This window comes from Ptychodera flava, chromosome 8 (assembly GCF_041260155.1).
Source record: "Ptychodera flava strain L36383 chromosome 8, AS_Pfla_20210202, whole genome shotgun sequence".
In the NCBI taxonomy this organism is placed as follows: Eukaryota; Metazoa; Hemichordata; class Enteropneusta; family Ptychoderidae; genus Ptychodera; species Ptychodera flava.
Genome location: NC_091935.1, coordinates 9,513,439 through 9,570,997, shown reverse-complemented (window position 1 = coordinate 9,570,997; position 57,559 = coordinate 9,513,439). Strand labels below are relative to the sequence as shown.

The following is a 57,559-nucleotide window of genomic DNA, read 5'->3' as shown; positions in this document are numbered from 1 at the left end:
GATTTTTAATTGTTGAGTGTTTTTTTCTTTTGTTGTGTTTGTTTGTTTGTCTATATTGCTCACCTCTAGTATGAGTAAAGGTTTAAGTCATTCAATTTCGAAGGGCGTATACCTTATGGGTCAACGGTTGTGCGTGTCAACGTTGTTATTTGTAGTTACTCAGCATCTTACCTTTGACTTTACGATTCAAACAATTCTAAAGAAACCTGAGGACTCCTTACGAGTATTTCATTATACTAATTTAAAAACAAACACAATATTCACCGGGCGCAGCACGTTACCAAGAGGGCGCCAAAAGAGACTGATGAACAATCGTGCAAAGAAGCGGCTTTGATTTGACAACGCCTGTTATCCATTTCATTTTATATTTTGTCTCATTCAATGCTTACTGTACATGTACTATGTTTTGCTCGCTATGATCGTTCTTCGGTAAGGCACAAAGTGTACTCCGGTCAGTAGTTGCAGCAACCCAGTAGTGGCTCACAAGGCCCACGGATACGGAACCCGCAGTAGCTGGCGCTGGATGACAGTTTACCGTGCAGAAAGAGCGGTGTTGTGAGTTGGTAGAAATACGAACCTGGAGAGATCAGTGAATATGAAATTGAAGAACAATTACATTAGTTTTAAGACTTAAGATACTCAACATTACTTTCACAGGCAGCGTCTAAAATGCCCATGTGATATGCAGTGTGCGAAATTAAGAGAAAATAGCTTCAGGTCATAAGGACCTGCACCAAGCCAAAGCTTCAGGTCCTTACAGAAAACTGCCGGTCCTCAATACATGAAGTTGTTAACGACAATAAAGTCAACTTCTCCACCATATTATGCTTTTGAATGTTGTAATATTTAATATTTCATGTCCTTTTATCAATAGAGTCAGTAAGTATTCTCTGGAAAGGACTATTGTACACATAGATTGCAGAATAGTGTAAGTGAATGAATCATTCAGCTACATAAATTATTGTGAAAAATGGGGATTAGCCATAAACTATAACAAAACAAAAATAATGATATTTAACAAATCTGGCCATAAAATACATAAATACAAATTTTTCTATGATGATAAAGAATTGGAAATTGTTCAAAAATATAAATACTTAGGATTAACATTAACAAATAATGGTAAATTTAACTTAGCAATAAATGACCTCAGTTACAAAGCTCTTAAAGCAAAATTTAAGATCAGACAACTATTAAGATCAGAAAATATTCTTCCAGTACGAACATTTTTAAAACTCTTTGAAGCAGTTATTCAGCCAATTTTACTTTATTGTGCAGAAATATGGGGTCCACAGGTGATAAACTTAGAAGCTTTAAACTTAAACTCTAGTGTTGAAAAGACACAAACAAAATTTTTGAAGTCAGTCCTGCAGGTCCACTGCAAAACAACTAACATTGCTGTCTTGTTGGAAGTGGGTTGTTTACCATTGCAAGCTAAAATCGCACTTTCTATGTTAAAATATTGGGGGAAAATTATTTCAAGTCCTGAAACTAGTTTAATAAAAGAAACATACCAAAATGAAAGGGAGTCAGAAACTACTCAGAACTGGGTGTCTACAGTACATAAATTATTGTCAAGCTTTGGCTTTGAAAAAAATTGGAAAAATCAACATGTAGAACAACAGATTTAAAAAACATAGGTTTCAAAATAGAAGAACATTTTAGACACAAAATACATAATGTATTATTTAATGATAATAAACAGGGCAATATGAAAAATAAATTAAGGACATACCGCTTATTCAAAACACACCAACATTATGAAACTTACTTAGATATTGTGAAAAATCCACGCACAAGGGCTTCTCTAACACAATTTAGACTAAGTGCACATCAACTTAACATAGAAACAGGTTGACATCGTAAAATGGGAGCAGAAAAACGTATCTGCCCATGTTGCAAGAGTAAAAAAATAGAGGATGAAATACACTTTCTGCTCCAATGCCCATTATACGACAAAGAAAGAATACAAATCCTGCGTTTAAAAGACAAGAAACAAAGTTTAACTGAAACATTTATTGAAATAATGACAAACAATAACACAGCTGTTTCTTTGGCAAAATTTATTTATTGTTGTTTTGAAAAGAGAAAATTTTATATTATTTCTAAGTGAATTTGGAAGTTTTTCTCTTTCATTCTGACTTGTTCAACTTGAAGTTGAAAATCTTTATTGTATGTGCTAATATGCCAGAGTGGCATACAGTTCAATAAAGATCAATTCTATTCTAATCTGGAATCTGAAAAAAGATCACAGCCCTCATCTTTCTTACTGTCATGCGCACACATTTATCAATGTTTTAACAGGCCAAGGCGAATTTGAAATTTTTTCTAGCCATGTAAAATTTCCCACTCTCGGACTATAAAATTACGTCAAACACCCAGAGGCAGGCGAATACAGGCTCATGCACTGGCTACGTGTGGCTGGTGAAAGCGAGAAAGTTTATCTCTCATGACTTTCTATTGGGATGGTGTTCTATAAATTGTTGTGTATAATTGTACACTACACCTGGGCATGTGATATCGTGATTTGAAAATGGTTGGAGAGCTGAAAATCACTTCTGAAATTAGCCAACGCGAGTGGTAGAAGAGTGAGTGAATAGCTTAGTACCCTGAAAACAGTAATGAGTAAGGGGAGTGTATGAATAATTTTTATGCAAACATTGTTCTTTTTTATTGTTATGTAAAACATAAAGGAGAAAATACCTGGTATGTATTTTGATATGACGTATGGATTACTTTCAAAATTTTTCAAAAAATAAATATGCTTAAATATGGCCTCTGTTGCATTCATGAAGAAACAGATGAAGTTATACTTTTAAATAAAAGGACAAGTATCGTAACTTTTTCTCGATTATAGAAATTGCAGACAACATGAATGGCACACGTCGCCACTCGCGGAAATGAATGCATATTTTCTGATCGAAAAGTTTTGCCTGAGCTATTGTTGGGTCTCATCGCCCTTTGAAAGCGTAAAGTTATTAAAATGACTCTGAAAAGTTTGACAGACACTCGATTCTGCTGAAAACCACGATCAGTTAATGCTAACATTACCAGGGTTACACTCACTGGACAAGTATTATTATAATATTGTATCGCATTGTTGCACCAAAATCAATTCATGCCATTGCTAGAATCTGCATGCATGGACGTAATTGACACTGATCTGAATGTAATCAGCTGCACTGTGCTATGAGGGATTAGACTCTTCGTAAATGTAAAAAGTCGCGAGACAAAAATTAGGCCTACTATGTTGCGACATTGTCAACCCCCCCCCCCCCCGGTCTGGCGTACCATAGAGATTGAATTCCCCACTACCAGGACACGAAGTGAGATCAATATCCCCTGTTGCCACGCACTTCCACGGTGGAAAACACATTGATAGGTGCATGACATTCAAGTCTGAATCACATGATTCAGAGTCAGTCATCATCTGCATCTGTTACAGGTCTTGACGCGGAGAAATTTTCATTATTTATTCCAAATTTCAGTCGGTCATAAGGACCGACATGTTGCTAAAAACTTTCGGCCCGACGGGAAATCTGTCGGTCTCGGACCGTCGGACCGACGTTAATTTCGCACACTGGTGATATGGTCAATTTTATTCTATCCACATTCTTCTGACTTGAATCCGTCTTCCAGTGGCTCCTTCTCTCGTCTACTGCACCCCTATTTTGAAAGGCGTAAAAAGTTGTGCAATTCAGGGGGTCAAAATTAATAGTGTGGAGAGTCAGGGAGGAAGACTTAGTCCAGCGGGAAATTGTCCTTGAGTAGTTCAGTAAGATGTATATTAACGATAACGTAAAAATGAACCTTTCCTCTTAAATTTCCCAAATATATATTTGAGAAGATTGATATGTGCCGCCCCGGGATAGTTAACCGCTTGTAACTAGTAAAATGCTAATATCTAAGGAGACTATGAATCTCCCAATCTACTTTCTGAACTAATGGCACAAATTGAGGACAACACTCGGTAAAATGCTCTACTTTAAGACAATAATGCGTTTGCAGTATCACTATCGGGTCTGTATTTAAAAACTGCTAGAGATACAGTATTATACATAGACCACCATAGCAGATAAATTGATCGCTTCCTGGCTACTTAATGCTTTCTCAGTATATGCTGTCTTAAAATAACATTCATAAGTTGTGTAATATAATCATGGTCTAGTCATAGTTCCAACATAACTTCGGGCGGTCCTACCAAGGTCACGTCCTCATTGCATCGTATAAACAGTCCACTCTGCGTATAGCTTTAGTTCTGTTGCCGATCTTCCTTATTCACCTCAATACGACCCGTGCTGAATGGCTTCATGCATATTAAAAGAGTTCTCTCTCTCTCTCTCTCTCTCTCTCTCTCTCTCTCTCTCTCTCTCTCTCTCTCTCTCTCTCTCTCTCTCTCTCTCTCTCTCTCTCTCTCTTCTTTGACTGGAAAACGAACGATTAACGCCATAGGTCGTGTATATAAATAGTTCGTTCGTTTACAGCTAGAGCGAGTAACAGGAATGCAACCCGCTCAGCCTTTACACCTATAAACACCTCTGTGACCCTACGACTGCCTATCCGACCTTGAATATATTTACTTGTGTTAAGACTGTAGTCAATCCCTGACCTGGTGCAGTGCTTGGTTGTGAGAGACGTGGGCTCCTATAGCCACTTCCATGACAACTCGTGTTTCTGGTAAGTGTACATACACGAACTTATGTAATTATCATAACTGATCAAACTGATCTTAAACTTGTACGCTGGAGATAACAAGCTGGCGTGTGTTTCACAGTGAAAGTGTATGCGTTAAAGGATAGTAACTGCAATGAAGGAAGCCGGAAATAAACTTCGGAAAATGAAGCACGAAATTGCATTTTGCGGAGGACTACAAATGAGGGACAATCACTAAAATTCAGCGCAAAGCACAGAAATATTACATTGATTAAATTTCTCAAATAAGGCTGTCTAATCCAAAAGCATCATTGACGTAAAGGCTTGCGCTGTTACCTGACCTCTCAGGAGGAAATGCGATCACCACTTTTGCACAAAGATCATTGAGATATCCATAGATCTGTAGATTGAATGGATTATTCACCTTTAAGCCATCTTGTACCGAATCTCAAATTGGCGAAATTATAATCTCGAAACGTTTACTTTAATAGTTTAGAACAAACAACTGAATTTATGATATCAGAATGCAACCCGCTCAGCCTTTACACCTATAAACACCTCTGTGACCCTACGACTGCCTATTCGACCTTGAATATATTTACTTTTGTGAAGACTGTAGTCAATCCCTGACCTGGTGCAGTGCTTGGTTGTGAGCGACGCGGGCTCCCATGTGACATCTGATAGCCACTTGCATGACAACTCGTGTTTCTGGTAAGTGTACATACACGAACTTATGTAATTATCATAACTGATCAAACTGATCTTAAACTTGTACGCTGGAGACAACAAGCTGGCGTGCGTTGCACAGTGAAAGTGTATGCGTTAAAGGATAGTAACTGCAATGAAGGAAGACGGAAATAAACTCTTGAAAATGAAGTACGAAATTGCGGAGGACTGCAAATGAGGGACAATCACTAAAATTTAGCCCAAAGTAAAGAAATATTACATTGATTAAATGTCTCAAATAAGGCTGTCGAATCCAAAGGCTTCATTGACGTAAATGCTTGGGCTGTTACCTGACCTCTCAGGAGGAAATGCGATCACCAAATTTGCACAAATATCATTGAGATATCCATAGTTCTGTAGATTGAATGAGCTATTCATCTTTTAGCCATTTTGTACCGAATCTCAAATTGGCGAAATTATAATCTCGAAACGTTTACTTTAATACTTTAGAACAAACAACTGAATTTATGATATCAGAATGCAACCCGCTCAGCCGTTACACCTATAAACACCTCTGTGACCCTGCGACTGCCTATCCGACCTTGAATATATTTACTTTTGTTAAGACTGTAGTCAATGCCTAACCTGGTGCAGTGCTTGGTTGTGAGCGACGCGAGCTCCCATGTGATAGCCACTTGCATGACAACTCGTGTTTCTGGAAAAAAGTGTACAGACACTAACTTATGTAATCATCATAACTGATCGAACTGACCTTAAACATGTACGCTGGAGATAACAAGCTGACGTGCGTTGCACAGTGAAAGTGTATGCGTTAAATTTAGGATAGTAACTGCAATGAAGGAAGCCGGAAATAAACTTCGGAAAATAAAGCACACAATTGCGTTTTGCGGAGGACTGCAAATGAGGGGAAATCCCTAAAATTCAGCCCAAAGTAAAGTAATATTACTTTGATTTAATTTCTCAAATGAGGCTGTCGAATCCAAAAGCATCATTCACGTAAAGGCTTGCGCTGTAACCCGACTTCTCCGGAAGAAATGCGATAACCCCTTTTGCACAAATATCATTGAGACATTCATAGGCCTGTACATAGAATGAACTATTCATCTTTTATCCATTTTGTAACGAATTTCAAATTGACGACATTAAAATCTTGAAACGTTTACTTAGTTTAGAACAAACAACTACATTTATGACATCAGAGACTCACTCAAAAAATATGATGGTGCCGGAGGTTTTTTAAATGAAGTTTTCCTTCCTGGATACCGTTGTCCACTCATTTTACAATGCTTTAACTTGACCTTCATTAGCCATTAATGTCTGCCCAATCAATCAATAATCGCAGTATATTTTTCGAGATCATGTGACAGGAGCAGATATATTCAGATGTTTTGTTTCTTTTCCAAGAGCTAGAATAGGTTGTCCTATCAATGACACACATTTCTTTGCATTTACTTGAAACCACATGGAAGTGAGTTTGTTGTTAAGTCGCTTTCGATGACAGATGTGTTTAATATTTTAGCGAAGGTCCGCCGCACACCCACTTCATTCAAGGTCAGTGTTAACATTTATGGCATTACAGTGACTTATTTCCAGTTTCAGAGATCCTTCCGTCTCTATAAAAAGCTACTTGTTGGCGAAAATAAAGTTTCCTTGTTTAAACGGAAGATACACTTCCGTAAGTAGATTCAAAAGTAATTCATCCAAAGGACTGGACGTACTTAAGCGGGGATTGGGCTGGGGGATTTTAGTATATTTTAGTCTTTTATTCTTGCATCAGAACGTTTCAAAAGCCATTATGTGCAGTGTCAATTTAGATCAGACTTTGCTCTCCTTAATTAAGAACATGATTGGTCAAATGAAGCATTTTAAGCTTAGAGATATAGACTGAATGAACGCAATATTGGCCAAACAAAAAACCGTTGTACGCAGAAAAGTATTGAACTTGTTTCAATAGCCTTTATCGATCGCTGAAAATGGACCAAATATTTGATAGGTCAATTTTTTATGATTATTATCCAAATACACTTGTAAAGGATATATTTATGATGATATGAGAATGAAAATTATTGTGCTGATTAGTCTTTTGGTTTTTTTACATTTAAATCATTGAGGACGTTGAGCAGTATCTTGAGCTCTAAGCCCTTATTTTGTACTTACGCATGATAAATCATCTATGAAGAGTGATTTAAAAAGCTGTGAGGAGAATGACACTGAAGCGCTTCATTAAGAACCATTTTGTGGTGATTGGTGATTTGTATTATATAGTACAATATCTGCATGCCTATGTAAACACTTTCAACATTGTGAATTGAGCAAATTTGCATGTTGTCAACGGTGATTACGGACGTGCTTTAAGGGAATACCGGTGAACAGGTCTACGTTTCTGTGTTTGTGTGTGTACCAGGTAACGAGTGCCTATTAATTAATATTAGGTTATGGCATGGTGTTTTTGTTATTGCACTGCAGTGCGAATGCCGATGCGAGCAAACTGAAGTACACATGCAAGAAGTGTATTATTTAGTACCATCAAAATGTATACATAGACTAAGGTGGTTCTCAGACAGACTTTCCAAATCTCATCATCTAGAAATGGTTGAAGACTTATAAATGAGAGTTATTCAATCAGCAAGGCATCCTGGGTGGGATGCCCTTGTACGGAGCTCTTGTCTATGGAATCTTGCAGTCCCCTTAGTGTTGATAAACTTAAATTCATTCAATAAGAAAAAAGTAGGTGTTCCCTAGCTATGTATCTTTTCATATCTGTTTAATGACTAAATAAACCACTGATACTGGAAGTATCGATAACTTGTCATTTCAGCTGTGACGTACTTGCGAAATCAATGAGATAACAAGACAGTTGAAAGTTCAGGAAAATGTAAACAATGGTATATAAAAGAAGTGTTTCATTTTCCGTTTTTATCTGAAAAAAGTAAATATCTACCTCAAAATGACAATAAAATGCCATCTTTAATCACTGGCATATTTTCATCAGCTGAAAAAAAAGTCATAAAATCAGAGCTTTCCTCCCACATTGTACATATTACATTGCATCCTTGTGCGGCTGAAGTCTTACTTTGGTTTCTAATTATTGTTATTACAGAATATGCATCTGTCATCATATGATTTGCTGTTATCTCTCGTTGCGTGCAGTCTTTCGATGTCACAATGTGAGTAATCTGTATTTCACCTCCAATTCACAATAACGTTGATGCATGTTTCGTAATGTTCTTCTATAATCTGTTAACCGTTCGGGCAATTTCATTTTGTAATCTTGTAGATACATGAATGCATGTTCCTATATTTAACAAGGCAGCCTGTATGTGTGAATGTCCAATGTGGCTTTATTGCAACCTAAGTTAAAACTCAACCAGCTTTATCTATTTGGATTTTACTTACTGAAAAATATAATTTATTCTTCAGAGAGATGTTTTGAATTCCCACTATAAAGCAATATTGCCCTTGAAAATGTCCCTATTTAAATCCATGGTGATGGCTTTGGTCTATAAAATTCCAACACTTTAGTATGTGTATATATGCAACGGCCATATTTGAGTTGCAAAAGTGATTAGTTGTTAAAATTTACGTTGTGCGTTCATTATCAGACTTTGGAAAACGTTCTGTGGTCACACTTATAAGCACTGTTACACAAGTTGCATGTGATTTCAAACGATCTCATGAAAAGTAGTAAAACTATACAGCTACTGGAGCTTTAAACTCGGTAGTAGATTAATCCATTCGGCAACAAGAACATAGCATATTACATGTTTGACCATTCAATGTGTTGCCAAAGCTCACATCAGCGTACATTAAAAGCTATTTCATGGCCGTATGCATGAAATATACCATACTGTGAAAATCAAGAATTAAAGTCCGATAAAATAGATATGGACATTAACCTGTAGGGAAATGGTGCATTTACAGTTGAATTAACAATCTGTGCTCATTCGGACTTGTGATTGGCTAGAACAACCTTTGTGTTACAAGAATACAGATATAGTAAAAGTACCCTTTAAGTCACATCTCACTCGCTGCCAGATTGAAAGTGACTTAGGTGTGGCATAGCTCATCAACGCATGCCCTATCTTGTTACTTTGAATATAGTGTCTTTTGGCACACATTGAGCCTGCAATGAATACAGCAAAATATTGCACTCCGTCATTGCATATAATCATATCTTTTATTATAGAAATTAGCTCCACTGCAACTTGTTTCACTTGTCCCACATTGCAGTGAGTACATTAATTAAAACACATCAACAACAATACATCAACAATTCAGCATCATACTATCATGACCTTATCATTCTTGATTTTTCAGCTGCGACATGTGACCCCCTTCCCACTGCAGTCAATGCTGATTCAACCATTTGTACAACAAACCAAGCATTTGATACACCATGTCAGTATACCTGCAATACTGGATATGAAATAAGCAGTGGTGTCAACACAATGATGACAACATGTCAGCAAAATGGACTGTGGAATCCCAATATCATAAACTGTACCGGTTAGTACATTTGAACCTTAATTCTTTGTAGTGATCATTGATGTATGATAATTAATTTTGATGTTTGTAATCATAGGTATATAAATGTACATGTGCATTAGAAATATTCAGTAGGATACACTGCATAACGTTATCTACCGGTAGGTACAGTGTGAGTAAACGATGTCGTTGTATTAAATACTTTTTATATTCGGTTGAGTTGGTGTCATTGATCAGCAAAAATTTCAGCCTTTTGACATTTTCTGTTCCCTTTACCTCTATATGCAGTTGTTTCATTTAGGTGTGACCTAGGTCCTAAAGTAGCAAGTGCTCAACCAACTTCTTGCATAGTTCCGGCTCCAGTCGTTACTTCATGTCAATATACCTGCAATACTGATATGAAACAGACAGTGGTGGCACATCAGTGACATCAGCTTGTCTATCAAATGGACAGTAGAGTTCCATAAGTGGGACAAAAGTTGTATTTGTTTCTTTGCATATTATTAATTTGTATCCAATGGGAATCCATTACCAGAGCAAAGGACAAAGCAGTCTTTATGATGACCTTTTACATTTCTCTTTTTAGTCAGGCATATCATCAAAAGTTGAATGTAATTCATCAACAGTTTACTATGAGAATGCTTCGTATGACCGAAATATATGAAATCATCAATGAAAGTACAATGGTACTGAATTAAATTTGAACATATATGCCAAACGCAGTTCAATATTTTAACAACTGACGTATCATACCTGGATACCAATACTGTTTCCCGTTCTAAGAAAAAGTGTCCTTAATAGAGAGGTGACCTTAATAGACAGGGGAAATTCTATTCAAAGTGTAGCTTTTGGTTTGATAAATCTGTCGTTAACAAAGAGATGTTCTGATTAGAGAGGTGTCCGTAAGTACAGGTTTCACTGTACATAATTGACTATATTGAAACTAACAAGTTAGAAATGTTAATTCAAACCAGTAAAGTTTACATAAACACATCAATAAAAATCTATGAAGTTTTAGAGCCTCAGCAATGCTAACTTTTAACCATATTTTACCTTCAAAATTACCCGTTTTCCATACATTCATTGTGGAATGTCGTTCAGTGAAGAAATAAGCCAGATTTGCGCTGCTGTAGCGACATACAAATGCCAAATATTGCCAAATCGAGTTGAAATGCCGCAGCCTAGTGTTTATATCAAGGTAGTTATTTTCACACCATTGTTTTAAGTGTTGCACCTAATTCTCCAAGTGTTGTTCATTGCTTGAATAATCTCCGAGTGATGTATCATCTGCATATTTGATCACCTTTGCCTGATCACTTGTACTTTGGAGATCATTTGTGTACTGAGAAACAGAACAGGGGAGATCAACGAGCCCTGGGGTACCCAGTAGACGTACTACTCATACCAGACACAATTACAGAGCAGTTTTCCTTATTCACACCTTGGTTATTTACTCTCACATATTGCTGTCTATTTGTGAGAACATTTAGCACCGAGAGTATTATGTTTGGGTTGATACTCATGTCGTTTACCTTGTTCACCATCATATGCGGCTGTAAAGTGTTGAAGGCTGATGAAAAGTCTACAAATAACATACGTACATAAGATTTTGGCTTCTCTACATGTAAGTGAACAAGGACTTGGTAAAGCAGAGTTATGACAGCATCCTTTACTGATCTGTTAGCTCTGTAAGCAAATTGAAGTGGGTCAACAAGATTCTTAACCTGGTCTATAAGTTATGCTAATGCAAGGTGTTCCATACATTTCATAATAATTGATGTTAGAGCAATCGGTCTGTAATCATTTAGTTTCACAGGATTGTGGGTTTTTTTTTGAATCGGTGAAAAAACGTACGTTTTCCACAGAGTTGGAATACTATGTGTAGGAATGGACAAAATGAAAAGCATTGTAAAGATACCAGCCAGGTCTAAATAGTAATGCCGAAGAAGTCTAAGGAGTCTGTGATTTTCTGGGATTAATTCCCTTAAATGTTGAACTAACCTATTTCTCTGTTATCTGAGGTATATCTGAATGCTCTAGTCTACTTATCACAGTATTTCTAGCAATCTCTTGTTCTTGTTCGAAATTATGCTTGTCAAAGCTACAGACAAAGTCACTATTTCACAAGTTGTTGAGTCCTTTCACTTCCACTTTTCGATTTGTCTTTTCTTGTTTACCAGAGAGAACAGCAAGGCCATGCCATGCTTTCCTCATATCACGCGACTGGAACTGATTTTCAATTTTTGTTTTATACCTGTATTTGCAAGTGTGTATTTCTTGGTTCAACTTCCTTTGAAGAACTTTTCCATCACAAACTCTTCCTTCTGAGAATGCAGTTGCCTTTTCCTTTAGAAAATGTTTCGGATTGGAAGTAACCCATTGTTTATTATGTCCATACACTTTAATCACCTTTTTTCTAGTAGCATGTCTTGACAGAAACTAAGGTAGTGTTTGATAGCTTCTGTAGATTCTTCAAAGGAATGGTTGTCAATGAACACAGACCAATCAGTACAGGCCAAACACCCCTGTATTGCCTCGATCGACTGTTTTGACCGATTCTGCATTGATCTTGTCTGTGGTTTATTTTCTTTCAGTTTTTGTTTGTAAGTAGGGATGAGATACACTGCATTGTTATCAGCAGTGATCAGTGGTTGTTATAGGCGTTCGTGATATTTGAAGAATAAAGACTCTGTATTCTATCTTACGAGTGAGAAAGGTCACATATTGATGATAATTTCAAAGCTGATTGGTCAGTGAGCACGTGTTAAAATCTCCATGCACTATTTTCGGCGAATCCGATGACGAGTTTTCGTACCGATCGACGACAACTCGTATGACCAGTGCTGCACATGTGGTATCAGCCGATGGTAGGCGTATACAACTATCACAAATATCTGTCCAAACTCTCTTGGAGGGTAGTACGGCCTGAGTGACACGCAAAAGTTTGATGTCGCTTGTACAGATTTGTTCCCGCACATATATTTCTTTACACCATTTCACATTTACACACACACACACACACACACATACTCCTCCACCAATCGTTTTTCCTGTTGCATATTGATCACGATCAGTTCTGAATGACCCATGAAACCCGTCCACGTCTGTAATACATTGTTTGGTATAATGTTGTCAGTCGGCCATGTTTCACCAAATCACAAGAAATAGAAATCCCGATATTCAGTCAAATATTTGGCATTTACATGGAGTTCATCCAACTTGTTTTTGAGTGAATGTACATTGGCGAGCAAAATAGATGAAGTGTGGATTTTGTTCATACGTTTACGAAGTCGGATTTTCACCCTTCCCTCTTTCCTCCACGTCTTAGGTGCAGGAGATGGTCTAGTTGATGAAAACTATTTCTTTGTTGTAATATATCGTCCAGTTCTGGCGACAATTGTGATGGTTCCCCACCATTCCAACGAACAGCCAGAAGTTGCTCACGGGAATATCGATGTTGGTTAAGTTGTCCAGTCGTCCCATAGATGAGAATAGAATAAAGTAACTGAGTAGCGCCCTCTTCTACTGTTTTAGTAAAATGTTTTGCTTCTGCCATTTTGCTACATTTTGAAAGATAAATGGTAAAATAAGTTTGTACTGAATGTTTCATTTTACTGTTGATTTCACAGCTGTATCATGTCCAACCTTGACTACTCCTACAAATGGAAATATGGTCTGTTCGGATGGTACTACATACAATAGTGTATGTACTTTTAGCTGTAGCATGGGGTATTTGGAATCTGGTACAGCATCCAGAACCTGTGAAGCCGATAAAATGTGGAGTGGAAGTGATTTCACTTGTACAGGTAAGTCATTGATACGCAAATGTGATCATATACTACATATATATTTTTATAGTAGATCTACTATTTGATAATGATTGACAAGTTTATTTCATTTGTATATTAGATACATTTTGAAAGATAAATGGTAAAATAAGTTTGTACTGAATGTTTCATTTTACTGTTGATTTCACAGCTGTATCATGTCCAACCTTGACTACTCCTACAAATGGAAATATGGTCTGTTCGGATACAGTGTTGCTTCTCCACTCATAAGGAGACCGACATATAGAAGTCCTTGCAGTGCTGCTTGTCAACAAATGCAAACTGGAAGAGCTTTTTTTCTTGTATCTCTAATTAACAAACATAAACATCTGAAGGTGTTGTTCACTTTTTGAAACATTTTTTACCATCAATGTCAAAGTACAACAAGTCGTTTATACCTTCTGAAACCTCTCCTGTTTATATCAGACATAGATTGATCACAATGACTTTCGCGTCTAATAGATTCAGGTCCCGTGTGTGTTCCTCTAACACACGAAACATCTACTTCTTAGTCAGGTTTGAAATGATATTCTATCACGATATCTATGACGAAATATAACACCCGATGCAAATCACAAAAACTGCAGAGAAATATAATCGACCAGGCTGCAAATGGAAATTGTACAATTTGTCATTTCTGGTTTACGAAAATACACGATGACAATTATAAATATAATGACCGAAATGGTGTTAATGTTTCGGTGGACGGGTCTTTGTAAACTACAAATGGGCCATTTGATTATTTTCGGCAAGACAATGCCGAAAACTGGTCAAGTAATATTAAATTTTGTCCTGATTTTTGCACATTATGTGATTCGATTTATTCTAACAAAAAATGTAATAGCAAAGGCTAGGGAGTCCAGATGTTGTGAGTCCGAACGCGATTGAGAACTTACCGTGTTTTCAACTACAGACAGTCTCTCTTTCGTATTTAGTTTTAATTATTTCAGCAGAACACACGGCTAAAAAATATAAACTAATGTTTTAAATTTGTGGGGGTATGTCATGTAAGGTGTAAAGAATAGACAAGAAAAATGATGAAAAAGTAGTTTTCACATTTTGTAGAAATATACAATTCCCCTATGCAATTGTAATTGCTTTAAGATAAATTTCAGCCTTACACATGAAGGGAGTTGAATAAACAAAAAATATTGCTATTTCCTGCATTGTAGAGTTCGAATAATTCCTCTGTAATTGACAGAGAGATTGTATGAGGAAATGTGAGCGATGCTGACCATCTGATGAAGTTTATACATGATGATATGTTTATCAAAACACTAAGAGAAATTGCCGAAAACAACATCTTTTGCGGGATGCTTTTTATTGACAGGCATAATCTTGGCATTTTAACAATGTATCTTGAAATCTTGCACTGTGTCACCGCCTTTTTCATATGATTTTCAAAATGATTTATCACTCCAAGTCTTTATGAAAGTTTCAAGAAAATGACGATATTGTAAGGATGGTTTATTGTATTTCTACATGCAACCCCATGGCATTGACTGATACTAATACTATCTTTAGCTAGTCCCCTACATCAATAAAATCACAGAGCTTACTATTATGGGCGACAGCAACTTGACGCACTTTAAATTATTTGGTATCGCCCTGCAATGAGATTACTGTATAAATTAACAATGCAACACAGATAAAATCATGAATAGAGAGTGCTCACAATGCTATAACAAAGATATTACAACTACTGGAAGACCTTCATGAAAGTCCATATCAAGCTATACCTGCATTACATTCATATGTTTTATGTGCTTTTGTGAAGTTGAAATCATGTCCTGCAGATTACTTATATTATTGCCTTAACATTGACAGATCAGATAAACTGTACGATTCGTAGCTAGCTGTAAGCCGTGTATATGAGATGTCGACTGATATGCATCATACCCTGTTTTGTGTCTCAATTCTAGCTTGCACAGGCAACACCTATGGAAATGGGTGTAGTCAGATGTGCACTTGTATAACTGATGCCCAGTGCAACCATGTGAATGGTGCTTGTACCTGTATCGAGCAATTCGTAGACATGATTTGTGACACAAGTAAGTATCATCATATAGTAATTGAGAGTGACTTCATTTTCTAAGACAAAGATATCAATTATGTAGTTGAATAGATAAGATACAAGAGTAGAGTCCATGCCGTAAACGTACCTTGCTAACCACATAGATATCCTGATGAAGGGACTTTGAAAAAAGATATGCTTACCGCCTGCGATCGCTAATATTTTTATACTGCAACTTACTTAATATGATAAAGGTGAATCTTACAGGTATGTATACATACATACATCTTGTAGAGTGCAAGGACCACCTTACAGTAAGATTGCGATGAACCAGCTGTGAAGGAAACCTTGTATATTTGTACGTTATGTTTCTAATGGCTCTATGATGCGTTCACAACAGTCAGTTAGCTGATGACAGATATTAAAATTAGTAGACGTTTCTATTGTGGACTGAGATAGTTTTGGGAGTACAGATATCGTTCCTGCATAAGTCTTCAACCTGCTAATTAGTTGCATACGCTGTATTGAGAAGTGCATGCATGATCAACCTTATAACGGACAAGTCACCGTGTTGGGAAAACACATTTAAATGGGCATGCCGCTGTGGGTACTCAAGATTCTTCAGAGCTCAATTAAAATAACGATATTACCAGAAATACAATTGTTCGGGAATTGAAAAGCATTTGTTTTCGTCATGATGCTTAGTAAGGCAAGTGAGTATTTCTTGCTTGATTAAATTTGGTCCAATATTCGCAAAGAAAATTCGTACAGTACACAGATATGCAGTCAGGTATATTCTGGAAAGAGCTAAATAGTCGCCCTTGTATTGTTTTGGTCTTATTGTGAGTTTAAGGGTTTCACTTCTATTATGAAGATCATGTTTTCACATACCATACAACTTCGGATTATTAGCTTGTTAAAACCAGATAGTAACTATAAAGTTTGACTTTTCAGTACTTTTGTTCTGCATTTTGACAATTCAGATTCTTCAGTCATTCACGTTATCATCTTAGTCTGTACGAGTGTGTGTCCTGCATTAAATTTGAATATAAAGCAAACATATGTACACACATGCAGCCGGATACAGGACATATGGTTACTTTAGCATTCGTCCTCGAGAAAATGAACATAACAGAAATTCTAATTTTTGAACAAAAATACTGAAATAAATATCAAACATTACAGTTACATTTAACTATAAAACAATCTTTCAGTCATAGAGAAACCTATGCCATAGGACACTTATCGACAGGCAAGATGCATAGTTTTCAATTCATGTATATGTGCTGATTAAATACAGGCGTGCTGCATTCAATGTTTTCCTTTCACTGTGTCCCAAAGGTGATATTAGTGTGACATTAGCACAGCAGGGTACATATTTAGTTACCAGTGCCTCAGACTTGGCATTACAGTGCAATGTTAATCTACCAAGTCAGGATGTCCAAATGAAATGGACCTTCGATGGGACAGATCTAGTGAATCCAGCAGTACCTGAAGATGGCATCGTAAATTTGACAAGGACAAATCTGGATCCTGAACGTGATAGCGGAGTATATGCATGTGTGGCTGCCAGTGGACAGGGAGTTAATGCAATGACTGTTACTGCTAGTGTCACTGTTGATGTACAAGGTAATTATATGAAAACTTATCCTTTGTGAATTAAAATTAGAAGAATTGCAGTTATAATCTGTTTGAAACGACACAGCCTGGTAGTTTTATGTTCATCAAGGAAGAAGGTTACTACACGTACCTAAAGAAAACCAAATAGGAAACGAAATAGTATCAGTCTATGATATGAGTGTCATACACTAACTTTTCCCTTAGTACTGCATTCCAATGTTTCCCTGTGTTAGAGTAGACTCATACTTATCTGTAAACAATTTCTGGTAGATATCAACTACAATCAATCAAACAGAGGTGCTGGATTATCGTTTCTCATCTGCTTAAAGACTACTTGTAAACCTGTGATGGTAACTTGATTGTTGGAAAATAATTTCTCAAATTTGCTAGGAAACATGCTCATATCAAATTTATTTTCAGTACCAGCAGTGATTACAGAAATTCCTGTCGGAGTCAACTTGACACTCTCAGAGGATGCTGAATTCAGATGTAGTGGTCACGGTAAACGTATACCAACATTAACATGGCATAGTGGATATGCGGGGCAGTTGATGGACAGTGGTTCCAAAATTCAAATTACATATGATGAACAGGGATATACCCTAAGCAGTGTACTAAGGATATATTCAGTGGTGAGATCTGATGGTGGTAGTTACAGCTGTCAGGCTGACAATGGATACGGAGTTGTAGAAGAGGACTTTAACCTAGTTGTGTTGGGTGAGAAATGAGAATTTTGAATAATACGTGTATACACCTGTCAGTAACTGGCGAGTGACTTACATTAAAACAATGTTCCTCCAATTCATCAACCAGAATATGTCAATTAATACGTATAGTTCGAAGATTACTAAGCTGAACCATAAACAAATCTTTGATCTCACTGTATCTTGCACATGAACTGGCCCGTATCTCCACCTATGTGACGTACACCAGCACAGATAAGAAATCCATATTACCCCTGTTGTACGTCATCAACCGGAACTTTTTTCCGGCATGATACCGTTCATACCTGCACGTCGCGACGGACAAAGACCGATTTGTCGTGATCGATACCGTGCTGTCATGACATATTTCCAAAAAGGTGACCCGACAAATCGACACACGGAAATATTGAAGGCATGTCCAACGAAATGTCGAGTCGCTAAAACTATAGCTATTGCCGTTAATCGAAAGGGTAAGCTTATACTGTCGATAGTTTTTGTGGACGTACGTACACTGGTGTTTTTCGCGAAGCCGTACAACTTCTCCCCTTCGGCTCGTAGTTGTACGGCTCCGCGAAAACCACTCGTATACAGTGACGCCAAACAGAGAAAAATACCAAGGGATTAAATATAATTTTATATATTATAGTTCACCGGTATCCATATGAGATAATTGCATCTACTACTCAGTAGAATGAAGGAAAAATTCCAACAGGACGGCACACGTCAAGCCTACTTGATCTTATCCGTCAGCTCAGTTGGTAGGGCATCCGAGCTGAATTCGGGGGACGTTTGTTCAAGTTCTACATGGGTCATTTTTTCAAGCCCAAAAAAATTAGCAGAGTAGAGACACTCAGATGTAGTTGTGTGATTTTTCTCATATATATATATATATATATATATATATATATATATATATATATATATATATATATATATATATATATATATAAGAGTTGGTGAGATTTCTTTTTGAAATCTCAATTTCATGTCCTTTTTTGACAACTGACGATGATTATTTCATCAAATTTGAAGAGGACTTTAGCGTTGTATTTGATGATATACATGTTACACATGGCAAGAGTATAGTGTTCGTTTGTATTGGTAAACATACGTCATATCCTATGATTTAGTGTAAGCTTCTCTCTTAATATTACAGAGGTACCTGACCCTGTCACTATCACACAATTCAAAGCTGTGACAGCAGAGCGCATTGATCTCGGCTGGACTCTGACATTTGATGGCAACCTTGTCATTAACAGCTGCAGTGTCGAATACATGTATCGCCAATCAAATGAAGCATGGACTCAGTGGATCTTCTATGAAACAGTGGATGGAGGAGGATCAATGTTCATGGTACAGATTGAGGGACTTACACCATTTACAGAGTATAAAGCAAGAGTGAAGTGTAGAAATGAACTTGGATACAGTGAATTTACTGAAAGTCCAACTGTGAAGACTCCAATATCAAGTAAGTAGTTTACAAACAAACATTTTAGTATACGCGTACATGTTCTCTTATTTGAATTACAAAAGCATGTAGCTGTCAACAGTTCAGTTGATCGATACATTACCTATGGATGAAGTTATATTTAGCAGCCGTTTGTTGAAAATGGTATTATGAGTATAGAAAGAACGGTCAGAGCAGATCAGAGACAAACTTTTAGTGCGAGGCAAACTCCGTAATTATTATATATGTGTCACAGGGAAAACTGTTACCGAAATGTCATTCAAAAAGGAACGATAACTTTTACCTACTCTGTGGAAGATGCATCACACATTAGCAAATATGGAAATATGCAATGCCCAATGAGCAAATTTCTCCAAAATGTACTCATACATACAGCAAATTAAAAAACCCCAATGACTTACTCACTGTAAATGTATCTTAAAACTATGAACAGTAGTCAGGTTCTTCAGTGATCTGTATTTGTAATGCTTTCTGTGCAAATAATGTAGGAATTTGTATGCAATATTTTTTTTAACTTTCTGTGAAAAGTCAAGAAATGCCCATTTCAGTTATTTCTTAATTTGATTTTAGGTGCTATGGACTTCTTTAGTTCTTGAAATTTGGAGAACATTGTATTCTTTTTATTCATCAAAGCCATATAACATGGGGGCTCATAAAAAGTCTTACTTTGATACCTCACTGTGGATCCTTCCAGCTTCGTAAGGCATATCCGTTTGGCTTATATTGATTACCGCTGTTCCGAGTATCGTTTTTAGTAAACCACTGCTTAAATAGAATGGCAAATAAAACTGAATCTTGAACATAAATGTGCATTTAAACCTTCAAAACGTACATGTATTCAAGTACATTTTCTGATGTTACTCCTTGAAGATAGAGTATGGCACCTTAAAGCCACTGTTCGCGATCCCTGGGATCGCCTTTGTTCTAGTCTGTAAGATGATTATGGAGGTGTGATAGCCTTTTGTTTTCCATTGAAATTGTAATCTGGTAGGTACATTTTCAGATGAGAAAACCTGGTGTTAATAGCCTTAAATAATATTTTAAATTGCTGAAAAGTTTTTAAAATTTTCTGTGGTATGGACCCTGTTATATGATTTCCTTGACACAATTATTAAGTAATGTTGAGTCTTTCTGTGTAGGTCCTGATCCACCAACTGATGTAACCATAGCAGCGAAATCTGACTCTGAATTGCTGGTGCTATGGGTGGCACCCAAGGTTGTTCATGGTATTTTGCAGTCTTACAAAGTTTACTATAAACTACAGGGTGAAAGGGACTATGGAGAACCTAATGAAAGTAAGTATGAATAGTATTTTGTTGCCAAAATTTTATGCTTTCTGTCAGCATTATGGAGCCCTCTAGATACAATGCTTCTCGGTCATGGTCAATTGTCAATGGTCTGTTCTGCCCATTGTCTGCCTGTTGCCTGTCAACAATTGACTTCTTCTCAGAATCTGCTTTTCTAATTGCCTTGAAATTACATTTAGGTACAAAGGTACCTCGTTATGGACTTCTTTAGATTTATTCACGTTATGAAAGCTACACAATATTGTATTTTCAGTAAAAAACAAGTTCTCAGAATTCACATGGCTAATTGTTTTAAACTTTGTTATGCAGGGTCATGGGGATTATGCGAGTCAGATTTGTTGAAATTGTGATAAATATCCTACATATCAGATTTTAGGCAATTTTGTCATAGGTATATGATAATGGAAGCTTACCTGATACATGTACATGTAGGTAGAAAAACAAGTGCCTTTATGAACGTGTATGTATGTATATTTGTCTGTATACGGCTAGTTTTCAATCGGGTTCGAACCCACAACATACGGCATCTGTCGCCTAGCGGAGAGGCCCCAGAGAGAACCGCTCGGCTCAATCTCCACTCCCCCACAAAAGAGTGGTTCAATAGCCGGCTAAGTTGTTACATTTTTCTGACTGAGACCGCTCCACACGTTGTAGAGTTCGTGAAGCACTCAAGCACGCATGCTCACTATCACACATCGCACATACAAAATTTATCGAAGCGAGAAACGAATTTCATCACTTTAACTGTCCGACTCTCTGTTCGCTTCATGTAATCACAAATTGCTAAATGTCACTTTAATATTTGCTGTAGAGATGCCTCATGAGATGAACAGCTGCTGATATTCAAATATAGGAAAGTCAAAATGAGATTAAAAAATGTGAAAATGGCAAAACGCCAACAAGTAAGAAGAAATTACCATTCAGAATAAACTTGAATTTAATTTTGTAGTTACCCATGAAATTTTAGTAGTTTCAAAGTGTTACGTGCAGAGAAAACGAACAAAAGGGTGAACTCAGCAGTTAACGTTTAAACGAAATTTATTACGAAAATAAGACTAATTGCTAAGTCAGGGATAGAGTACAAGCTTTAAAAGTGTACAGACTACTTATCTCAGCTGGGACGGCAAAGCTCCAGTCTCAGAGTTGTAACAGTCAGTCGAATGAATGAACAGTCCTTTGGCTTGCAGGCTGAAGCTGCACAAAGTCCACAGTATAAATCCAGCGTTGACAGTGAAGGTCTTGAAAAGTCTTGAGAATGACTACTGCTGGAGTTTAGTAACACACAAGAGACACGATCCCAAAAGTCTGACTGGAAGCTGTGCACGTCCCTTTTATAAAGGCATATAAGAACAATCTAGAACTTTTATTGACATGCTAATTACTGTTCTAAATTATCTCCCTTACACAACTAATCAACTTTCCAGAACATTCCAAACATGACTAATTGAATTCAAGGTTGTGAGGTCATCAAGGGCAGTGACCTTGGGAATGTTCCAGACTAATTGAACTCAGGTCATGATGAGTGTGGGAGAAAATGACATACATAACACACCACCTCTTCAAAAAAGAAAATTTTTCAAAGAAAAATCTTTCTTTTACAAATGTAATCTTGAAAAGGATTTAGGTACTCAAATTTTGTTTTACTCTAAAGTAAAATTTCTTGAAAGTGAACAACAATAACTCTAAATACGAGAGAGACAGTCTGCAATTAAATTGTCTCTGCCTTTGATATGTCTAATGTCAAGATTAAACTCCTGTAACATTAAACTCCATCTTAGCAATCTCTGATTTTTGCCTTTAATTTCTGCAGAAAAACAAGAGGGTTGTGATCAATATAAACCACTATTGGCTGATTTGAAGAAGTAACATAAACTTCAAAATGCTGTAAAGCTAATATCAAAGATAAACACTCTTTTTCAATTGTAGAGTAGTTTCTCTGGGATTTGTTAAATTTGTGTGAAAAGTAGCAAACAGGATGTCCCATGACTATCTTCTTGCAATTTGTTGTTGGAAAACTTGAAATGGCACTGAATTTGGCATAAAGTATGCACGGCAAAGTCCGGTTATTTTTACTGAGTTCGATAAAGTCATTGTTCGGCAAATACTTGGCTTCCTCCTGGAGATATTCCGCTTTCGCAGGATTCAGTCCGTCTGGATGTTGTTCCACTGGATTACTGTCGCAGACATCTTCGTGGTGGTAGATGATGTTGTCCTCGTTGGAACATCTTGGAACAAATGTTCATGGATTGGTTCTTTCAGCTGTTGTTGTTGTTCTGGCTGGAGGTGTGCCAACTTTGTAGACTCCAGCTTCTCCAGGATTTCTGAGTTCTGAAGCTTGACCGAGCCCAGCTTTGAGTTTAGAGTATTTTCACTCAAGTCAGTTTCAGTATCACTATCTTCATAATGGCTTGAACTGACTGCACTGACAGGCTGAGTTATAGTAGGATTATCCCTATCCAAATATGGCTTAAGCATATTTATGTGACATAGCTGTTTTTGTTTTCGCCTGTCAGGTGTTATTATGATGTAATTTAAATCACTCAATTTCTTATCAATTTGGTATGGCCCAAAGTAACGAGCATGGAGTGGTTTGCCAGGAATTGGAAGTAGAACAAGAACCTTTTGACCTGGTTCAAACTTCCGTTTTGAGGTGCTTTTATCATATTGGTTTTCATTGACTGCTGAGATGACTCAAGATTTTCTCTGGCTAATTCACATGCTTTAGAGAGTTTTGTACGAAAATCTGAGACATATTGCAAAATATTCAGACAATCATCATCGTCTGATAGGAATTCCTCTTTAACGAGCTTGAGTGGGCCACGGACTGTATGTCCAAATACAAGCTCAAATGGGCTAAAACCAAGAGACTCTTGAATTGACTCTCTAACAGCAAAGAGCAAAAAATGAATTCCTTCATCCCACTGCTTCTCTGTGTCAAAACAGTAGGTCCTAATCATGTTTTTCAAAGTTTGATGAAATCGCTCAAGAGCACCCTGACTTTCTGGATGATAGGCGGAGGACCTATACTGTTTAATGCCTAGCTGATCCATTACTTGTTGAAAAATACCAGACATAAAGTTGGAGCCTTGATCGGACTGGACACATTTAGGGAGGCCAAATAAAGTGAAAAATTTGACTAAAGCTCTCACTATAGTCTTTGTCTTTATATTTCTCAGTGGTATGGCTTCGGGGAACCGAGTTGATGTACACATAATTGTCAACATGTACTCATTTCCTGATCTTGTTTTTGGTAGGGGCCCAACACAGTCTATTAGTATCCTACTAAATGGTTCTTGAAATGCAGGAATTGGCTGTAAAGGGGCCTTTGGAATAGTCTGATTTGGCTTTCCTACCATTTGACATGTGTGACAAGTTTTACAGAAATGTGCTACATCCTGCCTGAGATTAGGCCAATAAAAGTGACTGAGAATTTTATGATAAGTTTTCCTGACTCCTAAGTGACCAGCCCAGGGGGTTTCATGGGCTAGGCGCAATATTTCAGCATGGTAGGGCTTTGGAACCACAATTTGATGTTTTATAGCCCAATCGTCATCAACCAAAACATCTGGAGGTCTCCATTTACGCATGAGAATACCAGATTTTGTATAATAGGAAACAGAGCTATCCGAAGTTTTACCTTCATCATCTACCCTGTCAAACAAAGACAAAATATCTGGGTCTTTGTGTTGTTCTGCAATGAGATTTGATCTAGAAAATGTCTGACTTTGGTCAGCAGAAGTTTTACTGGAAGTTTCAAATCCACGAGGGATAACGGAATGCTCCGTGTCAAACACCTGACTGAGAAAGGTGTCATTTAAGTCAACATCTGTGACATTATTTTTGAGAGTATTTTGATTCTCGGAAGTTTTCTTTGACATGGCTCGAGTAATAGCACATGAAGGAAATAAATCGGGTATCTCTTGTTCAATTGGCTCTGGATCCTGATCTAAAGTAGGATTATCAGTCACAAGTGGATTAGTAATGACCTTGTCCCCAGCAAGGTCGTTTCCAAGAAGAAGGTGAATCCCTTCAAAAGGCAAAAAAGGCCTAATACCTAAAGTCACAGGTCCAGAAACAAAGTCCGAAGACAAATAGACATTATGGAGAGGAACAGGAATGTAGTCATTACAATCTACCCCCTTAATAAGAACTTTAGAACCTGAAAATGACTTTTCAGAAAACGGCAGGGTATCTGCCAACAAAAGAGACTGGGAAGCCCCGGTATCTCTTAAAATTTTGACAGGGGTAGCGGAAGAAAAATCACTAGAAAGTGATATAAAACCATCATGAATAAATGGTTCGAAAATACCCATAATGCTATCTTGAGAAGAATTGACCTTGACCTCATTAATTGGGGATAAGAGGGATTTAACCTCAGAAAATGTGTTTGCACACATTATTAGACTCTAATCGAGTTGATGAAGAAATAAAGCTGGTGGGCTTAGATCCACTTTGACTACTTTGACCTTCACGTTTTCTTTTCAATTTGAAACAATCTGACATTAAATGGCCGTCTTTCTTGCAATAATTACAAGAAAGTGTACCGAACTGTTTGTCAGAAGGAGATTGAGACTTGGGATCTGATGATGTGGAAGTGTTACTTGAATTTTGTGAACTGTTGTCATTTGATTTCCTACTTTCCTTTGAAAAATTCTTGGATGAAAAGGACGAGTTAAATTTACCTGCATTGTTTCTGTATGAAAAGGACTGGGATGGTTTGCTGAGAAATGAAGATTTGTGGGTCAATGAATAATCATCGGCCAAACGTGCAGCAACCTCCAATGTATCTGCCTTTTGTTCATTGATAAACGTCTTGATGTCACTCCGAATGCACCTCTTAAATTCTTCAATCAAAACAAGCTGTCGTAATTTGTCATAATTCTGACTGACCTTTTCAGAAGAGCACCAACGATCAAACAGTTGTTCTTTTGTTCGAGCAAATTCAACATAAGTTTGGTCTTTCGCCTTCTCACAATCCCTAAATTTCTGACGGTACGCTTCAGGCACCAACTCATAACCCTTGAGAATTAATTCCTTCACAGAATCATAATTTGAAGCCTGCTCTACTGACAACTGAATGTAAATTTCTCTGGCTTTACCCACCAAAGCACTCTGCAAAAGCTAGACCAGGACTCCTTAGGCCAATTCAGACTCTGAGCAATTTTCTCAAAATGGAGGAAATATTTATCAACATCCTTTTCTTGGAAAGGGGGAACTAACCTGAAATGCTTAGTGATGTCAAACTTGTCTGAAGGGAAGAATTTTCCTGACTGTCCAAGCTCTAAACGTCTCATTTCTAACTGTAGTCGATGTTCTTCCAATTCTCTCTCCTTTTCTCTCTGTCTTTCTTCCATTTGTAATTCTTTCTCTCTCATTTGTAATTCTAGTTTCTTGATCTCCAAATTTGTCTGCATTTCTAATTCTAATTTTCTGAGTTCAGAGGTAGACTCGGGCTCATAATCTTTCAGGGTGGATTCCTCAAATTGGCCTAAATCAACTAGATGTTTGGCAATACGGTACTGTATTTCCCTCTTGCGCATAGATCTTTTGACTTCTACTTTAAGGAAATTGGCCAGTGTTATGAGGTTGTCTTTTCTGAGGGAATTAAATGTGTTCTGATCAAGGTCATCCATAAATTCGTCTGGTTTAAATTCCGCCATGATTGAATTTCGCTGAGTTCACAGTATACAGTAGTTTTGAAAAGGCTGTCAAAATGTTGTCAAACGGCTCAAAATATTCGTCTCCCGGACGAGCCCCCAATTTTGTTACGTGCAGAGAAAACGAACAAAAGGGTGAACTCAGCAGTTAACGTTTAAACGAAATTTATTACGAAAATAAGACTAATTGCTAAGTCAGGGATAGAGTACAAGCTTTAAAAGTGTACAGACTACTTATCTCAGCTGGGACGGCAAAGCTCCAGTCTCAGAGTTGTAACAGTCAGTCGAATGAATGAACAGTCCTTTGGCTTGCAGGCTTGAAGCTGCACAAAGTCCACAGTATAAATCCAGCGTTGACAGTGAAGGTCTTGAAAAGTCTTGAGAATGACTACTGCTGGAGTTTAGTAACACACAAGAGACACGATCCCAAAAGTCTGACTGGAAGCTGTGCACGTCCCTTTTATAAAGGCATATAAGAACAATCTAGAACTTTTATTGACATGCTAATTACTGTTCTAAAATTATCTCCCTTACACAACTAATCAACTTTCCAGAACATTCCAAACATGACTAATTGAATTCAAGGTTGTGAGGTCATCAAGGGCAGTGACCTTGGGAATGTTCCAGACTAATTGAACTCAGGTCATGATGAGTGTGGGGGAAATGACCTACATACAAAAGTGATATCTTTAAATGTGTATTTTTGTAATTTTTTCTAAATATTTCGGAAAAACTGCTTTCTCAAAAATTGTTCGTTGCATTGATTTGAAAGTTGGTTAACAGGTTTAGAAATATGTTCTCATAGATTTAAACATACGTTTATATTCAAATCACAATAACATGTGATTTTGAAAATTTTGAAAAAACATCTTGTCAATTTTGGTTTAAAAATATTTCCTTAGCAATGTTTCTCCAGGTTTCTCGAACAAGGGGAATGTCCAACTATGCTTGAAAATTTTGGGTGTTTGGTTTTCCGAGAGAGCAACCAAAAAAAGTTTTGTAAATTATGTGTTCCATGCTATGAGTAAATCAACGATTTTGTGAGGATCAAATATAAATTAAATATAGTCACAGTATATTGCTATTTTCCATCTAATGTGTATTACATTTTGAGTCTATACAAATCATTAACACTTCATTCATATCAATTCGAACACACTTTTTTTTGGTTTTTTTTGGTTTGTTTGTTTGTTTGTTTTATAGGCAAAGTCTAGGTAGATTTTAGTAGGTTAAATCAAAATGTGCTGTAACATGATAGGCAGCAATCATGGTACACATTAGGATTGCTCGATGAATATAGGGGCATGACACGCATTTGTAATTATTTGAAGGGGGTTTTTCTTAGAGAGTAGAGGATATAGCAATCTCGCATTGCGGAGAAAACATTCCACATTCAGGAAATACTTGCCATACTGCTTTGAAATTTAATATTAGTCTTCCCTGGAATCATCACACTGAAAGGTATCCAGATCTTGTGTAAATGAGCTAAATTGAATTATTTATCATGTTTTGTAATTTTTGGTGATATTTTAAACCATATTTACCTGAACTTCATAAAAGTTAACATACCATGTGCAAGCTTGTGGAAACTGAGGCTGGGCGAGTGAACTCTTTTGGCTGCCAACATATGTAATGTAACTTTGCTTTTAAAAGGTATTCAAAGCTTTCCTCTTGGTATAACCCAGGTTCTGTTAAAATACTGAAAGTAATGTTTGTGTGATATAGGTAGATCACAGTAATGTCAATTGTTTGTAATTAAAGTGGAAGCACAGTAGACTTGTAATTTACATTATTTTGTCATTTTTTGTATAAGATCTTTGGTTCAAAAACTGATGGCCTTATAGCTTTGCAATGTAGCTTACAGAATCCTAAGGATAATATAGGTCAGATTTGTTAAAATCGTGATAACATCTGCAGTTTTTGTTCGTTTGTTATTGTTTTTTATGTTTTTTTGGTTTTTGGGGTTTAACATAAACAGCGTATACACTTTGAATCAAGTTAGGTATATTCCCTTTCAGAAATTATAACTGAAAGTCATTGTCACATCATCTCCTTAACTCAAATTTACTGATTTAGGTAATTAGTCTTTGAAAATTTACTTGCTTTATCAGTCAGCTGTTAATGTTTTTTTTTACATTCATTACTAGTATAATATTAAACACTGGCCTTTTACAACCCTTTTCAGAATTAGGGCGCGAAGCCACTGCAGTGAACTGCAATAAAACTGCTCACACTAATAGTTTCAGCTGTAGCCAGCTGGCAAAGTCGACAACATTGTATGTCCCATGCAGACAGTTTGTCTGGGGAAGTTGAAATAAAAAAGACTTGTACATGGACCAGTGCATGGTAATGTTACATTGTATCTTAATCTTGAACACAGGGTGCCAATCGTAAACTCTCATTTACAACTCGAGCCTCAGACAGAGCTAGTTTTGCCTTTGTACAAGCAGACTTTTTGGTCTTTATCAAGTAGCCTTGTTCAACACCAAAGTGGCCACGGCTACAGCTGAAACTAATTAGTGTAAGCAGTTTTATTGCAGTTCACTGCAGTGGCTTCGCGCTCTAATTCTGAAAAGGGTTGTAATGTATATCAATTATGTCAATTTCACAGTGGAGCTCTATCGGCTGTAAGGCCACTTTCATTGATCTTGTTGTTTGCATGTTTCAGAGTTAATTCACTATTCTCCTAATTACCCTGGATATTTTTTCGTCTTCAAGGGTAAGATTTGCTTGATTTGAGAAGCTTTTTATTGATTTGTGCCCTGTGCAACTTGTCACCCACAAACAAGAAAGCTTGTCAAATATATGTATGTCTCTCTTGTCATTTATATATATCAACCAGTATAACAGACATGTAAGTGATATTTTTTATTTCAACAGCAATCGGTACAGAAACCTTTCTAACAATTGATGGGTTGGAAGCCTTCACTACCTATGACGTCCAAGTGACTGCAATTAACACAAACCAACATGAAAGTGATCTTCTAGAAAGTTCATACTCAATCATGGAAAGAGCCAGAACTCTAGAAGGAGGTAATACTGACAAGAATTCTTCTGATACTGTACTTTACAAGAGATATGACTGAAAGCAAGAAGGAAAGAAAGTGAAAAAATAATTCGTAATGAATCGAACCGCACCCAGCGACGGTATACCACGAGATTTTAACCATTTCAATACATACGTGCAGAAGCGATAGCAAGTTCACATATGGAGTAACTGGTCAAAATCGAGGTTTGCTGAATCGATTTATTGCTATATATCATTATAAATTGCAATTCAGGCGTGAAACGTCGATTTTTTCTTTAGCTGAGAACTCGTACATGTTTCAGTCGGGATATAATGCGACTATAATGCGATCAATCGGATCGCATTATTTGCGCCATCAATATACTTGTATGACAAAATTTATAATTATATTCTGAAAAGCTAAAAATTGTATGTAGAAATGCTGCATGACTGAATACCTATTCCAATTAGAGCCCAGTATATGTGCTGATCTGATTTAGTTTTGTTAGAAATACACCATGTCACTACGTGCATATTTCGAACAATTTCAAATAGAACTTGCAGTCATATCTCGTAAAAATTGTGTTGTCGTTATAAAAAGCACACATTTACATGTTATGGATTAGCATTTATCACATTTCGATTGTATAACTTCATGGAATGCTGATGTATATCTCTGAAACAGAGGTCATAGCCAGAGCCTATATGTTAAACATGTCACATTTAGCCATAAGGAACTAATTTTGAACAATAGGATATTGTAGTAATGTCAGTTTAATCAGCAAATTTAATTTAACTGTTATTGCAACTTTCAGCCATAAAGCACCTGACACATTTGACAAATACGAACAATTGAAAGATCCTATTCTCCCAAATTGGTTCGATTCCGATTTGAAACTTTTTAATCAAGATTAAATCAGAGAAAGATTTGTCTCTACATTCAAACGCTTTTCGGCAGGTATCACGAGCTGGTAGATACAAGTATGTCTCTCTTCAACAAATGATTGTTGATGGCATCTTATGATGTCTATTCTTTGTTTCTGTGATATAATAGGTGCTACCTAAATCAGTTTAACCAAATCCTTAACAGAAGATATAGTGCAAAATTTCACTTTGATTGGCAATATTTTCTTTTGACATTTAAGTTCCAGAAAATGTTATTATAGTAATATTTGTGAATAAATCTTCCACTGAACTGGAAGTAAGATGGAAGCCATCTCTAATTCCAAGAGGCGTGACCAACCGTTATGAACTCAGACTTTTAAACAGTGTAATCGGGCAGCAAATCCATCACCATAATTTCACCAATCTTGAAAGTCCGGAGGATGAATTCACAGATTATAAATATGACTTCACAGACTTATCACCGCATACCGAATACATAGTGATGGTAAGTACTACCTTGACATATTAATATGAAGATGGCGGCGTTCGCTCTTCAAATCCAAGATTTTTCAATTATATGTTGTATTCGTTGGTACTTTGACTCACTAACGAAAACTCTCGATGAAGACTGTTTTAGTCTTACTGTTTAAGCGTGCTCGCTCAAGAAGCATTAACTTCTAATTGTATTATAATTGGTGAAATCTCATGAAGTATCCAAGTTCTGTTGACATTCCATCTAAATGATAGGTCTATGGTCAACAGTAAAATAATCACAGACTGCAAAAACTAAACCAGTGATTTGTATTGTTCAAAATACAGATAAATATTTGCAATCGGCTCCATTGCAGTGAAGATGCCACTGATAGTGCAACAACAAGTCATGGAAGTAAGTCTTATTGTCGTTGCATCATGTCGTAAGTGTACTACACCTCTATAAATAATTTAGAAATCTATCATTGTTCAAATACATAATATATCCTAATTGCGTCTCAACAACTCTTTATCCCAAAACATTTTGAGACTGTATCAAATTTTGAAAATATTTATTTTCACGGTTTTGGGATTGCTATTGCTCATTTCACATCTTGCAGGACATACATGTTGTTTAGATAACCATGGGGCATTTTTGTGTTGCAGATCTTGACTATTTTTATCTACACATGTGTTCAAAACAAATACAGGTAACACGATTGGAACTAATTTGGAATAATTGGATCTTCATATTTTTCAAATTTCTCAAAAGTGTTAGGTGGCCTATATATAGTTGAATGTCGCAATATTACAAATTACAAAAAAAAAACAAGTATGACTTAACATTTGCATATTAAACCGATATTACTTTATATCCCATTTTTCCAAATTAGTTCCAATCGTGTCCAGTCGGCTTTACTGCCAGTGTATACGCAATAAGGCTGACCTAATTCCATTCGTTCATTTTCGATATGATACAACTCAGTGGCATTTCTGGGACACTCAGAATTTTTTACAATTCTTCTCTGGTCTTCTACTTTTGTCAATTCTTTTCAAATCTAAGAAGAAATTTGAGCTTTTTCTTGGTTCTCTTTCTGAAAATCAAAAATTCATTTTTTTCCATAGAGTAAATATATTGTAGGAATTTCAAATATCAGTAAACATTTCTTATTTCTCTAATTCCAAACTCTACATTACTCTACCCGTAATTTGATTCTCATATAAGAGACTAGTTTACAGTTTCCCGGAGGCAAATTTTAACAAAAGTTGAAAACTCTCTGTGGAAAGGTGTTGATACCATTACTTAATAATTGCCGTTTATTCATTTTGCCCCATGACTCCATGAATTACACTCCTGACCAATAAAGTCGATGATGACATTATATTGTACAGAAACCAGAAAAAGGCAGAATGTTTAGATTTCTCGTGTCAGTCCTTCGGGCCAATCGTAAATGGTACTGAGTCAGTAAAACAATGCAAATTGAATACGAAGTTTACGAGCAAGTGCAGTTTTATGCCCTTTGGTTATTAACTTACACTTCTCTCTCATTGAACATTTTAAGTTTTATGTCATTCTTCACAATCACATTGGCAGCATTTAAATTGTTTATTATGGTTTCGGCATATCACTTTCCCATTACGAAGTAATCATAAGGAATTCAATTAAGTCGCTTAGCACGAAACATTTCTATGAAAAGCAATTTCTTTTACAGAGCCATCCCGTCCAAGACAAGTCAGCCTTTGTAATGGAAGTGATTCTCTATCCCTAAACTGCAACGTGTGCTGGCAAGAACCTGAAAACCCAAATGGAATCATCACTCACTACATAGTATGTCGTTTTCGTTCCAAAGACCCTATCATTATCATTTCTTTTGTGCGTATTCAAAGATGTTAAGTGTTGACGGCAGTATCGCTGTGTATGCAGTAAATTGTCAAACAAAAATGAATATTTATTTTATTCCATGTTACGTGAATATTACACAGTTACCAAGAATAATTGACACTGTCAAAGTGCAAAATGTTTGTCAAATTTCTTCATCAGATAGAATACACAAGCCATGATAGAACAGAAGATGGTTTTGATCCTGCAGTGAAAGAAACGGGGTTTTGGATGGCAAACAGCTATTCAAGAAATCATTCTGAATCGAAGAATACATGGCCTTCAAACTCTGAATATCAAATCAGTGTAAGAGCGGCAACTTACGCAGAGGAGAGCGACAGCAGCTCGGAAAAGATTAGTTGCAGAACAAAAAGAGCAGGTAATTTGAACGAAAACTTTTATATGAATAGTATGAGGCATTTTTGTTCAGATTATCGTGATGGTTTGTCTAATATTGAACTTCATATATCCATCGTCAATAGTTGAAATAAATATTGTATGTGCCAAGATTACGTTCAGAAAATATTGTATCGGAACGTTGTTTGCTGTTTCATTGTTTTCAAAGTGCTTCTACAAAGATCTGCAGTCAAAAAACCTGGACTGCTCACTATTTAAGTTTTGTCAATATCCAAGACCAGTATGGCATGCCTTTCAGATACCACATGTAACATTCGCCAATATGAATAATTAAATGTAAAAAATACTTTTGATTCTAGCGCCCCCAAGAGTGACCGTCGCACCAAGTCATGTTACCGCGATGAAATCGAAAGAGATTTCGAGTCTGTGGGTCAGAATGAATAATTTCTCTGAAGTTAACGGCCCAATAAGGTAATAAATTTCTATATTGCCACTTAAATTGTAGTGTATTATGGCCTCGGTGAAGACTTGTCTAGATACATAGTCCTATTGATATTGCGGTTTTGTTGCGATCTCATTGTACCCCGATTATTGATTTTGTCAACATATGCCAAATTAATCTGAAGTTGTTCAATATACTTTTGACAAGTCTGATTCTTCTGTCGTTTATTCCCAAATGTAGAAAATGTTAGAAAATTAATTTTGAGGTCGACCCCGGACATATACATATGGTAGATTGGCGGAGTAGTCTTACTCAGTATCGCCAAGGAAATAAAATATCCAAGGTATAGGTTAACTGCAATTTCAGTTAGGTTTCACCATTACAATTTCTACACATTCTAGTTGTTACGAAGTCATCGTGATACAAATACCTGAAAACACCATCACTGGGTCAGCGGTCTTCGACTCATCACTTGACCCTGATGAAGAATTTCCCCCCTCTCAAGTTCGACTTTATGAAGAGGCTGTCGGTAATCCTGGCATCGGATACGTAGCAATCAGAATACCTGGGTATACTTTCATTATTTGATTGACAAACAACATAAGAGTACCCTGTAGGGTTATAATGGTAAACGACCACATAGAAGCGTGGTAAATTTCTCTTCCATATGCACTCATTGTAAAGTATGTAGTACACTTTTCATAGAAGCCTTGCCACCAAACGACCTCTATGATGTGATAATACGAGCCGGCTTTTATCACATTACTTATCCTAGTCGCACTGCCATGTGGTAAAATATGTTTGCCAAAATTACCTGCGTATCAAATCTTATTAAAAAGTAATCTTTACTCTATTCGAATTTCACCTTGCAAGTAATATCAGAACTTGAAGGAAGTTATCCCGTTTATTTTTCAACTTGTCGTACACAATATCCTTTGACCTAGGAAACTATTCGAAAGAGAAGTTCAGATTGGGGATGGCAAGGAATCATCTTGTAACGGTCAACGACATGGGCAGAATAAGAGAGGTGCGGACCAAAACACCTATTCTGGCAAGGTTTATAACGGTGAACTTCTGCCTGATACCTGGTACAGTGCATTCATCAGAGCGTTCGTCGACGATCTTGACCAGGAACAAATGGTACATAATATATATTGTTGCCGGAATACATGGGTTTATGTGCCCGAGAGCAGGTGACAATTTGCCCGACGCCAGGAAGGAAAATTGTCTCTTGCTGCGAGAGCACTTAAACCCATGTATTCAAGCAATAATATTTTTATTACATGCCTCTTCACAGTTAACACTATATGACATTTAGTTACCTGCTTGACATTCTCACACAATTTTACCATTATCGACCAGTATCAAACGAATTTTAATGCAAGTCAAAATAGCAGTGTACGCATGGATATTTTACATCTAGCGTTAAGCGTCTATACCTTGATGTCGAAAACGTCGAAGGGCTTCAACGGGCCGGGTAACTTTGGGAACCGGTCCGTACATCGTTCACACTGCCCTCTAACAACTCCCCGGTTGCTCCTATTCAAATCAATGCACTGATTTTCACTCTCAACGAGGCATGTAATAATAAAACTATTTTAGTCCATACAACCAATGTAGTCATCATTTACTTTTCCCATTCATCGATCGTTGGCATACATTGTGTTCATACTCCGGCCATTCAAAGAAAATAGGGATATTGATACGGATGATAAAATAACTGAGACACACTTGGTGTTTCCCGTTTACAGGTTTATTATTCTTCCAGTCCTTTCATGGAGCCATTTAAGACATCAAAAGGTAAATCAAATGACAAAACATTGATTAACGTTTTACGTCTTCAATCAGTTGCTACTGTTAACACGATTGGAACTAATTTGAGATAATTGGATTTTCATATTTTTCAAATTTCTCAAAAGTGTTAGGTACCCTATAGCTGAATGTTGCAATATTATATTATTGCCTGAATACCATGGGTTTAGGTGCCCGAGAGCAGGTGACAATTTGCCCGACGCCAGGAGGGCAAATTGTCTCCTGCTGCGAGGGCACCCAAACCCATGTATTCAGGCAATAATATTTTTATTACATGCCTCTTCACAGTTAATGCTATATAACATTTAGTTACATGCAGGGCATTTTCAAACAATTTTACCATTATCGACCAGCATCGAACAGATTTTAACGAAAATCCAAATAGCAGTGCGCGCATGGATATTTTACATCTAGCGTTAAGCGTCTACTTTGACGTCGTCGAAAACATCGAAAGGCTTCACTGGCCCGGGTAACCATGGAAACCGGTCAGTACATCGTTCACCGGCCCGCTAACATCCCGGATGTTCCTATTCAAATCAATGCACTGATTTGCAGTCACCTCGAGGCATGTAATAACACAAATTACTCATAAAAACAAGTGTGTAACTTACGAAGAAAAGTAGATGAGGTTACATTTGCAGATTATATCAACATTACTTCACCATCCTATTATCCCAAATTAGTTCCAATCGTGTTTGTTGAGGTTAAACGTATAGACGACAAGTTTAAGTTGCGTCAGCCTGAACAGGTAACAAAACTAATATTAAATAAGAACGCATTTTATTTCAGAGGTGTCTTCGTCGATATAAAGCTTCATATGATAAATCGGATATTACACTCATGCCTAGTGCAATTAAAAAATCATTCCCTAGTACTGCTACGCTATGGGCGCTGTTTAGATGTAGTGATAAAATTTGAGTAGGTGTAATGTTTTCTAAATCGACAGTTACTTTCCATGTTTAGTTAGTTCAATGTTTGTAATGGCTGACGTAAGACAGAAACGGTAAAGTCCCAGGCTTTCCTCAGGGTAGAATTCGAAGGAAGTCATATTGAACCTCGAAAGCCGCGGTGACGGCAAAAGTAACGATAATTTCGATTGGACGGCTCTTAGAGAGACGAGTCAAATACTGAACATTTTGACAGAGAAGGTAATACATAGTTGACATGCCATCACCACCGTAGGTAAAAGATTGTAAACAGGAAGAGTGAAAGAAACTTTCAATGGTATTGCAAGTAATTTCACGAATACGAACGGCGCCATTGAGGATTTGAGTGCACTATGTATGTAATATTTGCGTTTCTACTGACGTCGTTGAAATTTCATCTAGTCAAATATTGTATCAAGCCACGCAAGGAAGATTTTCAGATTTATTGATATCGTTTAGATGTACAGATGACCTAAGTTATCTTTTTGCAGATGGCAACTCTGCTGTCACTATCGCTGTCGTCATCATTGTTATAGTAATCGTGGCTGCAGGTGTTGTCGGCTCTATCCTTCTCATAAGGTTTGTCAAAAATAACATAACTTTTTCAAATTCTATTAGACAACACATTCTTCTTTAAAAACTCTATTAGCGCTAGTTACACTTGCCTCCAATGCTTTTGTCCATACTCACGTGTTCATTTATTTTACTTTTTCATTTATGTTTATTGTTTATATTTATTCTGAGGTTATATGTACTAAGACAAGTTAAATATTCTTGTACATGGTACAATTTTTATACCCAACATCAAACTTTCTGGAGCACAAACTATCATTTTGTGCAGTATAACCCTGACTCAGATCCTCTATTGAAATACTTTAGAACAGGGAGTTATTTTGTAAACGGTAATTACAAATAAAAGACAGTTCCCTTTAACCCTTCTCACTTTATTTCTCATTGCGGATTTTCTACTGAATCTTTACTTTTGTAGAACACAACTTAAAGTTAAGTCAGCCTGTGCATTATCTTTTAAAAGCCAAATTATTTACCAGGCTTCTCTCTTTCCATAGGCGAAGTCGAAGAAGGACTCTCGCAAAAGGTAAGTGAGAATCAAGTCATCTGAATGAAGGTATTCACATTTTGTGTATCAATGGAAGTGTCTGGCTCGCATTATTGGTAAGATAAGGAAAGGAAAATGACACCTTAAAGCCACAATAGGTGCGAATTTTATGCATTATTTTCATGATTTTATTTAAACCAAAATTGGTTCGTGTAAATGTGCTAACTGAAGGACGTGTATAGACGTATCACTGCTCGCGAATTTGGACCATGCCTACACGTTTTAACAGGTTAAATAATAAATGGGCGCCGCACTCGTAAAATGGCGCGCCCCACGGAAAAGTACAAAAATGCAGTATGGCAAGCTTGATGCCATTTACTTCAATGCACAACACACGATGGCCGACATTTTGTCTGTCATGTGATTAGTTTGTGGAAATGCGGGAAATCTCAAAATACGTGAAACGTTTTGAATTTACATGCCATTTTTGACACTTATGAGAGTGTTATACACTTTTTCAGTCTTTAATTGGTATTTTTCAAAGAAAACTCTTGGAAAACTGAGGATATTTTTAGATCGGTTCATCACACATTCGCAGCTATTGTGGCTTAAAATAAGTCGAGCTAAAAGTGAGAGAATAGTCATTGCCATTGAAAGGTTCGAAAAGAAAAAAAAATAGACGAAAAGTGGACACTGAACAAATAATTTATTACAAACTGTTCGCTGGTAACGCTGTTACCTCATTTCAGAAACCGAAAAGGAAGAAAATGACCCATACACCGAGCTCAGTGATGTTCGCAGCCAATCGCTCTACACTGGCTTGACGAAAAAGGAACCTTCGGTTGCAGAGGGCGCTTTCTCTGGGCATGATGTCCAAGAAAATGAGTCTGAAAAGCCCACAAGTGACGAAAAGATGTACGACACTATTGAAACATGAAGGGATTTGCAGAACTGGTGTACGGTGGATTCGCGCGTCGGTCACTAGATTAACACTACAAATAAAGTATCGGATTAGCTTAACAATTGATCTGTTAGAACGGCATCCTTCGACGCCATACCTTTAATGATATTCTTCGTTCGAATACTCTTTAGGTTCACTTTATATGAAAGAGAGAGTGTCAATAATTAACATCTACACAAGTATTTACATTCAAAACTAAAGGGCAAGCATTCATGCATATACTATAAAACCCAACCTGATCATGTCAAGTTTTGAACACCTTATTACTAACGGTTATTTGTAACATTTTGCAAAATAAGAAAGGGAAAGGGTAATGATATAGATCAAGTGTTGCAGCCAGGACGCGCCCTTGCGACAATGCCCCAAAACACAGCTCGTGAATTGACTGTGTTTGGTGTGACGTCTGCAAGAAACATCTTTTACTCTCGATGACTTTAAATTTGTTTTGCATGATTATTTTGAGGCATATGTTTACGTACTTTTAGAGCTGTGATTTGAAGTAATTAAAACACAGCACTTGATAATATAACTTGCTGGTAGTCCGATTGTGCTTGATCTAATTGACGGCCGATAGGGTATACTGCTACGATGACTTACCTGAAATTCAAGCATTGCGGTTCCTTAGAGGCGATCCCATACAGAAGTTTGTAGTTTACCGCAAATTATTAGTTGCGGCTAATTCCCTATTGCAATGTGGTCTCTACCTAGCGACCAAGTGATGAAGGGTGTAAACCCATCGCAACAAGGTCCCTGTAGTTTGAATGTTGATTTGTAAAATTAATTTGTTCCATTATATAATGATGCAAAATTTGATTGGCAATTGACACATGTCGTCCCCAAAATGTGCGAAATGTCCCAAAAATAACTTTAGTGGGACACAGTGTCTGTCAGTTTAAAATTCCTGGCTGCAACACTGTAGATAAAAATTATGTCTAAAATATTTTATCAAATATTCAATATTCAGGATGCAAATTAAGTAAACACTTAAACAAGATTTACCCTTCATAGACTAAAATACTACTGAACCGTACAACTGGTAAAATCAATATATACACAGATTGTTGATATGATAGACGTTAAACGTAAATCATCTTGTTACATTTGTCCTCATGCTTTCAAGGCTGTGGGTATAATGATTATTTAAGTCCCTGTGACCTCTTTTAAATTTCTAAAACAAGGAAAGTGTATTTTACTTAACTCAGTAGCCTAAACTTTGCATGTATCCATAATGGCAAAAGACGCATGTCACAACGTTTAATCCTGGAACGTCTGTAGCACCATATTCGTGCCTTTTGCATTGCTAGACAAGTGAAAATCAGAAATCGGCTACAATAGACATAGGTGACCGAATTCGCTTTTCAGAACGTGTGAGAGGCTGGTAAGACATGCAAAGTTTAGCTCTGAAAACTGCAAAGTACCTTGTGCAGACATGGAGATTTTTTATTTGCAAAAGTTTCAATGGAATGTATACTCTTTGTGTCAACTCAAGCGCATCAAAGGTGTTACGTTTATGTTTCGAAATTTGGCACAATGGCGGCCTACCCAGATACCTTTTAAAAATAAAAATCTTTCTTGTAAAAGGATGAAGATTGTTTGCACATCTCATTTTAACAAGAAATAAAAATTCTGCACATAAATCTTATGTATCGGGGCTTTTTGTCTTAACTTTACAGAGCACTAACTTATGCAAAGTTAATTAACAAACTTAGCAATTGTGATTTCTATGATTTCGTTGAGGACAACACCCACTTCAATTGTAACAAACGGATGGACGAAGGTATACATTATAGAGCGTAGAATTCAAGTACGTGCAGTCTTAAAGATCTAAGGTCACAGATCAATCATACGTAAGCATAAATGGCAGAGATAATGTAGATTCCTTTGAAATACATAAGCTGAAAAAATTGGATTCGCCCGTTTGACACAAGATGAACACTGTCACTGAGATATCGGATTAATTTAAACTGTTAATTTGAGCTAACGAGATCTTAATAATATTTATTTCTTACACGCACTACACAAACGTCTCAGTGCGATTTACACATTAAAAAACAAACAAACACTAAAATGCCAGCGACAGCAAAATAAGGAAATGAAAACAAACAATATCAAAATCTGTCAACGCCTGTACCATTCTTGTACATGACTTGAGGTGATAAAATAAATCAAAAGACGGAAAAAATAATGATAAAAGCAGCCGAATAAATTAAACTTAAAAATTAAAATAATCCCCAAATACGTCTTCTTCTGGACACTACGGTAATAGGATACTTAAAATCACAGGATGAAACAAACTAGCGTAAAAGCACGACGAAAAAAAGATTTAAAAATCGCTGAAAACCCGAGAGCAGCTAAAAGGGGCAGCCGATCAACAGCGCCATCACACATCTTTCGACACATCTTCAATATTATGGGTAGAAAAGGTTAAACACCAATTTGAATTTATGAAAATCTACAGTGCGATATCAACTTGTCTAGGTTCCTTTACCCTGCCAAGAAATGTCGCCTTTTGATCAAATCTTTTGAGTTTAGATTATTAATAAGGCTTACTTGCACCTGCAGAAAATTGTAGCCTTCATGAAAGGGTCGATTGAATTTGAGTGCAAGAAAACAACAGATACGTTGATTTTATAGTACATAAGTCAATATATACTAGTTGTTGTGGAAAAATTCATGAACATAGGAGCGGCAAGCGAGCAGATTTCAAAGACAGTTTATTGAAATGAAATTGATACAATTTTCGCGATTGTCACTAACAACCAGCCGAAAGCGCGGTTCGGCTGGAGGCTGAACGTTTCAAAGCCCTTTTTTCCCCGAGTGATTCGAACTCCCAAAATGTAATGATATGTTTTGTCTACCACTTGCGGAGGCTAATTTTGAGGCTCACTGAGTAACTAAAGTTCTAATCTTTTAACTTTTGTAGAATTCTAAACTTTAATTTTTCCCCATCGATTCAATCCCAGTTCCTCGATCCATGGACTATCATTTAAGACAGGGATAGCGCCAAAAGAGACCAATGAACAACCATGCATGTGATTCGAAAACATCTGTTTACCCATTTCATTTAACATTTTGTCTCGTTCAATGTTAACTGTACATGTACTATGTTTTGCTCGCGCTGTGATCGTTCTTCGGTAAGCCACGAACTGTACTCCTGTCAGTAGTTGCGGCAACCCAATAGTGGCTCACAAGGCACACGGATACGGAACCCGCAGTACCTCGCGCTAGATGGTAGTCTACAGTGCAGAAAGTGCGGTGATGTGAGTTGGTAGAAATAAGAACCTAGAGAGATCAGTGAATTTAAAACTGCAAAACACAGACATTAGATTTTTAGGAATTAGGATACTCTACATTGCTTTCATGGACAGCATCAAATATGCCCACTGTGACACGGTAAATTTTATCCTATCCACATTCATCTGACTCGAATCCATCTTCCAGTAGCTCCTCTCGTCTGCCGCAACCCTATTTCGAAGTGCGTGATTTTTTTTTACAATTTGATCGACGTTAAATATGACTTTCCATTGGCCTCTGGTCACTTTATAAAATCAAATTATACGCTCCCTCCGTGCTTCCATTGCTTTACAGTTCTTTGGACTTGAACTTTTAAGATTCGGGTTTCTTAACCGACACTCCTTGATAAGTTCTACACTAAATACAGAAATGAACATGGTTTGTTTCATTGAAATGTAAATCACGAACTTAAAAATGTTGGAAGGAGTGTTTCATCGTGACGTCCTACAGTTGAATATGCCCTGACCATATTTGAGGTCCTCCTTCCCCACAAAGGTTTCGCCAACGAAGAAAAGCGTAGACAAAATGTTGTCGTCGACGCACACATAACATGTGGGGTCACTTCGACTGTGTAATCGAAGGGAGTAAAACTTGTTAGGATTTTGAGCCAATTTTAGCCCCCAACCCCCTCCTACCCTTAATAAATAACATAATAAATGCATATGTTTACTAACTACACTACCTGTAATGATACAATGTGTCGTTAGCAAAACCCAGTCCTATTGCATGTTCTCCGTACTGTGTGTAAAACAGCAGAGTCGGCGTTTGTGTGAAACATGACGTCATGGGACGTGCAGAAAAATGAAATGAGATGCTGTGTCATGGTGCATATTGAAATACTGAATTTTTCTTATACTTTTTTCTGCCACTTGTGACCGGCTACTTTTCAACAGGGAGTCTACTATGAAAACCTTTATGTTCAAATTCTATGCCCCTCTCCGACATCAAATGCATAACCCGCTTTGCTTCATTTTTGCAAATACAGATTTAATATACTCTGAAATGTCCGTATGCAGCAAAGAAGGCCACAAGCGGCATGCTCACAATCAATGCACTGAAAAACCTTCTACCTAGCCGATGGTGGCGCTCTGTAAGTCCTTTGCGGTGAAATTCTAGATTTGTTTTATTTGCGACCATGTTAAATTAATTTATCTTTTTCAAAAAAAAATTCAAGGCAAGTCTAACAACAAACAAGAAATAACGGTGACCAACTTCATGTAAGGTCGCAGCATTAAGTGTAAAAAAGAAAAAAGACCACGAGACAAAAATGTACACAAATGGATGATTTTATTAAGATCAAGCAAGCGTTCCATATCCTAGTATATTGTTTAACGACCGAACAGTTGTGTATTCTTTTTACTGATAGAACTTATCGACGTGCAGAAGCAATTATCCTGATAGCTCAGACTGACTTAATTATTTCGTACAATTCAGTATCGTAATGTCTTAAAGTTTTCGTACAATTCGGTATTGTATTAATGTCTTAAAATTCGTATAGAATGTAAGGAAATTTTCTCTACAATTCATTATACGATGAAAATGTTAAAACTGACTTGGAACAACTATTTCTTTAAAAGGCAAAGTGTTATGCAGTACAATCAGCACCTTCAAGTTCTCTGATCGGAATTATTAAAATAACTGGAAAAGTTCTAATATAATTTCAGTATGATAACTTGAATATGAAATTGAACTTGTTTGATACGTCACATAGGATTTGTATGTCCCAGTATAGATAACAAGCAGTTAGTATCGGTCTCCAATCACAAATATTGTTCCCAGCTTCGAGAAAAAACACGTTCTTTACTGCATGCTTCAGACGTCAATGTGTTGCGGTTTTGTACACATGCGATTTCAAATTGATGACCCTTCACCGCGATAAATTTCTGCAACTCACACGGAAGCAGTTGCCATGGTCACGTGTAACGAGTGCAGCAAAAAGCTGCTTTGGGAATCATCGTTCAGTTACATAAAACGTTTTCCTGTTTTAAAAACTTTTCCGTGTTTGGTCTTTCAATGTTTGTGAAATCAATAACGGTTTTCATCTCTTATTGCTTGAATTATCACAGCTAAATTACAGGTATTGGACGAAAACGTAAGAGATCTGATGAACTCTAAACAAAGCTGTTATGTGGGTGGATATTGACCATAACATTTCAGCTCGTTCATCTAGGCACAATTTAAGATCTCTCCCACGAAAGAGTTAGTTCATAGTTCGAGGCACCTGTGGCAACACAAAGTCTTGAACTTTCAGAAAAATGTACGTTTAATCTGTAAAAGTTTACTTGTACGAAATACTGAACAGTCAACATACATCGGTGGTTATTATGCTTTTATTTCGGAATTAGGAGAACTATCGTGAAAAGTTTAGGCCGATATCCACCTTACAAACGGAATCTCCTGAGAAAAGAGTGCAAAGTTCATACAAATTGATGAATACTGGTATCTATATATCTTACCTTCAAATTATCGGTGGAATACCAAAGGTACAAAACGTGATTTATAGAACCTAAAGGGATTCTGTCAGGATTATCTATATTAGCCAAACATTGATTTTCAATTGGATGGCCACGTAAAACAAGTGCGCCAGCATTACTGTCAAGTGCAATATGGATATATGCAAATGTGTTACTTCTGAGTAACGAAAGGTGGATGGGTCAGACTCAAAGCTTGTATACAATGTGATGCGGTGACACTCACAAATCGGGTGCGTTTGATTTATAAGAAAGATAATGGTAAATTACATGCAAGGCTGAAGTCAACTGTCTTTGTCTCACAGGTGCAGAAAGACTACCATCCGCATATATATATATATATATATATATATATATATATATATATATATATATATATATTTATTCATTCCTGGGATTTAACGTAACTTTTACTTCTCAATAAAGAATTTTAGTAAACAGACCGACAGACCATGGACAAGAAATTGGCGAAATTCTCAAACAGCTCGATTTTAGGCCTAAACACCTTACTAGGATGAGCGCGCTTGGCTCGTCAAACCAAGGTCTCTTTCGTGGAGGGATGGTTGATTTACAGAGCCAGTTCCGATCGTAGTCACAAAAGTTATGGTTTCAAATAGTATTCAGCGGCTGCAACGCTTCCTGCACTTGTAGCGACACATTACTAATCGACTTCATTCCATGAAATTCTGTCCCAATTTTAAATTCTTTGATCTATGAAGGTTGTTGTAACAGATCACGTTCAAGTCTGACCCTTATTCCGTTACAAGCCTGATAAAAATTCAGGCAAGATGTTAGCCTACATAAAAGTGCAGTACTCTCAACATGCTCAAGATATGAACGTGTACCAAGGCACTGAAAAGACGAAATGGAATGAAAAATGTTAATAACTCCTTATTAGGATCAAATGTTGCTAATGGATACGCCTCTATTTTATCTAAGAAATAACATTTCTTTTAAACATTTTGAGTTGAATTCTAAATGTACTTGCCCTTTCTAATCAGAGGTACACAGTCTTTAAAAAGTTTTTCTGGTGCAAAGAATTTACATTTTATTGTCTTAAACCATTAAAAAAGGTACAAAAAACAGAAAACGCAAAAGGCACATGGGTGCGTAAAGATTTATCGACACTGGATAATTTTTAATCTCAAATTTTTGATTTGTGCTTCATCCTTACACTTATTACATAACAAAAAATTGCGAGTAAAAGAGTCTAGAGATGACAAAAATACCGTGCAAAATATACAGGAATGCACCGCGAAAGATCCATTAAAAACAGTAAAAATGTTCCTTTGAACATTGACCTCTGATACAATAGCAAATACTGTATGTGCTAAAAATAGCTTTATTGCTGTGCAGGTGATACATATTCAAATGAACTGCCCGGCTCGGATCGACGAATCACGAGAAAAACGGGTCATACTAATATATTTCGGTACAGACGTTTAGAAAATGTGGCGATCCTACATTTTCCAAGCATTTTTCATCATCAGATCGAAATAGGAGTCGTCATCGATTGAAGCACTGATACCTCCGTAATACTCATTAAACTCCTCTCTTGTTACCTGTGAAAACAGAAGAAAAAATCATTGGTAAAACAAAAGTGTGAAAAAAAACAAGACCCGGTGATGTTTCGCCACTGAAAGAAATAGGGGGATCGTCATGCTACAGGGCTCTAGTTTTCACAATCATCGCGTGTAACGCTTGTGTATGTTGTAATGCTCGTACTTCAAATAAATTGCCCCTCTCCCCATACCCCCATTTACACCGAGAAAGTGTCGTGACACAGCGCTGTTCAGGCATGAGTAAAATTAATATCGTGCAGTAATTCCCACCAGCTGAGCTCCTTAACCCTTTCACCCCCAGTTCCCTGTGTACAGGTCCAACTTTACCATAGAAAACAATGGATTTGGGACAAACCATGGTGGTGAAAGGGTTAAAATTGTTCGAGAATACCGTACATTAAGAAAACTGACTTACGGAATTGCAAAAAACTGTCCTAATCACTATAATTTTCTATCGAGCCACATGGTGATAAACATTTTTATCCCCATGTAATTTATTCTTGGACCGTGACCTATAATTAGCTTGGTCGATTCAAAAGTATTGTCAGGGTCTACACCATTCCCTAAGCAACAGTTGCATTCGTCATAGCTAATATATAAACAAATGCACAACAAACGCAGATGACGACTGCCAAACACCAATACTTCACTAAATAACTAGCTGCACATTTCACTGAGATTGTAATATGCTTGCACACCTCGGCCCTCAATCGATTTGTTCGTGTATTAATATTTATTTATTTATTTATTTATTTATTTATTTATTTATTTATTTATTTATTTATTTATTTATTATTCGAGAACAAGTGTCAGCTGGGACAGTGACACCCACACACAATTGGCTCCATGTCTGTTTGATGTTCCAACAATAATAACATTCGCTTCCCACATTTGCACTCGCATTTGCCATGTTTGTGCAATTATGCTCTCGATTAGGAGTGGTGGTGTGCGGACGAACTCGAGTAAAAGAAACGATTTTCTGATAGCTTAATTCAATTTAGCATGCTCTCTGAACCCTGACTGACTTCGAACTGTGTCAGCATTATATGAATAGGCAGTCACTCATCGTGCCATTTGAATAATTTACCCTGGTGGTGTGTTTAGTGGGTAAGCTGATTAAAAATATCTCATGATATCGGTTTTCCTCTATTCAGCCCCAGCGCCCGAGCGAGCGAGCGAGAACGCTCTCTCTCTCTCTCTCTCTCTCTCTCTCTCTCTCTCTCTCTCTCTCTCTCTCTCTCTCTCTCTCTCTCTCTCAGCAACAGAAAATAAGGCGAATAATCAGATGCAGTGTTAAATATTTCGCCATAATTCGTTATATTTGACAAAGTCGGCACACCATGTTTCGTACTTGACTGCATTTTCATAGCAATGTCACCGGTAACATTTGTAGTAGACATGGCTACGGTCGCTGTTTATGTTTATTTTGTTCAAGCCGTTGGCTACGCTATTGCCCCAGGGCGCAGTGGGAGGTTGGGTAACGTAACGTGGTCTTGATCAAAGGGTCAGACGCTAAGCTGACCACTCCAAATGAATAGCTACTGTACACACTATCGCTGTTGAGAAGCAAATCGACGGTTGACAAAAGCACTGCCGTATTTGGCGACATTTAAGTGGAACGCTAGGCGTGATATACTGTTACCAAACAAAGTCAAAAGGTTGAGTGACTCTCCATTGTAGGAATGGCAAAGAAACGATTGATAGCCAAATCGAGATAACTCATAGAAACATCGTTCTACCAGGTTTCAACTGTTCGATATTAGGAACTTTTATCCAATTTCCTGTACAAACCTAAATTTATAGGAAATTTATTCTGGAATGTGCATTAATTTAGAGTGACAGCAAACAGCAACAAGTCGTCAACCTGTTTTCTCCGGTGACGAAACGCATTCTCTCACATGACAAGGTCGCCATAAGTCAAATTCACTCCACAGACACAGCAAACAGTGAAACAGTGAGACCAAAAACAAGTCGATGAGTTGCTGGGTACATCAAAATTGCACTCCCAACAGTTGAGTGGATTACTGACGATGATTTATCATCTAATCGATTTGCTTCGATCAAGGTGATAGACTGTCCAAGAAAACATGCTATCCTGTTCTACATATTTTGCGAGCGGTCTCTGGTGTTGCATTATTGCAGGTCAGATATGTTTGTAGAATCTGTACGACTCATATATACAATATATAAATATATATATATATATATATATTCACAAGTTTTGGGGCAACACTCAAACTCAGCATTCAAAAGACAAAGTCGGCCATGAATTTTGTTTGATAGGAGATACTACTTATATTGTTCGACATGTTGAAAGATATTGAATGAATTGGTGACCATGCATATATTCGACCCCAGTTTTAGACATGATACATGAAACCATCACGAAAATGAATTAATGGTCATGACCATTAATTGAAATAAACTTTGACAGTTCAGTAATGTTTCCCACTTTTGTTGGGAACAAATGCAAGTGAATTTAAGTTACTATCAGTGAGGCCCATGTAAACCGTCCCTGTTATTGCCTCCTGTTGAGACTTTGACCTTGAAAATGACAGTACTGGACATGATGACAAATGCAGTGTTCTCCCCAGGCCGTTTAACAGGATCGGCCCCGATCCTTTATTTTTTTCGCCCGATCCTTTATTTTTTCGCCCGATCCTTTATTTTTTCAAGCCGATCCTGTTTCGTGTCCGCCGATTCTCTTTCAATGTGGCTGAAGACCTATTGTTTCTCGGCGGCGATTTTGTGTGAAACGAGTTCAAGTGTGAAACGGTTCTAATGTGGCGATAACACGACGTGCCAGATGATTAAAAGGTTTATTCCATCGCCAAAATGTGTGAAATGGTTAGACTGTTCTCCTCTCATGTCGATGCTTTAGGTGTTTTACACACAATGAGGCAGGGTTATCGGGTGCAAAGCACCCAAAGTCGCGCTTGTCTGTGAGGAGAATAAACGGGGCGGCCGTAGTGCAAATGAACATCGGCTAAGACGGATGAAACTTAAATTCAAAAAGCATGAAATGTGTTACGCTGCCGATCGTACAGACAACGGCCATTTTATAACATAACGGACATGGAGTATACTCAACCATGGATGTAAAAATTAAAAATTAAATCAACCATGATGTAAAATTAAAAATTACATCCATGACTCAACGAAAGGCTCGGTGTTGCATCTTTGCCAGCGGCACTCAGTCACCTCCATGGTCAAAGCATCTATACTAGGCAATTGGTTGAACTGCCGTTGCCACCCATGTCTCGCTCTGGTAAGAATCCGAAGGTCAGGAAAAGTGATTTCGATCAGAAGTGGCTGAAATCGTACGACTGGTTGAGACAAATTCAGATGCAAAAATGTATGGTACTGCCGCGTGTTCATATCGTTGCGTGTCCGAGTTAGCCATTTCCAGATCTATCTGTGTACGTCCACATGACGTTGAAGCCATGTGTGTCACCTCGTGTCACGCATTCGTAACTTGCATGGATTCGTTCGATTGACTTTGAGAAACAATTTACTTGATCCAGTTTCAAAACCCACGACCCGTTTTACAATATTCAGGGTACCATGAAATGAAATAAAAAGGAACTACATGAGTTAAAATAATCATTCGTGTGATCATCTGAATACAGCAGCTATGTATGTACGGTTAGGATATACAGTATAGGTTCAAAGGTCGCGTGTGTTCAAGCGTGCTCCACACACACAATGCATGGCTACGGCCGACGCCGCGCAGTTGTCGAAGTTTCGTACGTTTGTCGAAGTAGAAGTCGATGCAATTTCAAATCTTGTTCTTGAAAATACCCGGTATCAATATTTTCGGGCTTCTCTTTATTATGAATTGAGTTTTAAAGTCAACATATTTCTCTGCTTGAGTCCCTTATGAACTTGTGATCCGTGTAACCGTTTTGCCATAGACGTTTAAAACAGACGTCCATGGTTTTAGCGATCTGGCTACAGACAACACGTACCGGTCGTAACAGAGGATCACATAAAACGTCTGATTTTGAATGTTATTCTAGAGAGAACTGGAAGACTTTGAATGAAAATATGGATGTAATATATGAAGTGCTTAAAGTGCACAAAAGATTTTACTTTATCCTTTTTATTGTGGGATTTTTTCTGATGCTATGGAGTGACATGTGTATTGCATAATTAACATAAAATTTACATAGTTATTGTTATGCAAATTAGCCGACCCTGTTTCAGAAATTTCTGGGGAGAACACTGGACAGTCACCTTTCAACTGGCATGAAGACTTACCCCGGCAATTAAAACATCTGGTCAATCTGATCTGATTGAGCTGGCTACCCTCTTATTGTATGATTAAATTATATAGGCCATAGTCTCAATGCAACTGTAACTCACTTTTAATTGTGTTTCTATGGAAATTGTCGAGTAGATTAGACCCTTTGGGAGTGTGATCAAACATCAAAGGGTTTTTATGCCCATGTTATTTTCTATGTTTTTACTGAAAGGGGTGAACCAGTTAACATCATCACCAGGTCACACACACACACACACACACACACACACACACACACACACATATATATATATATATATATATATATATATATATATATATTGAATTATTTCATATTATAAAACTGTCGAGGATATATATATATATATATATATATATATATATATATTATATATATATATATATTGAATTATTTCATACACGTATACACACACACACACACATGTGTGTATAGGTGTGTGTGTTCTTATATATAATTGCATTTTATTACACACATACATGCCAGTTTTATAATATGAAATAATTCAATATATGTTTCTCTTTGTGTATGTAGGTCTGTGTCCTTGTGTTCATTTATAAACAAACATACAGAGGTTACATACCTTGCCATCCTTACTGTCTTCGGCATCAAAGGTATCAAGAAACTTTCTGAACACTTGTTCTTCAGTCCATTCGCCATTCAGGTATTTCGGGTGTTTTCTGGCGTTGTAAACTCCACGCAGATCATCCAGGGTGATGACGCCATCACCGGTCTTGTCCATTTTGTTGAACGCCTGCTCGATGACTGCAAGCCTCGAGTCTGACATGGGACCCTGCGTGGCAAAAATAGGTAAAATGCCGTGACCGCTGACAGACAGAACATACGCACTTTATCCCAGGTCCCGGCCAGGGAGAATGGTTTATGCGGGCCTGGTCAGCGACATACGTGGGACCATATTGTGCTTGCACAAAGCGTAATACAAAAGAACCTGGTGCAAGCGTCTCGTAAAATTTCATGTTCGAGCGAAGCACACTGTAACTGTTTAAGATGCGCTGGCCGTATCATCTCAGAGGTCAACGGCAGATAGAACACATGATTGAGAGATCCTCGTCGTTTTGACAAGGTGGCGTTCGTGTTATAACTATTTAAGTGAAGGTCCCGCGCGATAAAAATCGATTTTCTCATCCTAGCAGCATTGTTTGGCTCAGTTGGTATGTTTGATCGATATTCGGAGAAGCTGAATTGTTCAGCGCCTATAAAACTTAATATTTCACGGGTCAATACATAGAAGTGTTTGTGTGGCGAGAGAGGAATTTCATATTTCCATATGTCGCTTAGTCCAACTGACCTATCTGCGCTTGCCAATGACTCTTGTCCGGGCAGCTGGGTGCTCCCCGAAATCAGAGCATAGTGGGAAGTAACGGACCAGTGCGAGCGGACGATGCAACTGACCATGACTGGCTCGAAGACTCAAGAGTAGCAGACATACATCGTAACAGCGGCAAAATTCACTACATTTATTGAGTTTAGCGAGGTTGCTCTTTGACTGTAAAAATAGAAGCTACCACGCCTATTACATACACCGAGAGAAACATAGTAGGTGACATAAATACATAAACATATTTCTTTCAGCTGCGACAGACAGCGATTTCGCGCAGCAGATCGCAGGCCCCGTTATCGCACACTATATAACTGTTGTCTAAAGATTATTCGTTACAGGGTAATTCTGACATTACATGATTCTTATATATAATAATAGACTGATGATAAGCAACGTCATTCCCTTTACGTTGCGCAATATTAATCCATTTTTCCGCATAAAATGTATTTCAATAGACAAGTTGCGAATTATCTTCGTTAATTTACTTGGAAAATTGTCGGGCCGACGTGTCACAAATGTTAAACCTGCAAGGTTAGCTGGAGTTTACTTCATAGCTCTGAATGCTTGGCTGTTTGCCAGAATGGGTGAATAGCAACTCGGAGGATGGTCAGAGGGCTTCTTTTCAAGACGGTATTTTATCAAAGAGTGGCTTTAAGTACAGTCATCGACCCTGCAACAACGATACCGCATGCAGTCCCGACTCGATAGTTAACTTTACCAACACTTTTATGTGCACACTGTCGGCTGTTAGTCAGTGACGGTTATCGGGAGCATGCACGGACTCGGACAGAAAGTGCTGGTACGGAAATCGTCTGTGCAAATAATGCCGGCGTCTCGGTCGTGAACTCATAGCAACTGTCGATGACTTCATGCAAATATACGCTTTCAAGAATCAAGTCAGAAATAAGCGCCTGGACGATAGAAATCAGTCTCTGGGTTTGCATGTTTGCTTTGAAGCAACGTGAAGTTCAATGTCTCTACATTTCTACAACTCGCGAACAAATCAATACCTATACGACACAAGGAAGAGTTCACCCATGAGTTATACTAGGGGAAAATGAGGAAGGGTTTCGGTTCCCGACGATTGTCACCATCTTCAAGTCTGTAGACAGGCATCTCATTTCAGATAGCTTATACAAATATTGCGAGTGAACCTAGGAGTGTCTATAGTTTCCTGCTTGATTGGAAAAACTGGGAAGTTCCCTGTCAAAATGAGCATTAACAAAGGGTGATACCGTAAACCAGATGTGAAATATCCATTTTAATGTCAGGCTATGCTGACGTCCGTGTAGTAAATAGCGAAACGATTTACAATTTTATTACAATAACTTTCACCAAATGTAAAATTATAGTCTGCAAATTTTTCATGACGGCATTTTGATGGATGATCAGACAACCCCCATTGTTTACCATTTTACAGACACAGAAAATCTATCAAATCTATCATTGGCGCGAATGCTTCTAGATAATGTCAAAACTCGTTACAGATAATTCGATGGCTAATTTTATACACTTTACAACCCCTCCCATGGAAAGGCATAGAAATATCTAGTCCCTCATAATGAGCTCCAATTATTTTATTCGAAGACGCCTTGATGATCTCTGTGGTTGTAAAATCCCTAGAGTGAGAAAGCCTGACACAGGTAAATCACCGTTCTCAAGGACACGCTCAGAACTCGCTACAAAAGACGGCTCTGTAACACCTTGGCTTTTGTCTCTGGTTAGGGACCGTCTCAGATTGTCGCAGAAGTTCAAAAAGCGAAATTCATTCGTTTAGGGGGGGAGGGGGTTTGACCTCCATTCAATTAGTGAGCTTCACTTTCGCACTTTTATTTTGTGATCACAAGTTTTCATGTGTTTATTTTAAATTAAAGAAAAAAATGCACACTCGTGCCAACAACTTTGTAACCCCAAACACAATTTACCGATAGTAACATTGTATCCTAAACCTTTCATTCATCAAATTATTCAAAGACAAAAAGTATCATTTTTTAAAATGTGCTATTTATAAGCGTCTGCTCTAAACTAGATGTCTTTATTCTCACTTGTCATGCACCTGGTCATAGTCGTTTTAGTATGATTGAACCACGGTCCCTCCACAAAATTGAACACGCCTGGGCCCCCATGTCGAAGTTTCTCGCCGGAGTGACTCTAGCTATATGTCTACCTGGTGAGGAAAAACCACCATGTAAACAGACTGATATAACCGAAGCCCAAATTCGCTGTAAGGAATCAAAGCAAGTGTCTGCGACAACGCAATCAAACAGTCAATGCATACTGGAACGGCCAGAACTGGACAGGGTTTCTAACAAGTGAGGGATATCCGTATATGGGTAAATCGCCTGAACCGTATGACGATTACTCGGATGTTACTGCATTTGCAAGTGCATTATGGCATTGCAGACCAAGCCTCGGTTTGTTTAATGTTGTAATGTGGCAAGGGGAATACGTCTTTAGTAGCTATAGCAGAATGCAACATTGTACTCTCAGGCAGACATAAACATTTCGCACTTTTGAAGTTTCGTTTAGGGGGAGGGGGAGGGGGTTTTAATCTAAACGAAGAAATTTCGTTTCTTGAACTTCTGCGACAATCTGAGACGGTCCCTTAGTGGCCCTGAACTGTTACCCATAGTCAATCCGAGACGCATTCAGTAATCGTAAATTATCTCACCAAAGACGGCACATTATCTCAGAAATAGTGCGACTGTGATAGATGGAAGGCATTACCTGGCGAGACATTCACTGATGTGAGCCATGTAGATAACGCATCACTGGCAAATTGACGCAGGCCTATAGAGGCATTGAGAATGACCATCATCATCAAATACAAACACACTAACGACAACACACACCCACCGTGGTACACACACAGACACGCACAGACACACACACACCACACACACACACACACACACACACACACATATATATATATATATATATATATATATAAGCTATAGTAAAAATCTGAATAAGCCAAATAAAAGACTGTGTTTCTAGTAACCTGATCTACTTTATTTTTAACTCACTGGCCCTAGCGTTTCTCTCATATTAACAAGTCACGCTTTATTTCGTCATATTTTTTTTTTGGTGAAAATGAAAAAGTGAGCCCGCCGACCTATGTCATTTCCTGAAGTCATGTTACTGAAACACACATGTATTTCTATTTTGGTCTTACATAAAATATTCCCTCGCTTACACAATGGGTTTCACTTTCACTAGCAGTGGCTTGGTTGTATGCTATGGAAGGGATCATACAGGACATAACCTACCCGCAGTGCCAGCAGAAATTCACCCACGCTGACAGTACCGTTGCCATCCTTGTCGAACCTAGTGAACGCTGCCTGGACCTCAGCTGGATCGGTGGCCACGCCATAGTCGTGTAGACCCTTCTTGAACTCTTCGAAGTTTAGCGTTTTACTGCCGTCGTCGTCCATGATTCTGAAAACCCTGTGCAAACAGCAAACAAATTGCAAAATACGTTCATAAAATTACAAATGAATAAATTAAATTCATTATCTGTAACCTTTCATATATTTTCCTCTTTTATTCTCTCGATAACAGAAAACAGTTTTACACGCCAGAGTCATGTCGAAAATACCTGGTGTTCACTAATAAACGCATGTATGTGTGCAGTGTCGATGACAATATTTTTGAACATTTGATTTTTTAGCCTAAGCGAGAATTAATTTGTCAAAAAATAACACTGCACACGTCGTCATGGTAGTTTACAAATGCAGCTGTGTTGGCAAGGGCTAATTTCGTGAATATACTCGACTGAAGGTAGAAATGAGCATTTGTTCTGGAGGACAAAAACTGACATAAAATATTTTATCAAACGTCGAGGCTCTTGGTATACACAACAATCAACGTGTACACAGTCATCGTATAGGGCCGACTGTTGCGATCTGAAAGTTTCACTAGATTTCATCGCGGAGCAGAAACATTTAGCTCTAGCTGCGAAAATCCATGATGCATATCGTGTGTGTTCCATGTAAAATGCTACGTGTTCAAATACCTAGCATTCGGCTATGGAAAACACTCTCATGTCGGTTAACGGCGTTAATTTTAACTATCGACAACTTTAAAAAAAAGAGGTATGGTGCTGTGGCTGTGTTTAATGTGAAAATTTCAACCTGGGTCTATTGTGTCTTAGGGGAGTTGTGAACTGACCTAAATGATGGACCACAGACCAGTTGCGACATGCAGTAAAGAATACAAAGGGATTATGTGCAATTGCTTCGGTCGCGGTTGACTCGTTTGGATCATCTTGTGTTGTCCAATTCTCATCGAGTGTCCCAGGGCAGGCTAGGGCAAGATACGAAAGCGCTGTCACCTCTAGTGCCCCGCCGCAACAGTTTCACCTGGGCAGAGCGTTCAATGACCGTTTGACCCCATGATGGAAACGGTCACGGAATACAGTTCTAACAACATGAATGTCATGCATGCTAATGTCGCAAAGATTAATTTTTCTCATTATGAAAATAGTACCAAAAAAATCGAGTTTTGTCGTTTTCCGGCGTTGACGCTAGACGGGGCTATCAGTTTGTATGTCATAATTGTATCTCACAATATAAAATGCTGTATCTTGTTTGTCGAACACGGAATTTCATATCCGTTTACGTCAGGCTACTTTCAGGATTGTTCAGTTCAATTTTCACTCATCAATGTGGCCTACTTTAATGTAATATTATACATTACATGGCTTGGTAATCTCCCATGATTTTGAAAGAGGTAAAAACAGTGGCATTTAAGTTCGGTTTTGTATGATTAAATGTACTTTCATAGCATATGGAATGGGACGTGCGCAAAGACTGTTTGATTATTGCTCATGTATTTTAAATGGCTCATCAAAATGATTTATCTTCTGCTTGTAATTTTTATCTCGTTGACATTTTGCTAATTTTACTTCTATGTAGGATTCTAAATTATCTCTAAGCAACACGCTGTCTATATTGGACGGGCGTTTTCTATCTGCGTTGAAAAACAGTAAATCAGATAAACGGATGTAGGATATATAGATATTCTTATGTAACCGATCGAAATAAAATTAACCATTAGCTTACATTTCAGTGACCTCAACCCAGTGAATATAAGGATATATTGACAGCAGTTCCCGTTCATAACTAGTAACTTAGGGAGTAGTAAGGGCAAGGCACAGAGGACTTAGCCGGAAATGGAAGCCCCAGTGCCGTCTATGTGTCCAGTTCAAGCAAGGGCCTGCGAGAAAACCTTTTTAGTCCGTATTAAACTGTCAGCGCCCACTCTTCAATAGCGCCACCCCTGTTTTCCTACTTTTCATATCTTCACAAACAGACAAGGAGAAAAATTCTCCTTGTCCGTGCTTCACGCCATCAATCGAGAACCTCTTCAATTGCACTCCGAGTCGGAAAGAGCATTTGCGAACGCCTGGTCACGTGGATCAGCAGAACAGGATGAAGTGAGACACCACGATTCATTACAAACATAGATATTATTACAGGAACTTTCATGGGGTGAAACACATACTTCAGCAAACACGGAGTATATTTCCCTCGTGCCAATATTCACCCGTTTTCTTATGTGTGTTAGTCTAAAAATGCCATGACTTCGTTGTTTATAGGTGCAGCTTCTTTAGAAACAGCAGTATTCAATGGCAATATAAGCTTAATGTGCACACATTTAAAGAACCTTGAACAGACTGGAGGGTTGTAAAATTTATATACTGTAGGGGAGAATGGTCCAAGGCCAAAGCATACACTGGCAATGCTATTCTGTTTTTCGACGACATACCGGGAGAGTCCTCACGTTGCACGGGGATTAACTGCAGATGAAGTTCAGCAGAAACTGTATCACTACAAAGCTCTCATTGACGACGACCTCACGACAGGTTACTTTTATTTCTTAGTTTAAATACATTTATTGTATCTATTTGACTATTTATGTACGGTATTCAATATCAAAGTGCCTGGTGCAGGTGGATCTATCACTTGCTGATATTGTACGAGGTCAGGGGTTTGGTGTCCTGTGGACGGACATGAACAACTAACCATGGATACAATTTGGCAATTTGGTTTGGCGGCTGGCCACAAATGCTTATCACATTATGAATAATATGATTCCGCTTCTTATGCAAGTTTTAGATTAGTGAAAACGGCCAAATGTGGTGGTATCGTCCCCCAAAATTTGTGTTAACCACATCCTATCACCAGCGGCGGCACTTAACTACGCTGGTGTACCTTCCTTCCTCCTTGTTCACTGAGGTTCCAAAACTAATCCCATTTGACCGATTAGTACCGGAGTGGTGCCCCTGCAGCCATACGTGCAAGCTTTTTACATCTTACAGTGTGTTTTACGCGTCTGGGCAATGCACACGTACGTCCAGCCCTTGCTACAGATATAGCGATGC

At 37.6% G+C, this 57,559-nt stretch overlaps 2 protein-coding genes across 2 annotated transcripts in view; one reads left to right on the top strand and one right to left on the bottom strand.

Moving 5' to 3' along the window:
- The first annotated feature begins 13,549 nt into the window (after positions 1-13,549).
- LOC139139499 (cell adhesion molecule DSCAM-like) lies at positions 13,550-38,288 on the top strand. The gene is made up of 18 exons (XM_070708412.1): positions 13,550-13,631; positions 15,575-15,703; positions 17,008-17,295; positions 17,707-18,003; positions 19,147-19,458; positions 20,598-20,753; positions 29,303-29,455; positions 30,575-30,819; positions 31,134-31,200; positions 32,498-32,613; positions 32,827-33,043; positions 33,381-33,492; positions 33,865-34,032; positions 34,408-34,603; positions 35,215-35,263; positions 36,693-36,780; positions 37,269-37,297; positions 38,008-38,288. Exons 1-18 carry the CDS (start codon positions 13,550-13,552, stop codon positions 38,193-38,195), a joined length of 2,892 nt encoding a protein of 963 aa, XP_070564513.1. The 3' UTR covers positions 38,196-38,288.
- A 4,495-nt stretch (positions 38,289-42,783) lies between these two features.
- Positions 42,784-57,559, bottom strand: part of LOC139138420 (calcyphosin-like protein) — a 17,460-nt gene continuing 2,684 nt past the window's right edge. The window contains exons 2-4 of the mRNA XM_070706802.1: positions 54,444-54,621; positions 50,413-50,622; positions 42,784-45,546 (exon numbers count right to left, since the gene is read on the bottom strand). Of these exons, the coding sequence (XP_070562903.1) occupies positions 45,445-45,546; positions 50,413-50,622; positions 54,444-54,621 (490 nt within the window). The 3' untranslated portion in view covers positions 42,784-45,444. The remainder of the gene's footprint in view (positions 45,547-50,412; positions 50,623-54,443; positions 54,622-57,559) is intronic.

What these genes read in the sequence shown, in the direction of transcription:
- LOC139139499 (XM_070708412.1), top strand. Translation starts at nt 13,550, where the DNA reads ATGGGGTATTTGGAATCTGGTACAGCATCCAGAACCTGTGAAGCCGAT. An exon ending in AGACATGATTTGTGACACAA is followed by an intron (nt 15,704 to 17,007) that starts GTAAGTATCATC and finishes TGTGTCCCAAAG; the next exon opens with GTGATATTAGTGTGACATTA. An exon ending in CTTTAACCTAGTTGTGTTGG is followed by an intron (nt 18,004 to 19,146) that starts GTGAGAAATGAG and finishes TTAATATTACAG; the next exon opens with AGGTACCTGACCCTGTCACT.